This window comes from Aegilops tauschii, chromosome 1 (genome assembly GCF_002575655.3).
Source record: "Aegilops tauschii subsp. strangulata cultivar AL8/78 chromosome 1, Aet v6.0, whole genome shotgun sequence".
In the NCBI taxonomy this organism is placed as follows: Eukaryota; Viridiplantae; Streptophyta; class Magnoliopsida; order Poales; family Poaceae; genus Aegilops; species Aegilops tauschii.
The window spans coordinates 327,740,121-327,812,209 of NC_053035.3; positions in this window are offsets into that span (position 1 = coordinate 327,740,121).

Below are 72,089 nucleotides of genomic sequence, written 5' to 3' on the forward strand. Positions count from 1 at the left end.
AATAACCAATAGCGGAACATGGATGCTCATATTTGCTCCTACATATTCTACGAAGATCTTTATCGGTCAAACCGCATAACAACATACGTTGTTCCCTTTGTCATCAGTATGTTACTTGCCCGAGATTTGATCGTCGGTATCTCAATACCTAGCTCAATCTCGTTATCGGCAAGTCTCTTTACTCGTTCCGTAATGCATCATTTCACAACTAACTCATTAGTCACATTGCTTGCAAGGCTTATAGTGATGTGCATTACCGAGAGGGCCCAGAGATACCTCTCCGACAATCGGAGTGACAAATCCTAATCTTGATGTATGCCAACTCAACAAGTACCATCGGAGACACCTGTAGAGCACCTTTATAATCACCCAGTTACATTGTGACGTTTGGTAGCACACAAAGTGTTCCTCCGGTATTCGGGAGTTGCATAATCTCATAGTCATAGGAACATGTATAAGTCATGAAGAAAGCAATAGCAGTAAACTAAAACGATCAAGTGCTAAGCTAACGGAATGGGTCAAGTCAATCACATCATTCTCCTAATGATGTGATCCCGTTTATCAAATGACAACTCATGTCTATGGTTAGGAAACTTAACCATCTTTCATCAACGAGCTAGTCAAGTAGAGGCATACTAGTGACACTCTGTTTGTCTATGTATTCACACATGTATTATGTTTACGGTTAATACAATTCTAGCATGAATAATAAACATTTATCATGAGATAAGGAAATAAATAATAACTTTATTATTGCCTCTAGGGCATATTTCCTTCAGAAGATCTCAACCCCGCGCTACAGGCGGCACGGGCGCCACCTAATGCCGCTGGGCGCGGGCGGCGCGGCCAGGCGCCGTCCACCCTTACTCCACGACAAGCGCGAGCCGCTACAAGGGCCGCAAGCCATGCCGCGGCAACGGCGCCACACACCCGGCGGGAGCAAGCGAACATGCGGGCCGCACTCACAGTGGCAAGGGAGCTGCTGTTGTGCCGATTGATGGAGAGCGGCCGGGATGCGCTGCTGTAACGCGTTGCCGAGCTGTTGGACTCAGCGGCCACGGGAGTGCCGCCCTTCTGCTATTAGCTCACGCCTCAGGCGGCGGCTGGGTCCCACAGCGGGCCTCGCCGTGCCCGCGTGCTCCCGGCCACACCCGGGGGCCTCGTCGACATCAACACGATCCACGGTGGAGGGCGCCCTGCCGCGCCCGCACCACCCCAGGTGGGCGCGGGCACGAGCGTTGCCGCATACGGCCCCATCGGAGCACTGCCCTGCCATCCTCAGGACAGCCTGACAGGCCGGGCAACATGGAGCGTGGGGCACTTCGGCGAGGTCTTCGGGGCAGCGGCCTCGGAGGCCTATGTGCCCCGCATGATGGACCAAGAGTACACGCCGGAGGACGACCCTTGCTCGTTCCTCGGGCCAGGTTGGGAGGAGGAGGCGTTAGGAGCTCAAGCCTTCCACGAGCCGCCAGAGAGCCCCACCAACCACGCCGTCGACAACAGATACAGGGTACTACTAATCCCTCAGGAGCAAGCTTACGCTAACCATGAGTCATAGGGGGATCAGGTCACCACAGCGGCTGGCGGCCCCAACTCGGTGGCCTCCATTCTGCCAGGGGGATCGCGCTGGGGGCTGCAAGGCGAGGGGTCGGGAGCCAGATCCCTCCCCGCGTCGCACGGAGGAAGGCACCCCCCGGAGGTAGGCCCTCTGCTGGGGAGGTGCTGAAAAGCCTACCCCCGGCAGAGGACCCATGGTCGCCGAGGGCGCCGCTAGCGTCCCCTTTGCCCCTTTGGTGGCGTCCTGGTTTCCGGTCGCCCCCAACGGTGGCCGAGGGAGGCGCAAGGCGAGCCCCTCTTCTGGCGATATGAAGTAAGGCTCACGCCTGTGAAGATCGCCGCCCGTGACACTCTCATGTAATAATGAGTGGGGCTGTACATGCCCCGGAGTCTCAGGAGTGCCGCCCTCGGGCCTTGGGGGCTCCCTCCCACGTCCTAGTGGCAGCACTTAGCTCCGCGCTGGTGAGAAGACTTGAAGACTAGAAGACTAGACTAGGCGCCGGACATGGCCATTTGCTTTGGATCTCTTTTTCTGTAGCCTTGCCTTCTGGATTTGGATTTAAGTTGAAGTTGAATTTTCATTAATGCGCGCGGGGGGTGCCTTTTCTCGTTCGAGCGATTTTTTGCTATCCGGTTCTTGCCTTACCCTGGACCTTATGACCGCTGCCCCCATCGTGGGCTCCTCGTGAGCGGGACAGGGCGCAGCATACGCGCCGCGCGCGTCGGCACCACGATCGGCGCCGGATTCTCGCGAAGCCCTCTCGGGCGAGCCAGCAGACTCTTCAGGAGTTCCTCGGGGGCTCATGATCTCACGATCCAGCACGGGGGCTTACCTGGCTAAGGTAAGCAGCAACGGCAAACTTGCCGCCGGACCCACGGATTCTCGAAGGTGCATACTCGGCTTGACATAAAGGAATAAAGACAGCGGTTTGTTTACACGAGGGGCTCCCCCTCTCAAAATGCTCTTACAATCTTCAGGGGCCGTGCCTGAGTTTTTGCATACAGGATAAAACAGTAGGGGAACATGGGATCAGCCGGATATGTCGCTCGTCGTATCGCCTTCGGATGCGTCGCTCGCATCATCGTCACCTTCGCCGGCATCGTCGTCGCCTTCGACGGCGCCTCCATCATCGTCGTTGACCACGTCGCCTTCGTCTACCACGACCACCACTGCATCGTCTTCGGAAGCGAAGGCCCTGACCAGCGCATCCACTTTGTCCTCCACCCACCGCGCCAGGTCACCCCGGATGGCCTGCGGTACGGGGGCAATGGCGGCGTCGAAGTCGAAGTCAGGGAAGGTGTTCTGAAGATGGCTGAAGACACGGGAGAACGTGCGCCCGAGCAGGCCCCGGCTCCTCTCTTCCATGAGCTGGCGAGCTCTATCAGACCAGGCTTCCAGGCGCGTCACCACGTCGGCGAAGAAGCGCAGGTGACTAGGGTAGTCATCCGAGTGGGGATGCGGAGCATTCTCGTCACAGACGTGGCCCAGCGCCGCGTTTGCCCTGACCCTGAGGTCCTGGAGCATGGGGGCGTGCTCGCGCTCCAATGTCCGCCGCTGAAGCACTTCCTCCTTGTTTTGCCGCGCGACGGCCTCGGCGTCATCAACCCGTTTCTGAAGAGAGAGCAGCTCGGCGTGGGCGGAAGCCAACTCTGCCTGCGCCGTAACCAGGGCGTCCGCCATGGCCTCCTCGCGCCTCTCTACCACAGCCAGCCTGGGCCTAAGGGCAGCGGCCCTACCTGCAGCCTCCGTCTCCGTAGGCTGCAACTTTAGATCATGCCAACCCTCAAGACCCGCGCAAACCTCGGCCACCCGGCGATCGACCTCCTCTTGAGTTTTGGCCTCGCGTGCGCCCACGGCATCTTCCGCTTGGGCAACTTGACGCTCCCTCGTCTCCAGCCGCTCATGCTCGAGGCTACGCTCCACGGCTTCCAGAGCCAATGCCTCCTCGCGCCTCCGGACCTCTTCTTCCTCGGCGGGCGTCCCCCTCAACGACGCAAGGGCGGCCTTGCGCGCCTCCACCTGCTGCTCCAGGGACGCACTCCAGGCCTGGAGCTCCCACGCGCGCTTCTCTGCAGCCTCGCGACGGCGGTCAGCCTCGCGAGCCTCCTCCAGAGCTCGAGAGCAAGCCTCACGAGAGACCTCCAGGGACGCCTCGGCCTTCGCGTTGTCGAGATCGCGCTGATAGCGGCCAAGGTTGATGGCCACCTTCAGCTTACGCCGTTCCTCCGCCAGTCGAAGACCCTCAACCTTGAGGCGCGCGTCGACGTCCGCAAGTTCACCGCCGAGTCGGTTCATTGCGCTAATCGCCTCCTGGAAGAGCTCGTGGCGAACGATGCTTCATTCACGCTCAAACGCAAGTGCATGGCCCACCTCGTCCTCCACCTCGGGGGCTGCAGGCGGGGCGTAAAGCGGTGCACCCCCTCTCGGCAGGGGGCTGGGGGCTGGTGCTGCTCCAGGCGCCAGCCAGGCCTCACGAGGGGCCCTAGCTAGTCGGGGCCCGCTGCTTGAAGAGGAACCAAAGACCGAAGCCAACCAGCTATTGTCCATGACCAGAGGAGGGGTCCTGGGCACGCCCGCCAAGCTCCACGCCAGGCTGTTGGGAAGGGACAACGAGGCTGCAGGTTCAATGCGCCATGGAGGCAAGCGCGCCTCTCCAACCAACCCTGCTCCAGGGACAGCATGCATACTCGGAGCGCTCAAGGCCAGCGGGGGAGTCGAGGAAAGAGGGGGCTGCTTCTCGAGGAACACAGCGGCCTTGACGGAAGGGACCCTAGAGAACTAACGTCAGGAAGGGAAGCAGCACTCAAGAAGTCACAAAGATACAGTACTTACTTGTCAACGGCGATGTACTTCCTTCGCTTCAACGGCCCGAAGATACCGCTGCTGCTCGGGGTTCCTTTCCTCTTGCGGAGCTCCTCGAAGTCCATGCAAAGCCGACCGAAGCGCTGGACGTGGCGGCCGGCGCGGGGCGAGACCGGGGAAGCGCTCGGAGGGACGGCTTCAGGGGCGCCGAGCTGAGAAGAGCAGTTGGGCGCTGTCTGACCGCAACCCCCCGAGGTCTCCGGAGCTTTGGCCTCGGGAGCCGCGAGCTGCGTCACCTCCGCAACCGACGCCCCAGGGGAGGAATCATGAGCTCCCGTGGACGACGCCCCAAGATCCCCAGGCGGCATATGCACCTCAGCATTCAGGCCGCCAGCCTCCGTCGGAGCTCGCCCCCCTGCACCCACACTCGGTTCGAGCTCGGCACCGGCGGCGAAGAAGGGAACCACGTCGACGGGGTTCTCGCGGGGCCCCACCAGGCTGTTCGGGTGCAGCCCCCACTCATCAAAGGAAGGCATGCTCTCTACAAATTCATCCTAGTTCGTGCAGCGGTACAGCAGACAGCTCTTCCCAGGCATGTCGTCCGGCGAAGGGACACCCGTCAGGACCACGAGCACTGTTTGCCGCGTCTCAAGAGGGAGCCCGGACTCCTGAAGCCTCATATGGTCCTGACTGCTGAGCAAAGCCCACATCGGGCGAAAATGGCGCTGAAGCGGAGCGACTCGGTGCTTGACGAACTCCTTCACCACCATAGGTGCAGTCACGCCGCGGTCCTTCAACCTCCTCAGCCTGAGCCAGACGGGGACAAGACAGGGGCTCGCGAGCCTCTCGTGGCTCCAATCGGAGTTGGGAACGGCAGGTGCTGACGGAGAATGGAGCAGAGGGCTGAGCACCCCGGCGTCGACGAATACCCATCGTGTCCGAAACTCGCTCGTGGATGGAGGAAGCTCGAAGTCGATCCCCGCGCCTGCCGTCGCAGCCACAGCCTGGAAGCTCACGCACCCCGAGCTTTGTCGAGGATCCATCAGATGCAACGAGAAGAAATGACAGAGAAGGGCCACGGAAGGGGCAATGCCCACCATGGCCTCACACACGAAGGCGAAGACGGCGAGGAGAGTCACGGATTGGGGGTTGAGATGCGGCATGTGGATCTGGTAATGTTCAAGCACCGCGTTGAAGAAGGCGGAAAAAGGGGTAATCAGGCCGGCCCAAAGGGCATCGATGAAGATTGGGACCTCGGTGGCTGTCCGGTCAATGCGAGCGCGAGACGCAGGCCAAGCCACCGTCTTCCCCCACTCGTTGAAGCTAGTGGCGAGCATGGGACGCACCTTGCCCATGGCCTCATCGTTGAGCACCAGCGATCGGCCAACTGCGGGCTCGAAGGCTGGAGGCGCACTTGGCGAAGACAGAGGCTTCTTCCCCTTGTCTGCTTGTTTCGGCGCCATGGCGATGAAGCGGGCAAAGCACAGGCTAGATTGGAGAGGAGAAGCACAGTCTCCGGGAAGCAGAGGAATTGGGGAAGTAAGGCGTGGGCGATGGAAGAATAACTGTGTAGGAAGCGGGGGCCGCATAGTCAGGCGGACTCCAGGGCAGCGTGGGGAAGCGGAGACGCCCACGTCCAATCAACTGCCACGCGTCGACCGAGGCCGCAGGCTTTTGGGGCCCGTGGCGCTCCGCACTTGACCTTTGGCTTCGCCTCGAAGCCAAGCCCGAGCGCGCCTTGGGCCCGGGGGCTACTGTCGGTGTTCTGGGAACGGGGGTCCCCAGACTTGCCTGCCTGCGGCCCACGACATGGCTCTGCGCGTGGGCCCGTACGACCCATCTTCAACAACAAGGCGTTCAAGACCCTCGCGAGGGGCCAAGCCTCGCGAGGCGGACGACACAAGACCTCCTCAGGAGCGGCCTCACCAGGTTGGCTCGCGAGGAGCGGAGAGATTAAGGCGAGGCAAACCTTGCGAGGTTCTTGTGACGTAAGCCATGACGATCAAGATTAGGCTGGCGCCAGGCGGGCGCCAGCGCATGCAGTGTCCTTGTTTCCCCTTTGGTGCTAAGGAAGCAAGAGCAGGCGCGGAGTACCAAGGCGTCAAGCAAAGGTCTCCATATCGGTGCAACGAGACCAAGACCAGCAGGACGGCAAGACAGAGGTCACCATGGAGCCCAGGGCGGCGTCACCACCAGAGCCTTTTGCAGGCGAAGACTACTTTTGTCAGGATAAGCTGTACTAGCTGTCCCCTTTCAAATCGGCCGTTGTTGGCTCCCTTCCCGCTCAATATTTGGGGAGAGGACCAGGGCCAATATAAATAGGACTAGCCACCGCAGTAGAAGGCAACTGAGCTTGAGCCGATCGAATCCACACACACACACAAGTTCGCCAAGCACAAGAACACCTCAAGCTCAGGAGGTTGTTCTTCCCCTTGTATTGTTCATCATCAGCCCAAGAGGCAATCCACCACCACTACACTAGACTAGGGTATTACACCACAACGGTGGCCCGAACCAGTATAAACCTTGTGTCTCTTGCGTTGTGAGTTCGTTGAGTTCGTCTGCGAGATCTTAGCAAGCTAGGGCGTGGATCGGTAGGGAAAGAACTTCGCGCGCACCCCCAGAGTTCGAACCTTAAGGGTTTTGCCGGAACCCGTGATCCGACAGTGGTAGCACATGATATTCTTACATACAGGAGAATATGATGTCCTCCTTCATCTTAGATGCTACTGTGATACGAGCTTCGAGGTCTTTGGATATGGGACCCAAGGGCATCTGAGTAGTTTTTGTACAAATTGTGTGCAATTCTTAAACTCATTAAGGTTTCCTGTAAAAATATTAAGACATCACGTGAGCTGCTATATCTCAGATCTACAGGCTCCAAGCAACTCGTATCAGCATATAGCATCTAAGGTGTGGGGGCAGATGATATTATCTCGAGGAGGAGGGGGTGCACAACCAATCGGTGTTTGGGAGCTAGGATGGGGAAAAATATAATCTAAACAATCCTAAACAGAGCTTCACAAATTTATCTAAGGTCGAGGGGTTAACCCCCGACAATCTACATAACTCCGCCTAAACACAACATTTGCATGTACTGTAGTACTAGACTTAATATTCATGTTTCAGTTTCCTGTTCATTTTAAATATTGAATTGAGGACCATGCATGTCTTACATTTTACTCCCTTCGTTCCTAAATATTAGTCTTTTTAGAGATTTCAAATGGACCGGCACATACGGATGTATATAGACATATTTTAGAGTGTAGATTCACTCATTTTGCTCCGTATGTTGTCACTTGTTGAAATCTCTAAAAGACTAATATTTAGGAACAGAAGGAGTATTTTTGAATTCGTGTCATACATGCATGGTTTGGAAAAATAGATGCACTATACTTATTGGATTGTTGTTGTGTTCATGTGTGTGGGGGGGCATATGCTTGATACATACAAAGTTTTCTCACCACCATATTGTTCATCTTTTAAATTCTAATTTGCAATGAAAAACTTACTAGGGATACCATGGAATGTGAAATCCACGTTGAGATCACTATATCACAAACTCACTCTAATTCAAGAACTCGTCATAAATCAATTACCACGTCGAGATTACTATTTGCAAGGAAAGTACGGGCATTGTAATACACATAGATTCGTTTGGCAATTTAAAATATTCCTTTCATATTCTCAAATGGTACCCAAGGGTGTACCAGCCAGACCTTGGCTCGTGTTAATCCTAAAAAAAAACCGGGCTCGTGTCCTTCTGGTGGCGTGCGTGGTACACACATTAGCCAACCCCAACCAGTCGAGCCTTGATACGTATCCGTCGTATCTACTTCTCCAAACACTTTTTCCCTTGTTTTGGACTCTAACTTGCATGATTTGAATGGAACTAACCCGGAGTAACGCTGTTTTCAACAGAATTGCCATGGTGTTATTTATGTGCAGAAACAAAAGTTCTCGGAATGACCTGAAACTCCACGGAGCTTATTTTTGGAAAATATTAAAAATATTGGCGAAAGAATCAAGGTCAGGGGGCCCACACCCTTGCCACGAGGGTGGGGGGCCCGCCTGCCGCCCTGGGCGCGCCCCCTGCCTCGTGGGCCCCCTGGAGCTCCACCGACCTCAACTCCAACTCCATATATTCGTGTTCGGGGCGAAAAAATTAGAGAGAAAGATTCATCGCGTTTTATGATACGGAGCTGCCGCCAAGCCCTAAACTCTCTCGGGAGGGCTGATCTGGAGTCCGTTCGGGGCTCCGGAGAGGGGAATCCGTCGCCATCGTCATTATCAACCATCCTCCATCACCAATTTCATGATGCTCACCGCCGTGCATGAGTAATTCCATCGTAGGCTTGTTGGACGGTGATGGGTTGGATGATATTTATCATGTAATCGAGTTAGTTGTGTTAGGTTTTGATCCCTAGTATCCAATATGTTCTGAGATTGATGTTGCTATGACTTTGCTATGCTTAATGCTTGTCACTAGGGCCCAAGTGCCATGATTTCAGATCTGAACCTATTATGTTTTCATGATTATATGTGAGTTCTTGATCCTATCTTGCAAGTCTATAGTCACCTACTATGTGTTATGATCCGGCAACCCCGAAGTGACAATAATCGGGACCACTCCCGGTGATTACCGTAGTTTGAGGAGTTCATGTATTCACTATGTGTTAATGGTTTGGCCCGGTACTCTATTAAAAGGAGGCCTTAATATCCCTTAGTTTCCGCTAGGACCCCGCTGCCACGGGAGGGTAGGACAAAAGATGTCATGCAAGTTCTTTTCCATAAGCACTTATGACTATATTCGGAATACATGCCTACATTGCATTGATGAATTGGAGCTAGTTCTGTGTCACCCTATGTTATGATTGTTACATGATGAACCGCATCCGGCATAATTCTCCATCACCGATCCAATGCCTATGAGCTTTTCACATATCGTTCTTCGCTTATTTACTTTTCCGTTGCTACTGTTACAATCACTATAAAACCCAAAAATATTACTGTTGCCACCGTTATCGTTACTTCCATACTACTTTGCTACTAAATACTTTGCTGCAGATACTAAGTTATCCAGGTGTGGTTGAATTGAGAACTCAACTGCTAATACTTGAGAATATTCTTTGGCTCCCCTTGTGTCGAATCAATAAATTTGGGTTGAATACTCTACCCTCGAAAACGGTTGCGATCCCCTATACTTGTGGGTTATCAAGACTATTTTCTGGCGCCGTTGCCGGGGAGCATAGCTCTATTCTTTGAGTCACTTGGGATTTATATCTTCTGGTCACTATGAGGAACTTGAAAGACGAGAAAACAAAAATGTATCCCTCAACTACGAGGGGAGGTAAGGAACTGCCATCTAGCTTTGCACTTGATTCACCTTCTGTTTTGAGTAAGCTTGCGACACCTAAACCTGCTTCTGCTATTAATTCTGATATGTCGCATGTTATTGATGATGCCACTTCTGCTATGCATGATACTTATGATGAAACTACTTCTATGCTTGATACTACTGTGCCACTTGGTGAATTTCTTGATGAACAACTTGCTAGGGCTAGAGAGAATGAAATTATTGAATCTGATAATATTGATGAAAGTGATGATGAAGATTCTCCCAATAAATATGAATTGCCTGTTGTGCCTGAGGGCTATGTTATGGATGAAGAAACTAAAAGAGACTTTCTTGCTTGCAATGATAGAAGTGATCTTAAGAAATTATTAGCTAAGCTGAAACAAAAAACTCTGAATGCTAGAATGAAATATGATCATGCTTATGCTACTTCACCTATCTTTGTTACTGATAAGGATTATGAATTCTCTATTGATCCTGATATAATTACTTTGGTTGAATCTGATCCTTTCTATGGCTATGAATCTGAAACTGTTGTGGCACATCTTACTAAATTAAATGATATAGCCACCCTGTTCACTAATGATGAGAAATCTCGTTACTATTATATCCTTAAGATATTTCCGTTCTCATTAAAGGGTGATGCTAAGATATGGTTTAATTCTCTTGATCCTGGTTGTGTGCGTAGTCCCCAGGATATGATTTATTACTTCTCTGCTAAATATTTCCCTGCTCATAAGAAACAAGCTGCTTTAAGGGATACATATAATTTTGTGCAAATTGAAGAAGTGAGTCTCCCACAAGCTTGGGGGAGGCTTCTCCAATTACTTAATGCTTTGCCTGATCATCCTCTTAAGAAAAATGAAATACTTGATATCTTTTATAATGGACTAACCGATGCTTCCAGATACCACCTGGATAGTTGTGTTGGTTCTGTTTTCAGGGAAAGAACACCAGATGAAGCTGAAATTCTATTGAATAATATGTTGACTAATGAAAATAATTGGACACTTCCTGAGCCAACTCCTAAGCCAACTCCGAAGAAGAGGGGTGTTCTATTTCTCAGTCCCGAAGATATGCAAGAGGCAAAGAAATCTATGAAGGAAAAAGGTATAAAAGCTGAAGATATTAAGAATTTACCTCCTATTGAAGAAATACATGGTCTTAATTTACCGCCTGTTGAAGAAATACATAATTTTAATCTATCACCTATTGAAGAAACTCATGGTCTTGATAACCCGACACAGGTAGTAAAGGTAAATTCTCTCTATAGATATGATAAAGCTGAAATCCCTCCTACCAAGATTGCTAGCCAATGCTTAGATGAGTTTGACAATTTTATTGTTAAACAAGAAGATTTTAATGCTTATTTTGGTAGACAATTAAAACAAAATCCTTATATGATTGAACACTTGGGTGATTGTATGTCCAGAGTTAAAGGTGAACTTAAACTCATTAGTAAACATGCTTGTATGGTTACCACTCAAGTAGAACAAGTACTTAAAGCTCAGAATGATTTGCTCAATGAATTAAATAGTAAGAATAATGATTTTGCTGTTAGAGTGGCTACTAGAACTGGTAAAATGACTCAGGAACCTTTGTATCCTGAAGGCCACCCTAAGAGAATTGAGCAGGACTCTCAGAGAAATAATATTGTTACACCTAGTCCTCCTAAAAAGAAGAAAAAGAAAAATGATAGGACGTTGCATGCTTCTAGTGAACCTATTGCTGAACCACCTGGGAATCCAAATGATATTTCTATTTCTGATGCTGAAACACAATCTGGTAATGAACATCAACCTAGTGATAATGTTAATGATGATGTTCATGTTGATGCTCAACCTAGCAATGACAATGATGTAGAATTGAACCTGCTGTTGATCTTGATAACCCACAATCAAAGAATCAACGTTATGATAAGAGATACTTTGTTGCTAGGAAACACGGTAAAGAAAGGGAACCATGGGTTCAGAAACCCATTCCTTTTCCTCCCAAACCATCCAAGAAAAAAGATGATGAGGATTTTGAGCGCTTTGCTGAAATGATTAGACCTATCTTTTTGCGTATGCGATTAACTGATATGCTTAAAACGAATCCTTATGCTAAGTATATGAAAGATATTGTTACTAATAAAAGAAAGATACCGGAAGCTGAAATTTCCACCATGCTTGCTAATTATACTTTTCAAGGGTGGAATACCAAAGAAACTTGGAGATCCAGGAGTACCAACTATACCATGCTCCATTAAAAGCAACTATGTTAAAACTGCTTTATGTGATCTTGGAGCCGGTGTTAGTGTTATGCCTCTCTCTTTATATCGTAGACTTGATTTGAATAAGTCGACACCTACTGAAATATCTTTGCAAATGGCTGACAAATAAACTGCTATACTTGTCGGTATTTGTGAGGATGTGCCTGTTGTGGTTGCAAACGTTACTATTTTAACGGACTTTGTTATTCTTGATATTCCCGAGGACGATAGTATGCCTATTATTCTTGGAAGACCCTTTTTTAATACTGCAGGGGCTGTTATTGGTTGCAACAAAGGCAATGTCACTTTTCATGTTAATGGTAATGAGCATACGGTACACTTTTCGAGGAAACAACCTCAAGTCCACAGTATCAATTCTATTGGAAAAATTCCATCGATTATTTTTGGAGGTTTGGAATTTCCTCCTCCTACTGTCAAGAAGAAATATGATATTCTTATTATTAGGGATGTGCATATCCCCATTGAGGTAACATAGTGTTATTCGAAATTTCTCCGGTTTCATGTTACTCGAAATGAGTTTGTTAACAAGACTTGATCAACCTTGTTAGTGGATTCCTTTTGATGTGCATGAGATGGATGAAGTTAGAAAGCACAACCTTCTGTACCCTCCTTTTACTTTCTGTTATTTAGTTGAAATAAAGTAAAATAGTATTTCCTGCCTATTTTCTGAATTATCCGTGCAATATAAAAAATACCCCGAAAATAAAAGTTCTCCAAATGCCCCGAAATTGAAATATGATTTTTTCTGGAATATTTGAGAATATCTCGCAGTGAGAACACAGCAGGGGGAGCAAGCACCTGGGCACGAGGGTCCAGGGTGCGCCCCCTGCCTCGTGGGCCCACGGTGGCTCCCCTCCACTTATTCCTGCACCCACACACTTCTTCTTCCTCCCAAAAAAATCACCATCCAGCTCAAGCACGAGTTCTAGCTCATTTTGCTGCGATTTTCGATCTCCTTGCTCAAAGCACCTCTCACAAAACTGCTTTGGGGGATTATTCCTTGGTATGTGACTCCTCCATTGGCCCAATTAGTTTTTGTTCTAGTGCTTTATTCATAGCAAATTTGTGCTGCCTAGGAGACCATGTTCTTGAGCTTGCATGTCAAATTTATATGGTTCCAAGTAGTTCTAATGCATGATATAGGCTCTAGGCACTTGTAGGAGTAGTTGCTATCAATTTTGTTGAGCTTGGTTCACTTTCATTTGAAGTTACTAAAAATTTCAGAAATTTTCAGAAAATAATGAAAAGATTTTTGAGGGGCTCGAGCCAAAGCTCGAAGGAAAAGAAAAGTGAAGAAGCAGAGAGGCCCAAATATAATCTGCCTCGCACCGCAGAGGCCTCACCGACTTCCTCCGCGACCCACGCGAACAGTATCTCTTACTCACCAATACTTTTGTGCAAAACTTCTACTATTATCCTAAGGAATCACCTCCTTAAGTAGAGTTTCATTTGTATGATGTGGTTAAGAAGATGTCACTATATGAATTTTGCAGGGTTTGGAAAATACCTTTCGAGGGTAGCTTAGAGGAACCACATCATAAAGATGTGGACGGGTTTATTGACACTATTACTGTAGGGGAAACTAGGAAGGTTTCCGATGCAAGAATCACTAGCATACATTTTTCCTGTTTTACGCTACTTTACAATATTTGCTAGTCGTTGCTTAATTGGTCGCCGAAACTGTGGAAACCTTAGTGTTCCCGATATTATTATTTTTTTCCATGGTTTATTCCATGACGAGTCTGTTAGTATGGCGGTATTATTGCCAAACGGTTAAGTCTGAACCGTACAAAGGGCCCCATCTTTGGAGGTGTTTATGCTTCACGCCTTGCTGCATACTATAACATACCTATTAGGCACAATGAAAAAGAAGAAAAATTGATGCCTACTGTTTATTTAGATTATAAGAGTATGGTAGCACATGATTTTATTGTAAAGAATAGGGAGAGGGAGCTTAGATACAAATTGTTCTTTGATAAACATCATCCTGAGACTATTACCTTGCCTGCTCCTTCCTTGTTTGATTTACCTGCAGGCCAGTATCTCGTTCCGCTGGCGGCCATTCACGCCTACCGGAACCCTACATCAGCCACAGAGCCAGAGTCGGAACCACAATTTGATCCTCCACCACAGTCTAATTACCAGTGGGATCCGGAGATGATTGCCAACTAGTGGCAATCAGAGTCTTCTTCATCTCAGTACGACCCCAACTACAACTTTGGATATCCGCCAGGCCATCCGTGGCAATAGACCAACTTAGGCCAAAAGCCTAAGCTTGGGGGAGTACGTATCTCTCACCGACATTACATTTATGTTCACACACTCATTGCTAGTTGTCGGTGCTCATACTCTTTCACTGTAATATCCATGCTAGTTTATCTTCCTTTTTTATGCTTTCTTCTTGTGTGTTTGATAAACCTTAAGAAAAACCAAAAAAAATTAGTTGTAGCTTTTAGCTAGTTTACTTTCTTGCTGTAGTATAATAATTAAAAGAAAACCCAAAAATATTTCCTGTTCTTCTTTTGCTTGTTGGGAGCTTTCCCGTGTAAATAGTTTTATTTCTTTTCTTTTCTTTGGGGGTCGATAGGAGAAGACCATGATGAAATTGTTAAAGTGGCTCTTATATGCATTATCGTTGATTTAACCAAGAGCCCATATTGCCTTGTCTTCTCCTGTTTATTGAATGCCTGCAAATTCAAGCTTAGTCCAATGCACGTGCACTATTATTATTATTCACATCATTCGGTTGTGCAAGTGAAAGGCAATTATGACGATATATGATGGACTGATTGAGATGAGAGAAGCTGGTATGAACTCGAACTCTCTTGTTTTTGTAAATATGATTAGTTCATCGTTCCTGATTCAGCCTATTATGAATAAACATGTTTGCAATGACAATTAGAGATTATAGTTTCTTATGCCATGCTTAATTAGCTAGGAGTTTATAATGGTTTACCTTGCGTGCCAACATGCTATTAAAATGGTTGTGATGTGGTATGATAGGATGGTATCCTCCTTTGAATGATTCAAGTGACTTGACTTGGCACATGTTCACACATGTAGTTGAAACAAATCAACATAGCCTTCACGATATTTATGTTCATGGTGGATTATATCCTACTCATGCTTGTACTCAATGTTTATTAATTTTAATGCATGTTCATGACTGTTGACGCTCTCTAGTTGGTCGCTTCCCAGTCTTTTGCTAGCCTTCACTTGTACTAAGCGGGAATACTGCTTGTGCATCCAATTCCTTAAACCCCAAAGTTATTCCATATGAGTCCACCATACCTTCCTATATGCGGTATCTACCTGCCGTTCCAAGTAAATTTGTATGTGCCAAACTATAAACCTTCAAATGAAATTCTGTTTTGTATGCTTGAATAGCTCATGTATCAACTAGGGCTATCCATATCTTCCATGTTAGGCGGGTTATTCTCAAGAGGAGTGGACTCTGCTCCTCACTCACGAGAAAATGGCTGGTCACCGGGATGCCCAGTCCCATGCTTTATGCAAATCAAATCAAAATAATTGCAAACAAAAATCCCCTGGGACTGTTGTTAGTTGGAGGCACTCGTTGTTTCGAGCAAGCCCTGGATTGATGCTTGTTGGTGGAGGGGGAGTATAAACTTTACCATTCTGTTTGGGAACCGCCTATAATGTGTGTAGCATGGAAGATATCGCCATCTCTTGGTTGTTATGTTGACAATGAATGTATGCCGCTCAAAATACTATTTATCTCTATTTCAAAAATCGAGCTCTGGCACCTCTACAAATCCCTGCTTCCCTCTGCGAAGGGCCTATCTATTTACTTTTATGTTGAGTCATCACCCTCTTATTAAAAAGTACTAGCTGGAGATCACTGCTGTCATTTGCACCCATTACTATTAATTTATATTGGGTATGACTATGACTGGATCTCTTTTACCATGAATTACACTGTTTAGTCAGTCCTTGGTCTTTAAAGGTGCTCTGCATTTATGTTTTGCGGTCTCAGAAAGGGCTAGCGAGATACCATCTTGTTATATCATATTATGATTGTTTTGAGAAAGTGTTGTCATCCAAGATTTATTATTATTGCTCGCTAGTTGATTATGCCATTGATATGAGTAAACATGAGACCTAAGTGTTATTGTGAATATGGTTAGTCATAATCTTTGCTGAAAACTTGAATGCTGGCTTTACATATTTACAACTACAAGAGCAAACCGAGTTTGTAAAAGTTTTTCTTTATCACTTTCAGTTTATCAACTGAATTGCTTGAGGACAAGCAAAGGTTTAAGCTTGGGGGAGTTGATACGTCTCTGTCGTATCTACTTTTCCAAACACTTTTGCCCTTGTTTTGGACTCTAACTTGCATGATTTGAATTGAACTAACCCGGACTGACGCTGTTTTCAGCAGAATTGCCATGGTGTTATTTAGGTGCAGAAACAAAAGTTCTCGGAATGACCTGAAACCCCATGGAGCTTATTTTTGGAAAATATTAAAAATATTGGCGAAAGAATCAAGGTCAGGGGGCCCACACCCTTGCCACGAGGGTGGGGGCGCGCCCTGCCTCGTGGGCCCCCTGGAGCTCCATCAACCTTAAATCCAACTCCATATATTCATGTTCGGGGAGAAAAAATCAGAGAGAAAGATTCATCACGTTTTACGATACGGAGCCGCCGCCAAGCCCTAAACACTCCCGGGAGGGCTGATCTGGAGTCCGTTCGGGGCTCCGGAGAGGGGAATCCGTCGCCATCGTCATCATCAACCATCCTCCATCACCAATTTCATGATGCTCACCGCCGTGCATGAGTAATTCCATCGTAGGCTTGCTGGACGGTGATGGGTTGGATGAGATTTATCATGTAATCGAGTTAGTTTTGTTAGGGTTTGATCCCTAGTATCCACTATGTTCTGAGATTGATGTTGCTATGACTTCGCTATGCTTAATGCTTGTCACTAGGGCCCGAGTGCCATGATTTCAGATCTGGATCTATTATGTTTTCATGAATATATGTGAGTTCTTGATCATCTTGCAAGTCTATAGTCACCTACTATGTGTTATGATCCGGCAACCCCGAAGTGACAATAATCGGGACCACTCCCGGTGATGACCGTAGTTTGAGGAGTTCATGTATTCACTATGTGTTAATGCTTTGGTCTGGTACTCTATTAAAAGGAGGCCTTAATATCCCTTAGTTTCCGCTAGGACCCCGCTGCCACGGGAGGGTAGGACAAAAGATGGCATGCAAGTTCTTTTCCATAAGCACGTATGACTATATTCAGAATACATGCCTACATTACATTGATGAATTGGAGCTAGTTCTGTGTCACCCTATGTTATGATTGTTACATGATGAACCGCATCCGGCATAATTCTCCATCATCGATCCAATGCCTACGAGCTTTTCACATATTGTTCTTCGCTTATTTACTTTTCCGTTGCTACTGTTACAATCACTATAAAACCCAAAAATATTACTTTTGCTACCGTTATCGTTACTTCCATACTACTTTGCTACTAAATACTTTGCTGCAGATACTAAGTTATCCAGGTGTGGTTGAATTGAATACTCAACTGCTAATACTTGAGAATATTCTTTGGCTCCCCTTGTGTCGAATCAATAAAATTGGGTTGAATACTCTACCCTCGTAAACTGTTGTGGGTTATCAAGCCTCCGCGTTTCGAGTCGAAATATCTAGCGGCCAGATTTCTAGCCCTAGGAAATTCCCCTCATGTCCCCGGTCCATCATGACTATCGATGAACAATGGAGGAATGATTTAGTAATTAGACAACGTTACCAACCGTGCCGAGCACGGTTCAATTCCCTCGGTCACCGCTCCCCAAGGTCACCCGTCAACTGCATTGCCTAGTACTACTACTACTACTACACCAGGATGAGCACAGAATTGAGCCCGTTTGTTCATGCCTAGTACTTCTTGAGTTAATATATCAGGGGCCCCTAAAAAAGAGTTAATATATCAGGAAATGCACTGGTACGGATGGATTATCCTTTTACTCTGCATATATAACTTGTCTGAAGTCTAACTAAACAAAATGTTTGACCAAATCATTTCTTAAGAAATACAACAGGACATATGTATCGCTTGAAAATTTATTGCATGATGCATGTTATGATGTTGTTTCGAATCCTAGATTTTAAATTTCAGAAAATCCAAAAGTGACCAGAAATTCATGAAACTGAGCATGGTCACGTGATATGGCACAAATATTCTTTCGTAATTTTTATCTTCAATTTGAGACAAGCTGCTTATGACAAGTTGCACAAATGAAGAACCAAGGTATTTTGGAACAAAGACCTGTCACGTTAAGGCGAACGCTTTCACTATTGAAACCGTGGGCGTTTACGTGCCGCCACGAGTCCCGCTTCTCATCGGCGGGTGCCGTCCAAGCAAGCATGTGAGTCGACGGGAGGCGTGCGAGCAGACCGCTGCGCCAGCTGACAGGGAGGCATGCGAGCAGACCGCTGTGTAGGCTCACCGGGAGGTGAGTCCTTTGACCAGGCTTCGCCGGCCACCTTCGTCCCAACTGCTCCCACTTTTAATGTTGCCGGCGCCGCAGTTTAAAATCAACCCCGTACTACCCGGTATCGCTACAATCTTCTCTCTTCCTCTCTGATTCTCCTATCATCTACCTCCAACCAGCCTGACATAAACGTACGCCATGCCGCATCACGATGTTTTGCCCTTAGTCTTCCAGTTTCCTGAGGAAGACACCCAGCCGGAGTCTCAAGAACATAAGGTGCCTTGGGACGAGCTTGAACCGGCCTTGCGGGAAGACGCCGCACCTGTCCCCGCTCCCGTTCCGGCTCCCGTCGCCCCGACTACGCCAGCGCCCATCCCCATGGCATTGATGGGCTGGGAGCCGCACATTGTCGCCGAGCTTGATGCCACGGGATTCCACGAGGTCCCCACCGACTTTCACGCGCCCGTGCACCTGCCAGCACAAGCGCCTGCACATGCACTAACGCGCACGCCCGTGCAGGTGCCCGTGCACCTGCCAGCGCGTGCACTGATGTGCGCGCCCGTGCCGGTGCCCGTGCACACGAATATCTCCGCCGCGCCATTGCCAGTGCCTGTCCCCACGCGGGTGCTGTCGGAGTAATTGGCCACGGATACCCCGAAGACGGCGAGACAATAATTCATGATGTCGGGGCTAGCAAAGCCCCTCAGTCCGACTGCCCGGCTACTCCTGCCGGCTCCCCGTCCGACTGCTCTGCCCGGCCGGCTGCCGACTGCGCCGACCAGCCGGCTGCCGACTGCAGCCCGACCCGACACCGACAAGACCCTGACGTGGCGGCCATACCGCGGACGAGACGGCTGTACCTCGACGCCATCTTGTATAGTGTCACTTATCCCCTGGCACTATTTATGAAGTGACCCAGGGGACAAGCATGACACCCCACCATACCCCCTTGCTCCCATGCCACCACATAGCTTACATGCTAAGCTAGTCATGCCTATATAAGGCACACATCCATCCATCCACACACACGTATGAGTACACATACTCGTTCGGCCACACATGGCCAGGCACATGTGCCACACTAGCTAGCTAGCTCTCATTGCTACTGATCTCAGATATAGCTCCAGGAGCACCGTGTACTGTCTGATGTACACCCCAAATATACTCAAACATGGAGGAGTAGGGGTATTATCTCTCCGGAGAGCCCCGAACCTGGGTAAACTAGCGCGTGCTACTCGCATACCCGCTCCCGGGCCTATCAGCAGCAGTCTTACCCTCACACTAAGCCCTTGTGGCATCTGTCAACTAGCAAGCCCCCCGTGAGAATACCACGACAGTTGGCGCCCACCGTGGTGTGGTACTACTACTATGCTACCACGCTGCTGCTGGTTTCGCTGTCCGGGCGGGACCATCTTCATCATCTCCGACGCGACATCGCCGTCGTCTCTCCGGTAGCGCTCGGGGGCCCAACATCGACACGCCCCCGGAGCGGCCGCGAGGGGCGGCTCGTCCTCGCTGTCGGCCTCGCCATCGTCATCACCACCGTTGCGACGCCGGCCATCTGACCGCGCGCGCGGGGGGCCTCGCTTCGGTCGGCCGTGTCCATCCATGCGCTGCTTGCATCCGCTCCCCTCTGCGCTGTGCTTTGCTCCAGCCGGAACGGGCATTCGCTACTCCATATATCATCTGCGCTAGCTAGCTAGATGCAAGTCAACCCTAGTCATACACCTCCCAAAACACTTCCCTGATGCAAGCGAGACAATGGCCATATACTAGTCAGATTATGGCCATACGTGCCTTGTACACGCATCAGATAACATTGAGACCACGCCCAGACAATGGCGCTGGTTTGCTGCTACTATTGCCCGCTGCATGCTTGCTCCTGCAACCGCTGAAGCCTGCGAGCGCCGCGGCCGACCGTGCCGGCGCTTCCGCCGTCCGCGCGCCTGCACGCCTTCTCTGCGCTCGCGCGCGAGCCCCACATCCTGGTGCTGCTGCTCCCCGAGGCTCCCCGTCACCCCGTAGGCTTCGGCCGCCCCCGCAACGCTGCTCCGTTCGCAACGTCTCGGCGCTCCTCCAACGCCGCCGCCAAGCACCCCCACGCACAGGCGCGCGCTGCCTCGTCGCGTTGACGTCGCCCTCCTGACCCCGCGCGCGCCTCCCCGTCCTCCTTCGCGCCCGTCCGCGCCGGACTGCCACGGCTGTCCGTCCATGCACCGGCTGGCTCCGGGCCCCTGCCGGCTGCTGGGTGCTCCGCGCCAGCCGGCTCCGGGCCCTCGCCGGCTCGCCTCCGCCCCATTGATCCACTGCCGGCTCCGTGCGCCTCGCGCGCCCCCGCCGGCTCCGGCGCTCACCGTGTGCGCCGCTTGTCCGGGTTGCCGCTGCCGCCTCCTGCGCGCCTGCCGGGTGGCTGCCGCCGAGTCTGCCTCGCCTGGCCGGCCTCCCCCATGCCGGCTGCTCCTCCGCCCGTCTCCGGTTGCCCCGGGCCCGGCTCCGCCCAGTCGCTGGCTCCCCCGCGCCCGTGGCCGCCTGCTCCGGTCCCGCTGCGCCGGCTGCGGTGCCCCGACGCCTCCCCGCGCCGGCTCGGCCACGCGCGTCCGCCTCCATCCGACCTCACTGCCGTGTCGCCCGCTGCGCCGACTACGGCTCCCTGCCGCCTCACGCAGCACCGCTGGCCCCTGCGCCGGCCGGCCTCGCCGCGCCCGCCTGCTCCCGCAACCGGCTTGCCACCCGCCGGCTTCACGCACGCGCTGTGGCTCACCCGCCGGGTCACGCCCCAGCCGGCTGTTCGAGAAGAGAGAAGGGGCCGGCTGGAAAGAGTTTCCGGGTTAAGGCAAAGAAAGAAAAAGACAAAGAAAGAACAGAAAGTTGAAGAGAGAAGCCGGGTGCTAGAAGAAAGAAAAAAAGGTGGGTCGGCTGCCCAAAGAAAAGTCAAGCCGGCTGCCCAAGAAGCAAAAGAAAAAAAGAAGGGTCTAACTCCCGCATGGAGCCGGATAGAAAGAGAAGAAAAGAGAAAACGTCCGTCTGTCCGTCCGCCTGCTTCGCCACTCGGACAGCTAGACGCGACCCGGTCTGCCTGCCTGCTTCAACATGTGGCCAGCAAGAGCGCCGGCACGGCTGCCTGTTCGCCTTGACGCCTGGCCGATCGAGCCTCGGCCCGAATCTCGGGGGCTACACCCAGCGGGGGCGCGTCAGGAAGAAGACAAAGTAGTTACCGGGAGATCCGGCCCGATTGCTCAGCAGTCGACCCGAATCTCGGGGGCTACACCCAGCGGGTGCGCTGATGCGCCCCCGCAAGGAAGAAGACAAAGTAGTTGCCGGGAGATCCGGCCCGACTGCTCAGCAGTCGGCCCGAATCTCGGGGGCTACACCCAGTGGGTGCGCTGGCGCGCCCCCACGGAAGATTGCAAGAAACAAAAACAAGAGAAGAAAGAAGAAAAAGGGCGCTGCCAGACGCCTCGCCACCTGGCCGACAGTGCCAGGCCGGCTCGGCTGCGTTCTGCTTGCCGCCTGGCCGGGTAGGCCCGACCGGCTGGACCCTCCTCGAGCGCCGAGAGGCTCGAGGGCTACACCCAGCGGGTGCGCCGACGCGCTCCGCGAGCGCCGAGCCGCGCCGACTGTTTTCGACGACCTCCGCCTCGGCTACACGAAAATCAATGTGAGCTCCTCACACGCATATTTTTTCACCGCGAGAGCACAGATAACCCCGAGCGATGCTCGGGGGCTATCTCCGCATTTTATTACAGTTGCAGCACTGTTCGCCCCGGCGCCAGCCAGAGTTGGCCCGGGGGCTGGCCGCTTGGCCTGAGACGTTTGTTCCCGCAGACGGCTTAGTAGCGTGCGTGGTACCAAAGGCCCACTCTTAGTCACAGACCGCAGAGCGGCTGTCCGGCTAGCAAGAGTGAATGCTGGAGGCCACCCACGCGAAAAACGTCCGGGAAGAAAAACGGTTCGGGCGACCCGGCCGTTTTCTTTATGAGTATCTGCAAGGTTAAATTCGCTCCCAGAATCTGAGTATTGTACACTCCACTCCGCGGCCCACTCTCAGCCACAGACCGCAGAGCGGCTATCCAGCAAGCGAGAGCAAGCCAAAGAGTGGAGGGAACACTTAAAAGATTGAAGGGGGCTCGGACGAAACCGAGTCGGCACCCTCCGCATAAAACTTGCAGTGCTAAAAGCAATCATTTGATATATCTGCATGGACTAACTTTGTCTTTTTGCATGATCATTTCCATGAACACCCGCCAAAAAACCTCCGCCCAACTTTGCCAAGTTGCCCGGAGGCTTGGGGCTACTGTCGGAGTAATTGGCCACAGATACCCCAAAGACGGCGAGACAATAATTCAAGACATCGGGGCTAGCAAAGCCCCTCAGTCCGACTGCCCGGCTGCTCCTGCCGGCTCCCCGTCCGACTGCTCTGCCCGGCCGGCTGTCGGCTGCCAACTGCGCCGACCAGCCGGCTGCCGACTGCAGCCCGACCCGACACCGACAAGACCCCGACGTGGCGGCCATACCGCGGACGAGATGGCTGTACCTCGACGCCATCATGTATAGTGTCACTTGTCCCCTGGCACTATTAATGAAGTGACCCAGGGGACAAGCATGACAGCCCACCATACCCCCTTGCTCCCATGCCACCACATAGCTTACATGCTAAACTAGCCATTGTTGGAAATCGTAGCATAATTTTAAAATTTTCCTACGCTCACCAAGATGCATCTATGGAGTATACTAGCAACGAGGGGAAAGGAGTGCATCTACATACCCTTGTAGATCGCGAGCGGAAGTGTTCCAATGAACGTGGATGACGGAGTCGTACTCGCCGTGATCCAAATCACCGATGACCGAGTGCCGAACGGACGGCACCTCCGCGTTCAACACACGTACGGTGCAGCGACGTCTCCTCCTTCTTGATCCAGCAAGGGGGAAGGAGAGGTTTATGGAGATCCAGCAGCACGACGGCGTGGTGGTGGATGTAGCGGGTCTCGGCAGGGCTTCGCCGAGCTTCTGCGAGACGGAGAGGTGTAGCAGGGGAGGAGGGAGGCGCCCAAGGTTGTCTTGTTGCTGCCCTTCCTCCCCCCCTTTATATAGGCCCCCTGGGGGGGCGCCGGCCCTGGAGATGGGATCTCAAGGGGGGGCGGCGGCCAAAGGGGGGAAGGGGGTGCCTTGCCCCCCAAGGCAAGTGGGAAGCCCCCCCACCCTAGGGTTCCCAACCCTAGGCGCATGGGGGGAGGCCCATGGGGGGGGCGCCCAGCCCACTAGGGGCTGGTTCCCTTCCCACTTCAGCCCACGGGGCCCTCCGGGATAGGTGGCCCCACCCGGTGGACCCCCGGGACCCTTCCGGTGGTCCCGATACAATACCGGTAACCCCCGAAACTTTCCCGGTGGCCGAAATTTGACTTCCTATATATAATTCTTCACCTCCGGACCATTCCGGAACCTCTCGTGACGTCCGGGATCTCATCCGGGACTCCGAACAACTTTCGGGTTTCCGCATACATATATCTCTACAACCCTAGCGTCACCGAACCTTAAGTGTGTAGACCCTACGGGTTCGGGAGACATGCAGACATGACCGAGACGCCTCTCCGGTCAATAACCAACAGCGGGATCTGGATACCCATGTTGGCTCCCACATGTTCCACGATGATCTCATTGAATGAACCACGGTGTCGAGGATTCAATCAATCCCGTATACAATTCCCTTTGTCAATCGGTATGTTACTTGCCCGAGATTCGATCGTCGGTATCCCAATACCTTGTCCAATCTCGTTACCGGCAAGTCTCTTTACTCGTATCGCAATGCATGATCCCGTGACTAACGCCTTAGTCACATTGAGCTCATTATGATGATGCATTACCGAGTGGGCCCAAAGATACCTCTCCGTCACACGGAGTGACAAATTCCAGTCTCGATCCGTGCCAACCCAACAGACACTTTCGGAGATACCCGTAGTGCACCTTTATAGTCACCCAGTTACGTTGTGACATTTGGCACACCCAAAGCACTCCTACGGTATCCGGGATTTGCACCATCTCATGGTCTAAGGAAAAGATACTTGACATTGGAAAAGCTCTAGCAAACGAAACTACACGATCTTTTATGCTATGCTTAGGATTGGGTCCTGTCCATCACATCATTCTCCTAATGATGTGATCCCGTTATCAATGACATCCAATGTCCATAGTCAGGAAACCATGACTATCTGTTGATCAACGAGCTAGTCAACTAGAGGCTTACTAGGGACACGTTGTGGTCTATGTATTCACACATGTATTACGATTTCCGGACAATACAATTATAGCATGAACAATAGACAATTACCATGAACAAAGAAATATAATAATAACCATTTATTATTGCCTCTAGGGCATATTTCCAACAGTCTCCCACTTGCACTAGAGTCAATAATCTAGTTACATTGTGATGAATCGAACACCCATTGTGTCCTGGTGTTGATCATGTTTTGCTCTAGGGAGAGGTTTAGTCAACGGATCTGCTATATTCAGGTCCGTATGTACTTTACAAATATCTATGTCTCCATTTTGAACACTTTCACGAATGGAGTTGAAGCGACGCTTGATATGTCTGGTCTTCCTGTGAAACCTGGGCTCCTTCGCAAGGGCAATAGCTCCAGTGTTGTCACAGAAGAGAGTCATCGGGCCCGACGCATTGGGAATCACCCCTAGGTCGGTAATGAACTCCTTCATCCAGACTGCTTCCTGTGCTGCCTCCGAGGCTGCCATGTACTCCGCTTCACATGTAGATCCCGCCACGACGCTTTGCTTGCAACTGCACCAGCTTACTGCTCCTCCATTCAAAATATACACGTATCCGGTTTGTGACTTCGAGTCATCCAGATCTGTGTCGAAGCTAGCGTCGACGTAACCCTTTACGACGACTTCTTCGTCACCTCCATAAACGAGAAACATATCCTTAGTCCTTTTCAGGTACTTCAGGATATTCTTGACCGCTGTCCAGTGTTCCATGCCGGGATTACTTTGGTACCTTCCTACCAAACTTATGGCAAGGTTTACATCAGGTCTGGTACACAGCATGGCATACATAATAGACCCTATGGCCGAGGCATAGGGGATGACACTCATCTTTCCTATATCTTCTGCCGTGGTCGGGCATTGAGCCGTGCTCAATTGCACACCTTGCAATACAGGCAAGAACCCTTTCTTGGACTGATCCATATTGAACTTCTTCAATATCTTGTCAAGGTATGTACTCTGTGAAAGACCAATGAGGCGTCTTGATCTATCTCTATAGATCTTGATGCCTAATATATAAGCAGCTTCTCCAAGGTCCTTCATTGAAAAACACTTATTCAAATAGGCCTTTATACTTTCCAAGAATTCTATATCATTTCCCATCAATAGTATGTCATCCACATATAATATGAGAAATGCTACAGAGCTCCCACTCACTTTCTTGTAAACACAGGCTTCTCCATAAGTCTGTGTAAACCCAAACGCTTTGATCATCTCATCAAAGCGAATGTTCCAACTCCGAGATGCTTGCACCAGCCCATAGATTGAGCGCTGGAGCTTGCATACTTTGTTAGCATTCTTAGGATCGACAAAACCTTCCGGCTGCATCATATACAACTCTTCCTTAAGGAAGCCGTTAAGGAATGCCGTTTTGACGTCCATCTGCCATATCTCATAATCATAGTATGCGGCAATTGCTAACATGATTCGGACGGACTTTAGCTTCGCTACGGGTGAGAAAGTCTCATCGTAGTCAACCCCTTGAACTTGTCGATAACCCTTAGCGACAAGTCGAGCCTTATAGATGGTCACATTACCATCCGCGTCCATCTTCTTCTTAAAGATCCATTTGTTTTCTATGGCTCGCCGATCATCGGGCAAGTCAGTCAGAGTCCATACTTCGTTTTCATACATGGATCCTATCTCGGATTTCATGGCTTCTAGCCATTTGTCGGAATCCGGGCCCGCCATCGCTTCTTCATAGTTCGAAGGTTCACCGTTGTCTAACAACATGATTTCCAGGACAGGGTTGCCGTACCACTCTGGTGCGGAACGTGTCCTTGTGGACCTACGAAGTTCAGTAACTTGATCTGAAGCTTCATGATCATCATCATTAACTTCCTCCCCAGTCGGTGTAGGCACCACAGGAACATTTTCCCGCGCTGCGCTACTTTCCGGTTCGGAAGGGGTGACTATCACCTCATCAAGTTCCACTTTCCTCCCACTCAATTCTTTCGAGAGAAACTCCTTCTCTAGAAAGGACCCATTCTTGGCAACGAAGATCTTGCCTTCGGATCTGAGGTAGAAGGTATACCCAATAGTTTCCTTAGGGTATCCTATGAAGACGCATTTTTCCGACTTGGGTTCGAGCTTTTCAAGTTGAAGTTCTTGACATAAGCATCGCATCCCCAAACTTTTAGAAACGACAGCTTAGGTTTCTTCCCAAACCATAATTCATACGGTGTCGTCTCAACGGATTTCGACGGAGCCCTATTTAAAGTGAATGCGGCAGTCTATAAAGCATATCCCCAAAATGAGAGCGGTAAATCGGTAAGAGACATCATAGATCGCACCATATCCAATAGAGTGCGATTACGACGTTCGGACACACCATTTCTCTGAGGTGTTCCAGGCGGCGTGAGTTGTGAAACTATTCCACATTTCCTTAAGTGTGCACCAAACTCGTGACTTAAATATTCTCCACCATGATCTGATCGTAAGAATTTTATTCTCCCGTCACATTGATTCTCAACCTCACTCTGAAATTCCTTGAACTTTTCAAAGGTTTCAGACTTGTGTTTCATTAGGTAGACATACCCATATCTACTTAAATCATCAGTGAGAGTGAGAACATAACGATATCCTCCGCGAGCCTCAACACTCATTGGACCGCACACATCGGTATGTATGATTTCCAATAAGTTGGTTGCTCGCTCCATTGTTCCGGAGAACGGAGTCTTGGTCATCTTACCCATGAGGCATGGTTCGCACGTGTCAAATGATTCGTAATCAAGAGAGTCCAAAAGTCCATCTGCATGGAGCTTCTTCATGCGCTTGACACCAATGTGACCAAGGCGGCAGTGCCACAAGTATGTGGGACTATCGTTATCAACTTTACATCTTTTGGTATTCACACTATGAACATGTGTAACATCACGTTCGAGATTCATCAAGAATAAACCATTGACCAGCGGGGCATGACCATAAAACATATCTCTCAAATAAATAGAACAACCATTATTCTTGGATTTAAATGAGTAGCCATCTCGAATTAAACGAGATCCAGATACAATGTTCATGCTCAAAGCTGGCACTAAATAACAATTATTGAGGTTTAAAACTAATCCCGTAGGGAGATGCAGAGGTAGCGTGCCGACGGCGATCACATCGACCTTGGAACCATTCCCGACGCGCATCGTCACCTCGTCCTTCGCCAGTCTCCGTTTATTCCGTAGTTCCTGTTTTGAGTTACAAATATGAGCAACCGCACCGGTATCAAATACCCAGGAGCTACTACGAGTACTGGTAAGGTACACATCAATTACATGTATATCACATATACCTCTGGTGTTGCCGGCCTTCTTCTTGTCCGCTAAGTATTTGGGGCAGTTCCGCTTCCAGTGACCACTTCCCTTGCAATAAAAGCACTCAGTGTCGGGCTTGGGTCCATTCTTTGACTTCTTCCCAGTAACTGGTTTACCGGGCGCGGCAACTCCCTTGCCGTCCTTCTTGAAGTTCTTCTTACCCTTGCCCTTCTTGAACTTAGTGGTTTTATTCACCATCAACACTTGATGTTCTTTTCTGATCTCTACCTCAGCTGATTTCAGCATTGAATATACCTCAGGAATGGTCTTTTCCATCCCCTGCATATTGAAGTTCATCACAAAGCTCTTGTAGCTTGGTGGAAGCGACTGGATGATTCTGTCAATGACCGTGTCATCCGGGAGATTAACTCCCAGCTGAGACAAGCGGTTGTGCAACCCAGACATTCTGAGTATGTGCTCACTAACAGAACTATTCTCCTCCATTTTACAGCTGAAGAACTTGTCAGAGACATCATATCTCTCGACCCGGGCATGAGCTTGGAAAACCAATTTCAGCTCCTCGAACATCTCATATGCTCCATGTTTCTCAAAATGCTTTTGAAGACCCGGTTCTAGGCTGTAAAGCATGCCGCACTAAACGAGGGAGTATTCATCAGCACGTTGCTGCCAAGCGTTCATAACGTCTTGGTTCTCTGGGATTGGTGCATCACCTAGCGGTGCTTCTAAGACATAATCTTTCTTGGCTACTATGAGGATGATCCTCAGGTTCCGGACCCAGTCCGTATAGTTGCTGCCTTCATCTTTCAGCTTGGTTTTCTCTAGGAACGCGTTGAAATTGAGGACAACGTTGGCCATTTGATCTACAAGACATAGTGTAAAGATTTTAGACTAAGTTCATGATAATTAAGTTCATCTAATCAAATTATTTAATGAACTCCCACTCAGATAGACATCCCTCTAGTCATCTAAGTGCAACATGATCCGAGTTTAACTAGGCCGTGTCCGATCATCACGTGAGACGGACTAGTCAAGATCGGTGAACATCTCCATGTTGATCGTATCTTCTATACGACTCATGCTCGACCTTTCGGTCCTCCGTGTTCCGAGGCCATGTCTGTACATGCTAGGCTCGTCAAGTCAACCTAAGTGTATTGCGTGTGTTCCGAGGCCATGTCTGTACATGCTAGGCTCGTCAACACCCGTTGTATTCGAACGTTAGAATCTATCACACCCGATCATCACGTGGTGCTTCGAAACAACGAACCTTCGCAACGGTGCACAGTTAGGGTGAACACTTTCTTCAAATTATCATAAGGGATCATCTTACTTACTACCGTCGTTCTAAGCAAATAAGATGCAAAAACATGATAAACATCACATGCAATCAAATAGTGACATGATATGGCCAATATCATTATGCTCCTTTGATCTCCATCTTCGGGGCACCATGATCATCTTCGTCACCGGCATGACACCATGATCTCCATCATCATGATCTCCATCATTGTGTCTTCATGAAGTCGTCACGCCAACGATTACTTCTACTTCTATGGCTAACGCGTTTAGCAACAAAGTAAAGTAAATTACATGGCGTTATTCAATGACACGCAGGTCATACAAAATAATAAAGACAACTCCTATGGCTCCTGCCGGTTGTCATACTCATCGACATGCAAGTCGTGATTCCTATTACAAGAATATGATCAATCTCATACATCACATATATCATTCATCACATCTTCTGGCCATATCACATCACATATCACTTGCTGCAAAAACAAGTTAGACGTCCTCTAATTGTTGTTGCAAGTTTTTACGTGGTTTGTAGGTTTCTGCAAGAACGTTTTCTTACCTACGTATGACCACAACGTGATTTGCCAATTTCTATTTACCCTTCATAAGGACCCTTTTCATCGAATCCGTTTCGACTAAAGTAGGAGAGACAGACACCCGCTAGTCACCTTATGCATCTAGTGCATGTCAGTCGGTGGAACCTGTCTCACGTAAGCGTACGTGTAAGGTCGGTCCGGGCCGCTTCATCCTACAATGCCGCCGAAACAAGAAACGACTAGTAGCGGCAAGAAGAATTGGCAAACTCAATGCCCACAACTGCTTTGTGTTCTACTCGTGCATAGTAACTACGCATAGGCCTGGCTCATGATGCCATTGTTGGAAATCGTAGCATAATTTTAAAATTTTCCTACGCTCACCAAGATGCATCTATGGAGTATACTAGCAACGAGGGGAAAGGAGTGCATCTACATACCCTTGTAGATCGCGAGCGGAAGTGTTCCAATGAACGTGGATGACGGAGTCGTACTCGCCGTGATCCAAATCACCGATGACCGAGTGCCGAACGGACGGCACCTCCGCGTTCAACACACGTACGGTGCAGCAACGTCTCCTCCTTCTTGATCCAGCAAGGGGGAAGGAGAGGTTGATGGAGATCCAGCAGCACGACGGCGTGGTGGTGAATGTAGCGGGTCTCGGCAGGGCTTCGCCGAGCTTCTGCGAGACGGAGAGGTGTAGCAGGGGAGGAGGGAGGCGCCCAAGGCTGTCTTGTTGCTGCCCTCCCTCCCCCCCCCTTTATATAGGCCCCCTGGGGGGGCGCCGGCCTTGGAGATGGGATCTCAAGGGGGGGCGCCGGCCAAAGGGGGGAAGGGGGTGCCTTGCCCCCCAAGGCAAGTGGGAAGCCCCCCCACCCTAGGGTTCCCAACCCTAGGCGCATGGGGGGAGGCCCATGGGGGGGCGCCCAGCCCACTAGGGGCTGGTTCCCTGCCCACTTCAGCCCACGGGGCCCTCCGGGATAGGTGGCCCCACCCGGTGGACCCCCGGGACCCTTCCGGTGGTCCCGGTACAATACCGGTAACCCCCGAAACTTTCCCGGGGGCCGAAACTTGACTTCCTATATATAATTCTTCACCTCCGGACCATTCCGGAACCTCTCGTGACGTCCGGGATCTCATCCGGGACTCCGAACAACTTTCGGGTTTCCGCATACATATATCTCTACAACCCTAGCGTCACCGAACCTTAAGTGTGTAGACCCTACGGGTTCGGGAGACATGCAGACATGACCGAGACGCCTCTCCGGTCAATAACCAACAGCGGGATCTGGATACCCATGTTGGCTCCCACATGTTCCACGATGATCTCATCGAATGAACCACGGTGTCGAGGATTCAATCAATCCCGTATACAATTCCCTTTGTCAATCGGTATGTTACTTGCCCGAGATTCGATCATCGGTATCCCAATACCTTGTTCAATCTCGTTACCGGCAAGTCTCTTTACTCGTACCGCAATGCATGATCCCGTGACTAACGCCTTAGTCACATTGAGCTCATTATGATGATGCATTACCGAGTGGGCCCAGAGATACCTCTCCGTCACACGGAGTGACAAATCACAGTCTCGATCCGTGCCAACCCAACAGACACTTTCGGAGATACCCGTAGTGCACCTTTATAGTCACCCAGTTACGTTGTGACATTTGGCACACCCAAAGCACTCCTACGGTATCCGGGAGTTGCACGATCTCATGGTCTAAGGAAAAGATACTTGACATTGGAAAATCTCTAGCAAACGAAACTACACTATCTTTTATGCTATGCTTAGGATTGGGTCCTGTCCATCACATCATTCTCCTAATGATGTGATCCCATTATCAATGACATCCAATGTACATATTTAGGAAACCATGACTATCTGTTGATCAACGAGCTAGTCAACTAGAGGCTTACTAGGGACACGTTGTGGTCTATGTATTCACACATGTATTACGATTTCCGGACAATACAATTATAGCATGAACAATAGACAATTACCATGAACAAAGAAATATAATAATAACCATTTATTATTGCCTCTAGGGCATATTTCCAACAGCCATGCCTATATAAGGCACACATCCATCCATCCATCCACACACACGTATGAGTACACATACTCGTTCGGCCACACATGGCCAGGCACATGTGCCACACTAGCTAGCTAGCTCTCATTGCTACTGATCTCAGATACAGCTCCAGGAGCACCGTGTACTGTCCGATGTACACCCCAGATATACTTAGACATGCAGGAGTAGGGGTATTATCTCTCCGGAGAGCCCCGAACCTGGGTAAACTAGCGCGTGCTACTCGCATACCCGCTCCCGGGCCTATCAGCAACAGTCTTACCCTCACACTAAGCCCTTGTGGCATCTGTCGACTCGCAAGCCCCCCGCGAGAATACCTCGACAGGTGCCAGTGCCCCCCTCAGTGGCATGGATGGCTGTCGTCGACCACTTCCTTGCACCAACGCCAGTCGCCTCCTCCCGCCAGTTGACTCGCTCCTGGAGACCGAAGTCCAGAACATTGTGGCCTTCCTTGAAGCTAGGGCCAACATCCAGGAGTACGCCAACAAAGGCGCAAGACGCCGCCGTCGCCGTCAGTCAGTGGCCCGACGACACATAGAGCACGGCAGAGGAGCCCCTTCCCACCGCAAGATGCCCCCGCCACCGCCGCGTAATCTAATTTTGCCATGAAAAACATTCGGATTGCCATGCTTAAAATCTGAACGTTTATCATTTCCGTTTATTTTAGATCGATCGTCGTATGAATGTAAAGTCGGAGTCAAACTGTATGAAATCTATGGTTTGAACGATTGAATGTTCTGCTAGAGCCGTATGAAATTAAATATAAAACGTCATCAAGCCACATGTATTCCTTCTCATCCAACGACCTAGACTGCTTCAATGTCGAGCGCTCAACACGTTTAGCATGCAGTTAATTTCATGCCAAAAATATTGCTAATCACATAATAAACGCAAATAGTATCCTACTTAATATCTGCATGCACTTAATATACTTCCAAATTAACGTCCATTGCACATACACATTGACTAGTACTACTAGTACGTGAAACTGGTGCCGTAAGTTGTGAACGCGTTCAGATATGGTCAACGGCAACATCGCCTGCGAGTTCTTCGTGTTTGCCCGTGCGTCTAAACACAGAAGGGGAGGGGAGAGAGAGCACACATGGAACCCACCAATAAGGCTACTCATAGTGGGGAGTAACATATACTAGTATCATGCATATGATACTAGTATATGATACTACCTTCATAGTGCATAGTATCATAAAGAAGTATCATAGATTACCATATTTATTGCCATGCATGACACAAAGTAGCATAGCATTTAACATGATACGGTATCTACCTATGTTACTATAACCCTCTCTCTTTTATTTAATTGTGTGCCACATAAGGATGTTTGCTAGTCTCAAGTGCATGTTACCGGTTATGTTACCCCCACTATGGCTAGCCTAAGTGAAGGCGAATAGTACGTGCTAACGAGCCGGTCCCACTAATGTACTAAAAACAATATTACATGTTATCCATTAAATAGGTTGTGGTAATATAAAACATTATATGAACAAAGGGGGTGCAACAAACATTGTTGTTCTACGTATGTTGCCTGTTGACGTGCGGCTTGAAGTCCCTGGTCGCATGTTCGATCCTCGTCCTTTATTTTTTAATTTGTATATGGGTCCAAATTTGTTTCATGACAGGTGGGCCCCTCGGTGTGTAGTTTGTGGCACTTTAATTTGTGGGTCGAAATTTGTTCCATTCCAAGTGGACTATCGGTGTGTAGTTTTGTAGCTTATTTGTAATAATCAGAGTTTTTTGCAATAATACCATGGTGCAACGTTGAAGGCGAGAAAGGACGTGCGAGAGAGCGATGACCGAGCCAAAGGGAAATCAATTGGGGGAGGTGCGGGGGTTGCAACGGTGTTTGGAGTAGTTGTGGGCCGAATGCTACGAAAATATAATCTACCACCGGAATAAATGCCTACCCAAATTAATCCAAGGTTGGAGTCCCCCTCGCAATGTAAATAGCTCCGGCTTTGCGAGGGATGGAGAGGTAGCTTCAATGTGTGGAAGATACGGCCTGAGAAAGCGAGGTCAATCGAGAGACATATAGATAGAGAGACAAAGTGAATGTGGTCCGGCATTCACTGAAAAGATATATATGCTCTGGAGAGATATTGTACGATTGAGCTTTTGGGAAGGGTGAGGGCTGTAAGATAGAGCTTGAGAGATGATCCAGTCACAGACATGTAAATATATTTTGTGCGTGGGAGGAAGCAAGGTCAATCGATTACATATGTAAAGGGAGAGAGATTGGGCGAGTGTGGGTCGTCGTGCGATCGAAAGAGTGATATGGGTTGGAGAGAGTGACCTAGATAGACACTGTGCGTGAGAGAGTATACAATATGAATATGTCGAATTGGGCTCCAACATGGAGATATATCGTTTGTGTCCGAGAAAGAGCGAGGTCAATCGAGACATACAAAGAGAGACAGAGAGAGGGAGTGAGGGAGGGAGACAGAGAGAGATTGAGTGAGCATGGCCCACCATGAGGTCGAAAGAGTGGGGGCGGCTTGGATGGACTGACCTAGATAGACAATCTGCATGAGAGAGTATAAAGTGTGTTGATCAAGGCCCGAACAGGGAGATATATCATTTGTGTGTGAAAGAAAACGAGGTTAATCGAGACTCAGATAAAGAGAGCGAGATTGAGCGAGTGTGGCCCGCGTGCGGAAGGAAGAGTGAGACAGTCTCGAGGGAGTGACCTAGATAGACAACGTGCGCGTGTGCTCACGAGAGGTTGGGGGCTAGATAGGCAATGCATGTATCTAGCGAGAGAGGGTGGGAGGGAGAGAGAGAGCTCGGCATGGGGTGCAATGGCGGGTGTGTGAGGTAAATACATTTGGTAACAGAGTGGAAAAGGGGGGTTGTATAGTTGAGAGAGTTAGAGATCGAAACATGGAGAGAAAGAATGAATGTGTGTCGGAAACCGATAGCTTCCTAAGGTGGTTAGGAGAGGAAGATTGACCGATACAGGAAGTATGTAGCGTGTGTGCCAGGGGGGGCTAAAAACAACATTTGAATGTAGATAGTACTAGACTTAATATCGATGTTTCAATTCGGTGTACATTGTAAGATTTGAACTGAGGACCATGCATATGGGTAATTATTTCGAATTCGTGCCATGCTAGGTTTGGAAAAGTTGACATTGACTCGATTCTTGTGCTATTTTTGTAGGTCATATGTTTGAATCCATCCAAAAGTTTTCTCACTATCATGGTGTTCATCATATACATATGAATTTGTATTAAAAAAGTAGTGTGGATACAGTGAAATGCGAAATCCACGTTAGAAGTGGAGATCGCTATGTGACACACACTCTAATTCAAATAACTAATTATGTGACACACACTCTAATCCACGTTACCGTGGATACCGTTTCGTTTTTTTTCAAATAACTCCTCATTAATTAATTTATAGTATCTTGTTTCGAATGACAAATTATTTGCAAGGAAAACACGGACATGGTAATACATACAGATTCGTTTGCAAATGAAATAAGATTCGTTTGCATTCTCAAATCTCCTCTCAAATGTAGGCGCACCAGGCAGGCCGGGGTCGTGTCGTGGTGGTCGCGTGTGTCGTACAGTGGCTTAGCACCCAGCCACCCACCCGGACGATGCTTCGGTGCCTTAAGGCACCTACCTTTGTGTCTATGACATGTGGGCCCAACAGGTGGCTGGCCCACATGTTAGTGACCCAAAGGCAGGTGCCTTTAAGGCACCGAAGCTGCGTCCCACGCACCACCCTCCGTCCCTCCCCTCCCCCCCCCAAAAAAAGGACGACGACAAAATAAGTTCGTGCTTCCACGTTTTGGATTGAAATATCTGGCGGCCCCAATTACATCCCTGCAAAATCTCCCTTCTCCACCGTCCCCTTCCGCGCTTAGATTGCTCAAATCCCCAATTCGCCGCCAACCCAAGCAAAGATCGAATCACCCCTCGTCTCATCTCTTTCCCCACCTCTGTGCCGGACGACGACGACGAAGACGACGGTCGCGCTTCACCACCGCACCGGAGCTACCTCATTTACGCCCTCATCCACCGCACCGGGTGGTCCACCGACAACGTCCGCCGCCGCATCCGACGTGCCTCACAGACACCGACTTCCACCGCATCAGGTGTGCTTCACCGACGCCGTCTCCCACCTCACCGAGGCTACTTCACCGAGCACATCATCGCACCTCCGCCCCCCGAGGCCGTTGGGGCTTCAGCAATGGTCTCATCCACCGCATTGTAGCGCTCCGCTGCAACACAAGATCTGCATTCGTGCATGGCCAGCCAATGCCAGCGCATCACCCTCAACGGCTCTGAAGTGACCCGCACTCTAGCTAGGCGAGCATGCCCAAACGCCGGCCCAAACTAGGTATCCACACATCACTCCCTTGTGCACTGTTCCGACGATGTTTGGATATCCTTTCACTACTCTCTTAGCTTACACACCTATGCAACTCTGACTTTAACTCTTATTTCTTCTGGAGATATCATCTGAAACAAGCAAAACCATTTTTTAGCGAAGCATGACGGCGCTACAGGATCTGGTACACATCCTGCACACCTGTATAACCTTGTAAGTATCTGTCGTCCGGTACAATAGCAAGGTCGATTCCTCTTATTTGATCAACCATTCACCGTGTCAAAAATGCAGAGGGGGATGCAAGGAGCACAAGGCCTGCACATCCAAGCAAGTGGTAACATGGACTTGTACATGGAACATCCCAAGCACAAGCAGAGCTGCAGTGAGCCCGTACAACGAGCTAGCGTAAGTCCCTGCATTTCATTTAATTCATACTGGCATGCGTGTATGATTTGTGTGCAGTGGCGGATCCACGAATTCAAGTTACCAGGGGCGAACATTTTACTTAAAAAATACGAAGGCACTTGCACTCCGGAAATCAACATAACTTGAGAAATGAGAAGCTACATGCACTTTGAAAACCAGCTAATGATCCAAAGTAGTTCAGATTATAAAACACTAAATGATGCAAGCACCAAAAAAACACAAAATGCAATATGGTGTACAAGGACTACTAACATGGTCTGTACCTGCTTGAATTATTTGTTCTCTGGCTGAAAATATCGAAGTGTAATTGCACCTATAACCAGTGCGCAAACTGCATATCAATATATCTATCCTGCACAAGTATGCCAATAGTTTCGAACAACAGATTAGAAAAGTATTTATGCTACGTTGTCATGATACGGGGACTTTCTGGTAGATGGCCTCGACGTTTCCTCAAGCCATGAAAATGTACTATAATTTGCTTGTCATCAATGCCTGCAAATCTCTATGTCTCTCTTAATATAGCAGATCATCATTAGACACTAAATCCTTCAATGGGAGCTTGCAAAATGCTTGCATTAGATCCCTCATTAGACACTATATGTTCATCACGAGGAGCATGTAAAATGTTTGCATCAAATCCTTCATTAGCAGCCAGTTCATTAGACACTTCAGGCTCAAGAACAACATGAGCTTGTATGTTTGCACTGGAAACTTGATTAGATACATCAGATTCAGTCAGTTCAATATTGATTGGGGGAGTTATAAAATAAGCAGAAATTGGTTTCATTTTCTCATAGATTCCCTACATACAAGCAGTTTTACAACACCGTCAGCTTTAACTATTGGCCAGAAATTGAATAGTTGAATTAGATAGAATTAGGGATGTGATGTACCTGCTCGTTGCGCATGCTACTCTTGAAAGCTACGACTGTCCGTTTGTGCAAGCTCGATGCCATGCCCGTGCTGCCGCTGCTGCCTCCCACGCAGGCTACACCTAGGGTTGGATCTTCATCTTCTTGTCCTTCTGTTCGATTGAAGCCCGGAGACCGCCCTCCAACGAGGGCGCGAGGAAGTGCTGTGTCGGTCTGTCCAGCAGCGGCTAGGTTAGGAGCGAACCAGACTGGAGGCTGGAGCGAACGAATTGGTATTTTTCCTACTGTCGATCGATATGGGAGGCGCTCATTTGGGCCGCGAGCCTGCTATAGGCCCGCCTTGCACTTACGTTATTGGCCCACCCAAATTGAAACATTTTTCTTCATTTTTTACATTGCCTGCTTGTGCGTTGGGCCGAACAAAACTAGCCTCGGCCAACCTGGACAACTCAAACTAGGTGCACACTTTCCATCCACCCGAGGCGGCCGCCCATACCAGCCCCTATGGTGGCGTCGCCCCTTTTTGTGTGTATGATTGGGGTAGTGAAAAATATTCCAGTGGCGCTTTTGAATTACCCACAGAATGGTTGAATTGCTTGTTTCTATGAACTGAGTTCGCCAATAATGTGAAGGATGCCAGTCTTTTCATCCTATTGTAGATTGCTTAGATCTCGATATGCCAAATGTAATCGCATGAAATAGACACTAAAAGCCAGTGTGATGTGTGTGGCTACAACTAGTCTGACGACACGTCCTCATATAACGTATCAAGGATGCACCATCTTACCAGATTAAACATTCGACTTACCAATGCAGTGTGGGAAGAAAGAAGTATTGGGACTCCGTATCCAAGCAATTGATGCCATGGACTCCTTCGTAGAACCTTGTAAGTGAAAAAGAAGTTGCAGTGTGACTTTACAAAGACCTAGCGTAAGTTCAGTTATCTGCTTCTCGGAATTTTAGTTAGCCACTTATTGCAAAATTGTTTAATTACGTTGCTTGGCTTAATTCAGTTTGCTACTGATTACATAATGCCATAGCCTGTTAATCCTATTATAGACTGCGCCTATGTATCTGTTTGATACTTACTGTTAAGAATTACATGTTTGCCTGAACTTAAATAGCTACTTAAGCACGTAGATAGCTGGTCATATGTACTTCTAGGGTGCAGCAGAATTCACGTGTAATTTACGTTCTGATACCCTGTTTGTTTAAAAGGTTTGCTGTTATCACTTGTAGCACTAGTCATGTTTGCATGTTCATAGATAGACAACTGTCAGGTTTATATGAGGGACACCGTCTTTTTAACTTATATATGTGTTGGAATCATTTTTCTTACATCAAAGAAATTTACAGATGTCTGTGTTGCTGGTAAATGGTACCGACTTGTTACTTTAATACGTTGCCAAGAACTTGTTAGTTTTACTAGTTCATGTGTAATTAAATACATTGCCAAAACCGGTTAGTTTTACTAGTTTGATGTTAGTTTCTTATGGCTCTTGCAAAACTTTATTTATGGATTGCTAACGTTCAAGTTTGCAGGATCAAAGTGAAACTCCGTTGGCACAACATGTATGTTTTCAGAAACTTCCTTGTTTACCTGGTTTGCTGCTATAACTTGTTGCTGTAATCATCTTTCCAACTTCAATTTTTCAGGATCGAATTGGAAGTCCAATTGCATAGTAGGTACATTTTCAAAAATATATTTGTGTAACAGGTTTGCTGCTGTAACTTGTTGCTCTAATCAAGTTATTGACTACTCAACTTCTCAGGATCCAAGAGAAACTCCGATGCCACAACAGGTTCCTTTTGCAAAACTTGTTTGTTTAACTGCTTTGCTGCTGCAACCGGTTGCTCTAATCACGTTACTGGCTACTCAACTTTTTAGGATCCAAGAGAAACTCCAATGCCACAATAGGTAGCTTTTGCAAAACTTGTTTGTTTAACTGCTTTGCTGCTGCAAAAACCAGTTACAATGATGTTAATAACTACTTTTCAGCATCCAATTGAAACTCTTTAATTCCTTGTCTGTTTAACTGGTTTGCTGTTATAACTCCCAGTTGAGATGTTTTGCTAACTTCAGCTTTTCGGAATCCAATCAAAACTTTAATGGCAAAACAGGTTAGCCCAAGATCAAATAGCGATGTCCCCATGGACATTGTATCATCCCACATCAGTGGCACCGGCCCAATCGTGCATCATGAATTGCCAACTGCTGATGCTCTAGAGGCTAAACTAGTGGTAGAAAGAGATTCTGCTTCTGTACTTAGAGATGAAGTTGACATGTTGAGGAAGTAAACAACACAATCACAAGCAGTACTCAAGACAACCATTAAATATTTGGTGGATTTCAAAACGAAGCAAGCTGAGACTGACCGCATTGTTAAGGTCCTGAAGGAAAAAAGGAAATTAAATTCCCACTTGGTAAATCATAGGTGAAATGTTCTTTCCATCATTGAATAACCTTTGTGTTGTTTGTTCATGTAATCAATCAAACCATTTGTTTTAGAGATCATGTAATAATTGTTTTTTGGTTTTTGGTTTGTAATTTTATTTGAGCACAAGTCTGTATTAATTGATAAGACTCGGAGACATTTCATTTTGATTGCTGTGCCAGACCTACAAATATGCCAATCGGGCTGAATGTGCATTCAGCAATAATAGTAGTATAGATGGACCATAAGTGGCACGCATCGGAAAGGGCAAAGATGTTGTAGTAGCTTTGCTAAAAAAGGATGTTGTTCTAGCAAAAAAAAGTACAGCGGCCTGGCTTATGTATGTTAGTTGATATTATTGATCCATATACTCTATAAGTGTTTATACGTCTGCTAGTTATGTACATTCTTGGTTGATTGACTCGGTATTTGAATCTTGATACATCACTTGTGTACATATCTAAATGGGAGTACACATTATGCTGCGTGTGACATTTGAGTTGGACATAAAGTGTTCCAAATATTCGAATTCACCTTAAACTGGATTCTAGCTTCTGAATTTGAGTATCGGCATTTGTAAATCATATTCATATATGACAGTGGAATACATCTTTGTCGTGATTTTAAAAATATATAAAAACACATAGAATGATTTATAAAGATTCGTATAGGAATACAAAATGGATTCGAATTTAGTTGCCAGGGTAAACATGGATGCTTATTGTCCCAAAATTCAAAAGAAGCGGCAAAATGTCCACTCCCGCGTCGGCTGCCCGCAGCCAAGTGTTTGGGAGATGGAAATTACTGTCTACCCATTACACGGACAATCCATCGGCCCGATTTCCACTGCTTTCAATAGGGGTAGGTTATTAACTTTAATTAGATGTGACACGACCGCCACTGAGCCCATTCCGACACGGTGGACGCCAAACATGGGCGGCAAAACACATTTGATTCAAGCTCGTCCGAAAGACCTCTGTTTCTCCCTCCATTTCCGCATTCATACACGGTGGGCGGCAAAACAAACTCGACTCGGCCGAAATCGATGTAGACAAATATTTTCAATAGGGGCAGGTTTGTAACTTCACTTAGACGTGACACAACTGCCCTACCTGTCAGCCCCGTTCATACACCGTGGGCGCCAACCATGGGCGCCAAAACACCCTCTCCTCGCCCGAAATCGCTCTGGGCAAATATTGGCGAGATGCGAGATTACCGTCCTATCCCCAACTGACGAGACGTCCAAATTTTAAACGGGGGCTAAGTTCGTAACTTTCCCATATTTCAGACAGGCGCGTCCCAAAAACATGGTTCCCCGTACCTCTCCCTCCATTTTCCCACTCATACACCGTCCGCGCTAGAACACCATCCCCACACCAGCCTCCTCCGTCCGCCACCCCATCCATCGCCGTCGTCCTCCACCCCATCCATCGCTAGCGTCCTCCACCATGCCGGAGCGCCTACCAAGACCGCGTCGTCCACTGCTAGAGATGGACGTTTTTCATCCACGGCGATGGACCAAGATCCTTGCCTCGCGTCCTCTCGCTTCATCGGCGTCGTCGTCCTCTTTGCCAGGGCCGCTCACACGACCTTCTCTTCCACCGCAACGGGACTTATCCCCCGATGCACCCATCTACCGTCGCAGATCTGCTTCAATGCCACCGACAGCCATCGCACCCTCGATGCCTACACGATGCCGCAAGAGAGGTGGTAGTTCATATGTCCTCAACTTTTTGATCTCAACCAGAAAATAGATCGTAACTTGGTTACTCTACTTTCTTTTCAGCTCTTAGAATTTAGTTCTTAGTTCGAAGCAAACAATGGATGCTAAATATCATTTCTCCGGTTTGCAGCTTTAAAACTGCCATGGCACAGTCATAATACGGTTTAATTGATCATGCTTAGGGTTTAATTAATCACGTTGGAGGGGAAACCCTCTTTTTCTAAAAAATGCTTAGGGTTTCCCCCTTTTATGATCACTATACGATCAGAATACGTGCTTCATGTCATAATAGCACTGCTCCACCCATCAAGCTAAACAAGCTTAGTTGTTCAAATACGAATCTGATATTATTAAAACAGAGTTGTTTAATTGGTCAGCTAAATGTTCCAAATTTAGTTCCGAAAATGCATGTTCGCCGCTCGGGTGTGTATCTCTACAGGGTGCCCACGGTGGGCCGGCCCACCCTGGGATTTTGGGTCGTCCCAGGCCCCGATTCCCCTCTGTTCTGCTGCGCGCTTCCGATCTCTACTCGCCCCCAGCCTCCTGCCTCGCCGGTGACTTGCCGTCCCCGGACGGCATGACTCTAGGAGGAGACGCCGGGCTAGCAGGAGGTCAGGAGCCGCTCGCCCTACAGCGTCACCGCTGCTCGGGCGCGCCACCATGCCTACTTTCCCAGTCCGTTCAGGGCTCAGGCATGCAGCACCCACTACGCCAACCCGAGTTATCCTGAGATACGTCCTCAACACTCAGCACTTCAGCAGCCACTCCTCATCACCCATTTTCTAATTGATTCATTACTCACTAGGCAGGATGCTACCTCTTGAGAATGCGTTGGTTTTCCCTTGAAGAGGAAAGGGTGATGCAGCAAAGTAGCATAAGTATTTCCCTCAGTTTTTGAGAACCAAGGTATCAATCCAGTAGGAGGTTACACGCAAGTCGCCTTGTACCTGCACAAACAAATAAGAACCTTGCAACCAACGGGATAAAGGGGTTGTGAATCCCTTCACGACCACTTGCAAAAGTGAGATCTGATAGAGATACTAAGATAAATATTTTTGGTATTTTTATGATATAGATTAGAAAGTAAAGATTGCAAAATAAAATAGATTGGAAACTTATATGATGGAAGATAGACCCGGGGGCCATAGGTTTCACTAGTGGCTTCTCTCAAGATAGCATAATCTACGGTGGGTGAACAAATTACTGTCGAGCAATTGATAGAAAAGCGCATAGTTATGAGAATATCTAGGTATGATCATGTATATAGGCATCACGACCGCGACAAGTAGACCGAAATGATTCTACATCTACTACTATTACTCCACACATCGACCGCTATCCAGCATGCATCTAGAGTATTAAGTTCATAAGAACAGAGTAACGCATTAGGCAAGATGACATGATGTAGAGGGATAAACTCAAGCAATATGATATAAACCCCATCTTTTTATCCTCGATGGCAACAATACAATACGTGCCTTGCTGCCCCTACTATCACTGGGAAAGGACACTTCAAGATTGAACCCAAAGCTAAGCACTTCTCCCATTGCAAGAAAGATCAATCTAGTAGGCCAAACCAAACTGATAATTCGAAGAGACTTGCAAGGATATCAAATCATACATATAAGAATTCAGAGAAGAACCAAATATTGTTCATAGATAATCTTGATCATACACCCACAATTCATCGGATCTCGACAAACACACCGCAAAAAGAATTACATCGAATAGATCTCCAAGAGAATCGAGGAGAACTTTGTATTGAGATCCAAAGAGAGAGAAGAAGACATCTAGCTAATAACTATGGCCCGAAGGTGTGTGGTAAACTACTCAAACATCATCGGAGAGGCTATGGTGTTGATGTAGAAGCCCTCCGTGATCGATTCCCCCTCCGGCGGAGCGCCGGAAAAGGCCCCAAGATGGGATCTCACGGGTACAGAAGGTTGCGGCGGTGGAAATAGGATTTCGTGGTGCTCTCTGATGTTTTCAGGGTATATGAGTATATATAGGCGAAAGAAGTAGATCGGTGGAGCCACGAGGGGCCCATGAGGGTGGGGGGCGCGCCTACCCTCCTGGGCGCACCTCCCTATCCCGTGGCCGCCCCGTTGCTTCCTTGACGTCCACTCCAAGTCTCCTGGATTGCGTTTGTTCCAAAAATAACTCTCCCGAAGGTTTCATTCCGTTTGGATTCCGTTTGATATTCCTTTTCTGCGAAACACTGAAATAGGCAAAAAAAACAGCAATTTGCACTGGGCCTTTGGTTAGTAGGTTAGTCCCAAAAATAATATAGAAGTGCATAATAAAGCCCATTAAACATCCAAAACAGATAATATAATAGCATGGAACAATCAAAAATTATAGATACGTTGGAGACGTATCACAGGACTGTCATTAGGGTTTGTCGTGTGCTGAGTGCTACCTTCACTTAATAGTTGAGATGTATTTCAGTAATCTTTAGTACCTGTAAAGTTCACAGGGTTTCAAAATTTCGGCCCTAGGAACAGACACTAGTCATTTTGGATTGTTGGTCGTTGTGACATTGACCCAGATTACTACTGCAGGCCAGGTTTGTTGACAATTTTACTTGTCTTTCTTACTCATTCGATATGATATCCAATTATTCACATCGATTAGTTGCAAACAGTAAGTGCTAGACAAACTTCTTGATTCAGATTTTGGACGATCTCTTACTGCTACAATTTTGCATACTTGTCCTAGTGAGCTCACAAGTAAATGATTGATTCACTACATCTATGCTTGCCTTCTCATATTTGTTGTCAATATTTTTTTAGGGTGGACCACCCTGTTTCAAAATACTGGAACCGTAGACATGAGTGAATAGTATTTCTCTGTGTGATCTCTTCCATCATGTGTGGGCAACGAACACTGCATTGTATAGAAAGGAAGTGTCATTTTCAGCTTTTACATAGGCTATGATCTTTTACATGGAATACAATGTGCCTACTTGCTTTGTGTCGCACTACCAACACTCTACCCTTGAAGCTAAATATTATGCCACTCATAATTCCTTGGTTTATTTGTTCAAATACGAATTTGATATGATTCTAATGTTCCTACTTCAGTTTTGAAATGTGTGTCTGCCTGTTATAGAGACATAAGGGGTTTGTATTTCTGTGTGTGGTCTGGTCAGCACGGTTGGGGGGTGAACTTTGCATATGCAGGGGTTTATAGGGAGACACTCTTTCAATCTGCAATGCATTCCATAGATAATCTGACTACTTTTTATGTTTTCATGAATCTCAGATTCTAAACAGCATCATACTGATTATGAGCTTGCGCGCATGAAAATAATAAAGAAGAACAATGCCATGGCTATCAAACTTGGCATTAAGGGACTGAAATCAAGTCTGGATGCAATGCAATGCAAACGCTCTCCACCTACAGATTCATGCTCAGAATATGATCCTAACAGTGATTCTGAGCTAGAGAGGAGACCTAAGTCAATGTAGCTCCCTAGTGGAGGAGTCAGAGGCAGATGCCCTATCTTATTCACCCATCAAGTGCTTGCTCTAACTTTCCACGGTTATATTGGTCGCACATATCTTGCAACTGATGCTTTGCATTGCTTCTACCTTGTTGCACTGCCATTAGCTTAGTTTACACATCGTGTATGTGAATACGCCCTGCCTATCCATTTTCAGTACATATTCCATCTGTCATCATACCATATTTATCCATTCAAATGTTGTTCTTGTGTATCAGACATTCAAAAGGAAGAGGGCGATTGCTGATCGCGGAGGAGCACAAGCAAAGTATTTGGAAAAGGTAGTGACACCTGATAAATCAAATAGCCCATTAGGTGTAGGTGCAATATCACCTGACCTGCAAAACACCCCAACTCTAGCAGACTCTAGCCCTACTACACTGGTCATTTCTGATGCCCCAACTCAGCAGACCCCAACTGCAGCAAACAGTATGATGATGACAGTTGACATAGCACCAGCTCTATGACGCAAAACCCCCATTCTAGCAAAGAGTACACCAAATCCAGTTGCCAAATCCCTTTTCGAACCAGAGAGAGCCCCAGTTGCAGCAAATAGGACCCATGTTCCATTTCTTCCCAGTTTAGAAGATGAAGCTTATATTGTTGTCAGGAACTTTGTGCGCATCTTTCCTTCATGGAAAGATTATACCGCAAACACAGAACAATTTTCAGTCTTCCTCCGCAACTTACGCGTAAGTAATGTACTAATGTTATTCATGGTAATTACTGCATATGTTTCTGCTGACAGAAGACACAAGATTTCATTCTTTTAAATAGGCGAGGACCAAACTGGATTGTCAAGACGAGCAAGGGTTGGTTGCGCTTTTCAAGCACTCGTTGATGAAGTATCATTCCTACCTGAGGCAAGCGCACTTCGATGGCAAGCCTCTAAACGAAATTTCTGTAAAGTCTCCAGTGCTACATTTATCCGACAGTGACTGGAATAATCTTGTTACACATTGGTCTCGTCTGCAGCGTAAGGTACTGTCTATGATATCACATCACAATTTGAACTACATTTCTGCATTTGCCTTAACGTCTCACTTGTACGAAAACTGTTAGCAGAAGAACATTCATTCTCAAGGGACCACAAAATCTCGCAACTATACTGCACACTGCATTGCTCTTGTGAGTACCTCTTGCCCTGTATGACCATACTTACTTTCATAGCTGTTTGAGTATGTAGCATCATTGCACATGTTAGCCTCGTTATTGTCCATTTGGTGGACATTATAAGATCCGTATGGAATCTTACATAAATTTAGAATCAACCCAATGCTTTTGAAGAGGTTTAGCTCTACAATCCTCTTGTAAGGACTAAACGTCGTCTATCACTGTACTTACATTAACAGCTACTCCCTCCGTCCCATAATATAAGAACGTTTTGTAAAGTACACCAGTGTTCAAAACACTCTTGTATTATGGGAAGAGAGATTGGTTCATTGTGTAGCATTCTGCATCTTATCTCCCTCGCCCACCATTTACTAAAAGATATCATATCTATATTTAATCTTACCAAAAAGTTGAATACACAGACAATGCCAGTGCAGAAGTTGAATACACAGACAATGCCAGTGCAGAAGTGTAGCCCATTGGTCTTGTCAGTACATTTTGTCATGTAACGCTTGTACTTCCAGGGATTGGTAGTTGATTATGTAGCATGAATCTACATCTTATCTTCATTATCCTCTATCCCTTCCAGTATTATCATATTTATAATTACTCTCCACAAAATGTAGAGTACAGGCAACGCTTATGAAGAAGATTCTGTGCTGAAATTCTTGAGTTATCCTTCCCTTGACATGGAGAAGGGCATTATAAAGCCGGTGTTAACTGTTAATGTAAGTCAGTCCTTCTAAAGCCTTTATCCTCAACTGTTGTTTAATTTGCTCATACTCCCTATCGTTTACTGCTGTTTAGTTTGCTGTTTCTATCAAAATGCATGTTCGCAAGAACCGTAAGTTCCAAGTTTTACTTGTAAAACCAAATTCCTTATTCATACCATGCACGTTACTCAATACTCCCTATATGTATGCTTGTTTTTTTGGATCTATAATCCCGTGTATGGTGCAGCAGCCCACGTATGCACCTTGTCATCTCCTGTTTTATCTTACTGATGTGGCTGATGATATGAACAACATGCCATGCACATTAACCAAAATAGATACAATGATTATCTTTGCCCTTCATCTATGCTTGTTATGTTGACATGGTAATCCAGTAGTGTGGTGAAGCTCCCCGCATTATGAACAATGCCAGATTATGCTATTGATATTTTGAACTTACTCTTTATTTTCTAATTTGAAATTGGATGGAATTGACAGCACAGTTATCATCTTTGTTTATACACGTGGAAAACCTGTCATCTCTCTGCTTGTTTCAGGGTGATATGCCTGATGGCATGCACAAGTCTGCTGAAGGCTGTGAGACAAACCCAACCTATATTGCAGCAAAGAAGGCAAAACATCTTGATATAGCGAGACAACCCCAAAGTCTTGTCTTGATGCCGTGTTCAAGTTGCTTGAGACTAGCAGTCAGACAAGCTCACAGAATTCACTGTCTGAATCAGTTTGACTTCTTCAGTCCCAAGTTCTAGCAGAAAGGCATTCTGCAACTCAACTTCGACTTGAAGTCCTATCTCTAAGAAAGATTGCGGAGAACACCAATGAGAACCTCATTGCTAAATAGCTACACCTGGAAGCTACGACCGACATGCTAGGCCGGTCTCACAGCCTTGCTCAGCAGCTTGCGCAGCAGTTCCCGCGCAAGGCTAATCTTTCTTGAACTATCTTGGAAGTGGTCTCGGTTCAGTATTATTTTGTTACGCTGCAGTGGTGCCCAGTTTTTATAATCTGCTTCTTCGTTGCGCTTTATGATCACTGGTGGCGAACTTCGATGCCCAGTGGATGTAATATACCATAAATCCTTTATTGTATAGTGTAGGTTTATTCTAAGTTACTATGTCATAATTTATTTATTGTATAGAGTAGGTTTGTTCCTAATTCCTACTAGTTACTGCCATCATTCGCTATCTGAAAAAAAAACTGATGTAGTCGACTGGGCCGAAACATTCGCCTCTAACGGGCCTGATTTTTAGCAGGCCACAATTGGGCCGGCCTGCATCTTTCTTGGGCCCGAATGGCCATTGGGGCCTTCACACTTTGCGCCAGGCCCACGACTTACTCCGGCCTATATTCGGCCCAAATTTTTTTTGACCTGGAAGACTGCAGGGCTTACACCCCACAGCATTTTATTAATAAAGAACAAAGAATAAGTACAAAGTTCCTCAAGAGGGGGAACAAAAAGAAAGAAAAGTTATACAAGAAAAGCTAAAGTACTCTAAGAAAATAAAGAAAGCACCAAAATTTACAACTAGGAAAGAAAGAAGTTACAAAATAGATGGCCTTCAAGGAGGCAGAAAATCAATCCATTTGAGCAGAGCCTCCTTGTATCTGGTCTTGATCCGATGTGAAAGAAGAGTAATATCATGAATAAACCCATTTCTCCACTGCCTAAAAGTTGGGTTGACATGCCTAAAAGCCCTGTCATTCCTAACTTTCCAAATATTCCACCATGCAAGAAAAATCACCTCTGAGAAAAAAGGCTTATTAAACTCCTTCCTGGCATGTAAGGCAATTTGCACCATATCATTGCTATCCAACCAGGAAACTTGCAGGTAGTTCCAGATTCTCACACTGAAGTTACATTGGAAGAATAGATGATTCCTATCCTCAATTACTCCAGTCGGGCATAGGACACAACTAGGTCCATCATTAATTCTCCAATGGCATCGATGAATCATATCCTTGGTGTTAACTCTGTCCATAATTACCAGCCAAACAAACATTTTAATTGTCATGGTACAGCAGCTTTTCCAGACCCAGCTTAGTATAGGATTGGCAATAACAGGCTGGTGGACAAAATCATAGTACTTCTTTGCCGAGTACTCCGCCTTTTTCCCATGTCTCCAAGCCCAGATATCATTACAACCATTGTCTAAGGAAGTCCCAGATAACAAGCTTGAAAGCTGATTGAACTCCCTAAAAGCCAGTTCAGACAGTGGCAATGAAAACATTTGCTGCAAATTTCCTGCCTGTATCACTTCCATGACAGAAAGGTTCTTCTGCAGGCAAAAAGAGAAAAGCCTTGGAAACCTTTCTTGTAGAGGAATGCAAGACTGGTCAATCTCCCAATGATCAGACCAAAATAGAACAGAATCTCCTTTGCCAATAGTGACAAAGGTAACAGCCCGATACTTGTCCATTAATTTACAAATGTCCCTCCACCAGAATGAGCCACAAAGAATAGTGTCATGAGGAATTCTCTGAAAGTAATATGAGTCCCACACCAAACGGACCCATGGCACATCTGCTTTATTATAGAATTTATTCAGGTACTTAAGGAGCAGAGCATCATTCTGTAGTCCCAAATTCAGAATTCCAAGCCCACCCTTCATCTTGGGCCTGCAGACAAGGGGCCAAGCAGCCAAAGAGTGTCCCTTCTCCTGACCATATTTCCTCCAGAGGCACTGTCTTTGAATCCTTTCTAACTGCTTTAGAATACCTTGTGGCAAAGATAGACTGCAAAGGAAGAATATGGGCAGTGAAGATATCACTGAATTTACCAACTGCAACCTACTGCCTTGTGGTAAAAACCAGGAACTAGCAGTTAGCCTTCTTTCCATGCAGTCCACCAAAGGTAGCAAATCAACAATTTTGGGCCGAGTGGTTCCAACAGGAAGTCCCAAATAAGTGAAAGGCATAGAACCAAGCTGACAGCCAAATAGGGCAGCAAGTGCAGAAGCAACAGAGGCTTCCACATTGATGGGGTACATTCGGCCCAAATTTTAGTTGGGCCTTTTGTGGACCCAGCGCTTAGATTGGCCCAGGTAGCGTTGGGCCATTAACAGGCTGAATATTCTACTGGCCTGTTACGCCCAGAAGAAACCATGGGCCTTTAGCAGGCCTAAATGCATGTTGGGCCTCAATTTTCACTAGTCGTTGACGGGCCTTCAGCAGGCTGAAATGTAGACCGGGCCTTTTTTGGCCCAGTTATATGACGGGCCATTACCAGGCCGAAACATATCTTGGGCCTTAGTTGGCCCAGTGATATCATGGGCCTTTAAGAGGCTGAAAGCTTAGTACATACATCAACGGGCTAAATTATATGACAGGCCTTTAACAGGACCGAAGTCACGTTGGGTTGAACTGTTGCCACCTTTATCACGGGCCATTAGTGGGCCGGATGTCGCGTCGGACCATATATGGCCCATGGGCAGCACGGGCCATTCCCAGGCCGAAAGACACACCGGGCTGAAATGGGCCCATGTCTACATCGGGCCTCTAACAGGCCGAAATTCACTGGGCTGTAATTGGGCCCAAATATTCGGCGAACAATTAATGGGCCAGATCTGGCTTCGGGCCGTAAATGGGCCTTTATTAAACAGGTCGTTATTGGGCTGGCCCACTAGTACCTGAGTAAGTACTACAGGCCTTTTACTGGGCCGGCCTTTTTAACCTATATGGGCCTCTGTTGGGCCCTGCCACGTGTCGACATATCATAGGCATGTCTCCTCCAATGGACGGGCGACATCTGGCCCACCGAGGAGCAGACACGTGCTTCCTCCGGCCAATGAGAATTTTACACGTGGAAAATCACCATTGGTCGGGGCTGTTAACGGGTTATCGAATCCAAAACCAGACCCGATAGCTTAACAGTGAGCCGTTACGGTGGATGCCACGTGTCGGTCACCCTTGACGAAAGCACTTTTATGACAAGCGATTTATCGTCATGGAAGTGGACACTTCCGTGATGATAATTTTGGTAATGTCATGGAACACTTCTACGACAGCACAGATATGACTATCTTGATTCTGTCATAAAATTGTCATGGATGTACATGCATGACAGAAAACGTGACCTACTATGACAAACACGTATCATCACGGAAGTGTCTTTTTTGTAGTGAAAGGGACTGGTCACTAGAAGTGGAACTGCCCCAAGTATTTGGCGGATAAGAAGGATGGCAAAGTGAAAGGTATATTTGATATCCATGTTATTGATGTGTACCTTACTAATGCTCGTTGTAGCGCCTGGGTATTTGATACTGGTTATGTTGCTCATATTTGCAACTCGAAACAGGGGCTACGGATTAAACGAAGATTGGCTAAGGACGAGGTGACGATGCGCATGGGAAATGGTTCCAAAGTCAATGTGATCGCCGTCGGCATGCTACCTCTACATCTACCTTCAGGATTAGTTTTAGACCAAAATAATTGTTATTTGGTGCCAGCGTTGAGCATGAACATTATAACTGGATCTTGTTTGATGCGAGACGGTTATTCATTTAAATCGGAGAATAATTGTTGTTCTATTTATATGAGTAATATCTTTTATGGTCATGCACCCTTGATGAGTGGTCTATTTTTGTTGAATCTCGATTGTGGTGATACACATATTCATAATAATGAAGCCAAAAGATGCAAAGTTAATAATGATAGTGCAACTTATTTGTGGCACTGCCGTTTAGGTCATATTGGTGTAAAGTGCATGAAGAAACTCCATGCTGATGGGCTTTTGGAATCACTTGATGCTTGCGAACCATGCCTCATGGGCAAGATGACTAAAACTCCGTTCTCCGGAACAATGGAGCGAGCAACTGTCTTATTGGAAATAATACATAATGATGTATGCGGTCCGATGAGTGTTGAGGCTCGCGGCGGGTATCGTTATTTTCTGACCTTCACAGATGATTTGAGCAGATATGGGTATATCTACTTGATGAAACATAAGCCTGAAACATTTGAAAAGTTTAAAGAATTTCAGAGTGAAGTGGAAAATCATCGTAACAAGAAAATAAAGTTTCTACGATCTGATCGTTGATGTCTACTACACAACCTTCTTCTTGTAGACGTTGTGGGGCCTCCAAGTGCAGAGGTTTGTAGGACAGTAGCAAATTTCCCTCAAGTGCATGACCTAAGGTTTATCAATCCGTGGGAGGCGTAGGATGAAGATGGTCTCTCTCAAACAACCCTGCAACCAAATAATAAAGAGTCTCTTGTGTCCCCAACACACCCAATACAATGGTAAATTGTATAGGTGCACTAGTTCGGCGAAAACATGGTGATACAAGTGCAGTATGGATGGTAGATATATGTTTTTGTAATTTGAAAATATAAAAACAGCAAAGTAACTAATGATAAAAGTGAGCACAGACGGTATTGCAATGCTTCGAAACAAGGCCTAGGGTTCATACTTTCACTAGTGCAAGTTCTCTCAGCAATAATAACATAATTGGATTATATAACAATCCCTCCACGTGCAACAAAGAGTCACTCCAAAGTCACTAATAGCGGAGAACAAATGAAGAGATTATTGTAGGGTACGAAACCACCTCAAAGTTATCCTTTCTTATCAGAGTAAATGACCACGGGTAGCCTAACCGACTCCCCCTGGCTCTTCAAAAATTATCGGGCCGATCGAGCCTTCATGCACCCAAAGCACAGGGCCGTCTTCCCCTGGCCGGCTATCTCACAGGCCGACTACTGGAAGGCGGCCCGGCCCTAAAACCCTCCCGAAAGAAAGCCACAAGAAGGCCGACTCCAAGAAGCCGGCCACAAGAAGACCGACTCCACGATGCCGGCCACAAGAGGGCCGACTCCCGGCAAGCGGCCAAGATTGCACCCTCAAGGACTGCACCCACATAACGTTGACGAGACGGGGCGTGGCTACAGTAAAGCCTGCCACCCCCGAATCCCGGAGCACGCATGGCCACAGTGCGCCGTACGGGTCGGCCATCCCCCGTACGGCGCGGCACTGTTGCCATGTTGACCATGACGCCAGCCATGACAGGCTGTCAGTACGGCCCGCGGGCGGCGAGCCCCTTCAGCCAGGGAGACGCTCGAAGGCGGCCAAGCCCCCCCCCCCAGTCGGCCTGGGGTGTAGCTGGCTACCTCACTCCCTCGAAGTATGTGCATCATTAAGGAGACAAGACGAGGTAAGACTACAGTGAGAGCCCGCCAGACGGCGGCGCTGTAGCCATGCTTACCTCGGCAAAGCCCTCGTCATCAGGGGCGAGGCTACAGTAACCGGCCACCGGCAAGACCCCCAGGCGGTGGGGCCGGCCTGTCGGCCAAGAGGTCGGCAGCCGGCAGGACCCACCAGTCGGCGGGCCCCAGCGGCCGGCGGAGAAGTCGGCGGATACAGACACTGACGGCCTGGACCCCATCCAGCCGGATTACCATTGTACCCCTGGGGGGTAGGCCTATATAAACCCCCCAGGGCACCCATGCAAAGGGTGGATCTCTTAGAGTTTTAGACACCACATAGAGAGAAGAGGAGAGCTAGCCTTGCCCTTCTTCTTCCTCTAGCCGAACAGCTCAAGGAGCCACTTGTAGCCACTTGTGTTGATCTAGTGATCATGCGGAGACCCCGCAGAGCAAGACTAGGGGTGTTATCTCCACGGAGAGCCCCGAACCTGGGTAAGATTCGCCAGCGTGCATGTCTTCGCCTTATCCCGTTTCCAGGCACGGTGATGTCTTACTGGCTCCCACAATGATAAGCCACCCGTTGGCATATGTTGCACCTACCACCCGACATTTGGCGCCCACCGTGGGGCCAGGTGCACCGTCGTCCGGAGACCTGTTCTGGACGGGAACCCATTTCCTTCCCAGCGAGCGTAGCCAGCCCGGCACGCCCGATGGCGCTTGCCCCGACGCGCTGCAAGGCGTCGACGACGCCTGCGCGGCGAGCTGCCTCGCCGATCTTCTTGGCGAGGCTCGCATCTCCGACGAGTCTGCATCCGACGCGGGCACAGACTACCCCGAGAGCCGCCTCGTTAGCCTCCTCAATCAGCTTCACGTCTCCAGCGAGCCTGATGTGGATTTAGAGTCGGTCGGCTCCACCGACCCGATGCTTGTCGACTCCGACATGGCATCGCTTGACGCCTTCCCCACCAATGTGGTGATCATCGACGACCCTCTTCCTCGAGCCGACAGTGGCGGCAGCACTGTCGCTGAGGTGCTGGTCATCAGCCATGGCGCCGCCTCAGGCGAGAACGCCCACGACGCTCTACAAGCGGCGCTACACGACCTGTCCGCCCCCATCCCGGCCGACACCGAGACACTGGAGGCATGCCGCCTCGCCCTCATCGCGGAGGGCCAGAAGATAGCATCCATGAGATGCCTCACTGAGGCTCACCAGCGCGAAGTCGACCGCGCCGCCTTTGGTACGCCGCCTCCAAGCGGGCGAGCCGAGCCAGCGCGGTGCGGCCATCGCCAGCATGCTGGGAGCAGACCGCCCAATCTACGCCACGCCACTCGAGAACCTGCGTGCCGCTCAGGCGGCCGTAGATGAGCTGAACGGGCTGGGGGCCGACGAGCTCCCCTACATGACTAGACGCATCCAGCAGCTGATCGACGCGGCCGCAGAACGGCATGAAGCCAGCGCCCGCGCTGAAAGTCCTCCCCCACACCGAGAGCACGGCGCGACATCCCGGACGCCGACTGCAAGCGGCGCCCGCGCGAGAAAAGACAAGGAGCCGGTTGCTAGCCACAGTCGGACTCGACTCACCATCGAGCGCAACGTAGAAAGCCGCCCCCGAGCTGTGGAACGACGCTGCAATCCGCCTCCTCCCCCGCCTCGTGGGGAGAGATATCCCACCCCGCCGCCTGTTACGCATCCGACTCTCGGCGACCGACTAGGCCACCGCGAAGGAGTCGGCGAGAATGATGCCCGCCACCGGATCGACCGCCTTGCGCGATCCCTGGCGCTAGAAGAAGAAGATGATGTCGGCCCGCCTTGCTTTGGCCCCCGCATCCGCGACGAGCCCTTCCCCAAAGGGTTCTCACTCCCAAGAGACACGCCAAAATACAACGGCTCCATGAAGCCGGAAGACTGGTTGATCGATTACTCCACCGCAGTCCGCATAGCAAACGGCAACAGGCGCGTTGCCGTGAAGTACGTCCCGCTCATGCTTCAAGGCACGGCACGCACCTGGTTGAATAGCCTCAAGCCCTACAGCGTCAACAGCTGGCTAGACTTCACGGAAGTCTTCATCCGCAATTTCACCAGCACATACAAGCGGCCTCCCAAGCCCCGCCAGCTTTCCTTGTGCGTCCAAGGGCCCAGCGAATCAACTCGCGACTACCTCACGCGTTGGGCCGAGCTCCGCAACTCCTGCGAAGGGGTGCACGAGGTTCAAGCCATAGAGTACTTCATCGCCGGGTGCCGAGAGGGCACCCTCCTCAAGCACAGGCTCCTCTGCGACGAGCCGACTACCCTCGACGAGCTGCTGATCATAGCAGACAAGTATACCACGGCCGACTCTTCAATGAAGACTGAGCTTCGAGTGGACGCCTCTGGAAAGGTGCTCGCTCCGGCTCCCAAGACGCCGGCCGGTGACTCCAATCGACGCCCGTACCCAAACGACAACAAGCGCAAGGCCCCTATGCCGCCTTCCACCAGTCGGCAAGTAGCCACAGCCGAAGACGAACAACCTAAAGGGCCGCCCATGCCCAAGAAGCAGAAGGGCGGCAGGGCGGCTTGGCAGCCGACTTTCTCCTACGAGGAAACCCTTGATGCCCCCTGCAAGTTCCACAGCGGCGTGAAGCCGTCCAACCACACGACTCGAAAGTGTCATTGGCTCACGCGAATCTCCAAAGGCGAAGGGCTGGTGCCGCCTCCACCTGCTGGCCAGCCACCTCCATCCCCTCAGCAGTCGGAGCCATTAAAGACGAGTTCCCGGACGAGCATGCCGCCTACATTGTCTTTACAAGCCAAACTGAAGACAAACGCAGTCGGCGCCGACAACACCAAGAAGTCAACGTGATCGCCTCTAACAACCCAGAGTTTATGCATTGGTCTGAGAAGCCTATCAGCTGGAGCCGGGCCGATCACCTAGAGGTGATGCCGTCTCCCGGCTCTTATGCAATTGTGTTGGACGCCACCCTCATGACAGAAAGGCAAGCTGCCCGTTTCTCCCGAGTACTGATTGACGGTGGGAGCAGCATCAACATACTGTACCGTGACACCATGGAGAAGCTGAACATCAAGACGAAGCAACTCATGCCAAGCCGGACTGTGTTCCATGGCATCGTACCCGGCTTGTCCTGCTCACCAATCGGCAAGATCAAGATAGATGTTCTCTTCGGAGACAAGGGTCACTTCCGCTGAGAAGCAGTCTGGTTTGAACTGGTGGATCTAGAGAGCCCTTACCATGCGTTGCTTGGCCGACCTGCCCTGGCCAAGTTCATGGCTGTGCCCCACTACGCCTACCTCAAGATGAAGATGCCTAGTTCAAAGGGGATCATCACCATAGCCGGAGACTACAAGAAATCCCCTGAGTGTGCTGCAACCAGCAGTCGGCTGGCCGAGTCCCTCGTGATTGCCGAAGAAAAAAAGATGCTGGACCGAGTCGTGGCCATGGCCGGCAAGCAGTCGGCCCTGTCCCCTGACCCCAAGGAATATGATGCTCAAGGCTCCTTCCAGCCGGCCAAGGAAACAAAGAAGATACCACTGGACCCAGAGAACCCGGAGAGGTTTGCCGTCATTGGAGCAAACCTGGACAGCAAATAGGAAGGCGAGCTCGTCGATTTCCTCCGTGAGAATCGGGACATCTTTGCATGGTCCCCAAAGGACATGCCGGGTGTTCCGAAGGATTTCGCCAAGCACAAGCTACACGTCCGAGCAGACGCAAAACCAGTCAAACAACCTCTCCGCCGACTGTCAAAGGAAAAGAGAAGGATTGTAGGAGAAGAGATAGCCCGACTTCTGGCAGCCGGCTTCATTATGGAGGTGTTTTTTCCAGAATGGCTTGCCAACCCGGTCCTTGTATTGAAGAAAAACAATAAATGGTGCATGTGTATAGATTATACCAGCCTCAACAAAGCCTGCCCCAAAGATCCGTTTGCCTTACCTCGAATCGATCAAGTGATAGACTCCACAGCCGGATGCGAGCTGTTGAGTTTCTTGGATGCTTACTCAGGTACCATCAGATCAAGTTGGATCCAGCCAACCGCCTGAAGACCGCCTTCATCACACCATTCGGAGCTTTCTGCTACCTGACTATGACATTCGGCTTGAGAAATGCCGGTGCCACTTTTCAGCGTTGCATGCAGAAATGCCTCCTCAAGCAACTCGGCAGAAATGCCCATGTCTATGTAGACGATATTGTGGTGAAGACGGAGAAGCGCGGCACCCTGCTGGAAGACCTCAGAGAAACATTCGACAACTTGCGCCGGTTTCAGATCAAGCTCAACCCTGAGAAATGCGTGTTCGGAGTACCAGTCGGCCAGCTTCTAGGCTTCTTGGTCTCCGAACGCGGCATCGAGTGCAACCCAATGAAGATCAAGGCCATAGAGAGAATGGAGATTCCTACCAAGCTGCGAGACGTCCAAAAGTTTACCGGGTGCCTGGCCTCCCTGAACCACTTCATCAGTCGGCTAGGAGAGAAGGCTCTCCCCCTGTACCGACTCATGAAAAAGTCCACCCACTTCGAGTGGAACGACCAAGCAGACCAAGCTTTTCACGAGTTGAAGAAGATGCTGACCACGCCACCTGTCTTGGCGGCGCCAACTGAGAAAGAGCCCATGCTCCTTTAGATTGCCGCAACTAGCCGAGTAGTCAGCACAGTTATTGTGGTCCAACGCCCAGAAGAATGCCGAGCTCAGTTAGTCCAGAGGCCGGTGTATTATTTGAGCGAAGTACTGTCCACCTCGAAGCAAAACTACGCGCACTACCAGAAGATGTGCTATGGAGTATACTTCGCCGCCAAGAAGCTGAAGCCCTACTTTCAAGAGCACCCCATCACGGTCGTATGTACTGCCCCGCTTGCCGAGATCATAGGCAGCCGGGATGCATCCGGCCGGGTGGCCAAGTGGGCCATTGCGCTGGCTCCTTACACGATCTTCTACCAGCTTCGCACCGCCATCAAGTCCCAAGCACTGGCCGACTTCCTTGTCGACTGGGCCGAGACCCAGTACCTACCGCCGGCTCCCGACTCCACTCATTGGCGGATGCACTTCGATGGATCCAAGATGCGCACCGGCTTGGGAGCCGGCATCGTCCTCACCTCTCCCAAGGGCGACAAACTAAGATACACGTTGCAAATTCATTTTGCCGCCTCCAACAACGTGGCCGAGTACGAGGCGCTCATACATGGGCTCCGGCTAGCCAAAGAGCTCAGCATCCGCCGGATCCTGTGCTATGGCGACTCGGATTTGGTAGTCCAACAATCATCTGGCGACTGGGACGCCAAGGACGCAAACATGGCGAGCTACCGATTCCTCGTTCAGCAAATCAGCGGATACTTCGAAGGATGCGAGTTCCTCCACGTGCCACGGGCCCACAACTAGCAAGCAGATGCCCTGGCATGAATCGGTTCCACCCGACAAGCTATCCCAACCGGCGTCTCTCTCCAACGCCTCCTCAAACCGTCTGTCAAGCCGTCTCCAGAATCAGACTCCATCTTCGTACCGCCTGACCCTGATGCAGTCGGATCCGACTTGGGGAACCCAGCAGGCGGCTCGGGGACTTCGACAGGCGGCTCGGGGACTGCCGTAGTCGCACCCGGCTCGGGGACTTCAGAACCCGGCCCGGGGACTGCAACGACACAACAGGCGGTGGCCGACTCCAACTCTTCACCACCCAACCCACCCACCCTGGTCGCAGTAGCCGCATTGGCAATAGAAGAAGTCACAGCTCCATCATGGGCCCAACCCATCCTCAACTTCCTGGTAAACAGAGAGCTGCCGACTGACGAGATCTCGGCAAGACAAGTTCAACGCCGAGCCAGAGCATACACAATAGTAAATAGAGAACTCATTAGGCGCAGCGTCACTTGAGTCTTCCAGCGCTACGTCGAGCCAGAGAAGGGCATAGCAATCCTCAAGGACATCCACCAAGGCGAATGCGGCCACCACGCGGCCTCAAGATCACTTGTCGCCAAAGCTTTCCGCCATGGGTTCTGACTGCTTTGGAAGACGCCAAGGAATTAGTCAAATACTGCAAAGGGTGCCAAGTCTTCAGCCCCAAGCAACACCTGCCGGCTTCTGCACTCAAGACCATCCCCCTCACCTGGCCCTTTGCCGTCTGGGCACTGGACATGGTGGGGCCATTCAAGATGGCGCGCGGCGGCATGACACATCTGCTTGTCGCCATGGACAAATTCACCAAGTGGATTGAAGCGAAGCCAATCAAGAAGCTGAACGGGCCGACTGCCGTGACATTCATCGCAGATATCACCACCCGGTATGGCGCACCTCACAGCATCATCACCGACAATGGCACAAATTTTGCCAAAGGAGCACTGGCACGTTTCTATGCGACACAGAGCATCCGACTGGACTTAGCGTCTGTAGCCCACCCGCAGTCAAACGGCCAAGTCGAGCGAGCAAATGGCCTCATCCTCTCCAGCATCAAGCCCCGACTGGTCGTACCACTGGAGCATTCGGCCGGCTGTTGGCTCGACGAGCTGCCGGCCGTCCTCTGGAGTCTGCGTACTACCCCGAACAAGTCAACCGGCTTCACCCCTTTCTTCCTTGTATATGGTGCCGAGGCTGTCATCCCAACTGACATTGAGTTCGACTCACCTTGGGTCACCATGTACACGGAGGCAGAGGCCAAGGAAGCGCGAGAAGACGGTGTTGACCTGCTGGAAGAGGTCCGGCTGTTAGCACTCAGCCGGTCCGCCATCTACCAGCAGGGTTTGCGCCGTTACCACAACCGGAAGATCAAGCCAAGATCCTTCCAAGAAGGCGATCTTGTGCTCCGGCTGATCCAGCGAACAGGCGGCCAACACAAGCTCTCGGCCCCCTGGGAAGGCCCCTTCGTCATCAGCAAGGCCCTAGGCAACGACTCCTACTACCTGATCGACGCACAGAAGCCGAAGGCACGCAAGAGAGATGATTCCGGCAAGGAGTCGGAACGACCATGGAACACCAATCTCCTCCGAAGATTTTACAGCTAAATGCAAGTAATAAACAGGAAAACAAAGGTGGCAGATCAGGCCAAAGGTGCAACAGGCGAGCCAGGAAGGTCAGTGGAGACGGCAATGCTGGCTGGAGGAGTGGCCGGCTGGCGAGTCTCGGCTTGATCATCACCGGCTGCAGGCGGCGCGCTCGCACGCGCCTCGTTGCTGGAGGCACGATCAAGGTGAGGCTGGCCGGTTACTCCACCGTCTGGCACGGCGTCTTCACCATCCTCTCCCTCCTCCTCTTCGCCCTCGTCACTAGAGCCGATCTCCTCCGCCGAGTCTTCACCATCCGCTGGGTTCAGCCCAAACCACTCCTCCGGCTGAGCAACGCCGTCATCATTCACCTTAGGGGCAAAGGCACTGGTGTCGGTGTAGTCGGCGATCGCCGAGGCGCGCTGGATGATAGCCGGCCGCACCGCCTCCAGCTCCTCGTTGGCCTCCTACCGCCAGGTGGTCAGCTGGGCCAAATCCAGCCCAGGATACCAAGCTCGGATGAACTCCAGCGCCCGCCTGGCGCCTGACCGAGTTGCAGAAGCCTTCCAGGCCTCGAAGCGGCCAACCGCTACCTCCAGCCAGTCGGCAGTCCGACTGAGGGTACGGGGAACCACCTCGCTGGGCCAGATGGCGGCCAGCACTTGCGCCCCAACGCGCTGAAGACGGCGGAGCATGCAGTGAGCCAGCTGGAGGCGGGCTTGGATCGTCAGAAGCTGCTCCTCAAGCGACCGGCGAGCATCCGGCGCGATCTCAGCCCCAGCCTGCCTTTGCGCGTCGTGGCGGGCCTTGATGACATGGTTGGCGGCAACGGAGTAACCAGGGAAGTACTCTGCGCAAGTAAGAAAGGAAGAAAATACAAAGTCAAAAAATGGAACAAATGGCAAGCGGCCAGCAAAGGGACGAAGAAGAAGGCGGCCTACCGTCAACCAAATCTTCGATCTGGCCGTAGCCGTCGCTCAAAGCTTGCCTTGCCTCAGCCCAGCTCGCCGCCTCGGTCTCGTATTCGGCTTGGAGGGCGGCCTCGCTATCCTGCGCCGCCTTCAGGGCCGCCTTATGGCTCTCCTCCTGGTCAGCCAGCTTCTTGATCAAGCGGACGCGCTCCTGAGCCAAGGCATTGCACTCGTCTTCCTTGGCGCGAAGGGCGGTCTGGGCCCCACCCAACTGCTCCCTCATGTCCGCATTGGCCTTTGCGGATATGGTAAAGAAAAAAAGCAATAAGAAAGAAGTCGCCAGGAAAGATCCGGCCCGACTGCTCAGCAGTCGGCCCGAATCTCGGGGACTACACCCAGTGGGTGCGCTGACGCGCCCCCACGTGAGATAAAAGATGAAGCACTTACTCCGGCTCTCTGTCAGATCAATGGTCTTCTGGTTCAGCTCCTGGGCCTGGGAGTTGAAGGTAGCCGCGTGGAGGTTGTGATAGTCCTGCAAATAGGACAGAGGAGCGAATAAGAACAAGATAGCAATCGAAGTCTGCCAAGAAGTTCCAAGTCGCCTGCTCAGCAGCCGACTCGGAACTCGGGGACTAAACCCAGTGGGTGCGCTGACGCGCCCCCACGGAAGAAATGAAGAACAAGAAACAAAAAAGCGGGAAGACTCACCCGAATGGCCGTCCGCGTCGCGAGGAACTCTTGAGTACACTGCTTCAGCACGGTGGCTTGGGATTGAAGCCGGTTCCGGACTTCTTGTGCCGCCACGTTCAGCATGGCCGTCCCACCACCCGGCGTCCACCCCGGCGAGCTGGCGCTGGCCGTCTCCAGATCCTGGGCCGACGGGCTAGAGCCCGCGGCCTTCTGCGGGTCCGACGCCGAAGTCGCCTTCCCTGCGCGCTGGCGCGATGGCGACCGGACCACAAGGTCTGCCCTCGCAGCCGGCTCGCCTCCAGCCGGTTGCACGGCGGCGCGCTAGGCCGGCTGCCTTGGTCTGCCCCAGTCGGCGATGGCGGTGCCGCCTCCCTCTCCGGGACGACGACGTCGCCCTCCTCCCTCTCCGCCACCAGCTGGTCGGCATCGGCTTCCTCCGGCGGGGGCACCGAGATCTCAGGTGCCACAGCGCGAAGGGGGACGACAAGTTGCGGATGCCGGTTACGCAGGGCCTCCGCCGCCCTCTCTGCGGCTGCAGCCTCCGCCTGAGCCTTGGCCGATGCGTCGGCTTGTGCCTCCGCCGACCTCTCCGTCGTCTCCTGCGCTGCCGTGGCAGCGGCCGCCCTTAGATCCTCCGCCCCCCGCTCCTCCCGCGCCTCCCACGCATTCCGCTCCGTTGCCGCTTGAAGCTCGGCACGGGGGTCCACGCGGCGGGCGCTTGCAGATCCTCCCGCCGCTCCAACCATAGAGGCGGCAGCGGTCCGCTCAAGAGAAAGCGGAGCCTTTTTTAAGTCAAGACAAGGACTCAGAAGAATATCAACAAAAAAGAAGAAGGAATACATGAGAGAATTGACACTTATGCTGAAACCATTTGTGGCTGCTTCACCACCTTGCAGAAGCGGGCAGCCTTCGCGGCTGCCTCGTCCTGCTTGGTCGCCGCCGCCGCGCTCTTGGGCTTCTTTGGCCGACAGCCGAATAGGCTCGGCGCGGCCCGGCGCTTCTGCGCGCCGCCTCGGACAGCCGGCGCGGCAGATGAACCCGCGCCATGATGATCGGACGCCGGCTGGCGGCGCGGGACGACTTCCGCCTCGTCATCATCCGGCCAGTCGTCGAAGATCGCTCCAAGCTCGGAGCCGCCTGCCTCGCCGCCTTCCCCCACGGTGTCGTCGTCTAGAGCGGCCGCCCCCAAGTCGGGGTCGTCCAAGTCGTGCGTCGTCCGGTCGAGGGATATTGGCGCTCCAGCCCCGCTGCACCAGCTGCCGGTCGAAGGAGGGGGCTCTGTCAAGACAAACCAACTGGTCAGAGTCGGCCAAGAGAAACTTGGTGACAAAAGTAAAGAAGAAAAAGAAAGGTTACCATAGGTGGGGGATTAGCACGGGAGTACGGCTCCTTGCCAAACTGCCACTCGTCGGCGAGCTTGCAGTTCGCAAGGTAGTTCACCATGTGAGCTACCTCTGCATGAGGCATCTCCTTGGTACACAGCCGACTCGGATCGAGTTGGCCGCTCATTTGACAAATCATATGAGGGCGGCCTTGGAGCGGGAGCACCCGGCGCGCCACGAAGGCGGCCAGCAGGTCGGGCCCAGTTAGGCCCTCCGACTGGACCAATACCCGGAGTCGCGCGACGGCGGCGGCTCCAGCAGGCGACAGTGTTTTGGCCCGATAGGACCATTGGGGCCGCCTCCCAGCCGGCGGGCCGGCTACATAAACCGGCAAGTTGACGAAGTCGCCTTGCGGAGCGACGTTCTTCACATAGAAGTAGGATTGCTGCCAGAGCTTCACCGACTGGATCAGCGTGATGGGAAGAAAGGGGTTGTCGGCTACCGGCCTCCGCATCATGATGAAGGCGCCGCTCTGAGCCGGCACGCCCCTCATGGCGGTACCGAGCTTGGACTGGAAGAATTCCCCCCAGAGCTCGAGGGTGGGAAGGACGCCGAGGAAGCCCTAGCACAATGTGACGAAGGCAGACAGCAGCACCACGGTGTTTGGAGTGAGGTGGTGCGGCCGGAGCTGGTAGAACTCGAGGAAGGAACGGAAGAAGCCGCTCGTAGGCAGGCCGAGGCCGCGCAGGCAGTGCGAGCGGAAGATTACCCGCTCGCCCTCCTCCGGCGCCGGCGAGATCTCTCTCTCTGGCGCGAGACGGACCCGCACATGATCCTTGCCGGGCAACCGCCGCGTCTTGCGGAGGAAGTCGATGTGGTCCTCGTGGACGTTGGAGCCGTCCCAGTCTCCGCCACGCGACATGAGGGCAAGAAGCCGATGAAAAAGGCGCGGCGACGGCGAAATCATGGCCCCGCGGCGGTGAAGCTGCGGGGTAGTGCGATGACTGGAGGGACGGCGCGGCAGCGAGGGGCTACAGCGATGGAGAGGAAGAAGAAGAAGAAGATGCCGGAGCGAGGGCGAGCGTGCGAGCGTCTGCCGCTCCTCCTCCTCCCCCTATTTATAGCCTCGTGCGGCGAAGCCGAGGAGGCGAGGCGTAGTGGGGCGTGGGATTGACTGCGCCCACTCCCCCACGTCCCGCGATTATTGCGCCCTAACGGCATGCGGAAACTGCCGTTGGAAGGCGAATGGCCCGTTTTGGGCCACAGAAGATCCACACCTAGGCCGAGGTGTGGAAGTGGTGGGCCCCGGCCTGCAGCGGCGTCCCGTCGCGCACATAGGCTGGCAGGCTCTCCCAGCCGGAGGGCGCCACATGGCGTGCAGTCGGCAAGCAGCCGGCCCGCAACCTGGCGTGCGCGCCAGCTGGTTCCCGCCTTCAGACTTCAAAGCCTCACCAAGACGGCGCACCTGATCAAAGCCGGCTCCTAGCTGCTGGCTCCTCAAGATAGGAAGTTGATTAAGCTTCTCGTCCTCCTTTCAGCCGCGAAGCCCAACCAGCTTCGGGGACTACTGTCGAAGTAAATGACCACGGGTAGCCTAACCGACTCCCCCTGGCTCTTCAAAAATTATCGGGCCGATCGAGCCTTCAAGCACCCAAAGCACAGGGCTGCCTTCCCCTGGCCGGCTATCTCACAGGCCGACTACTGGAAGGCGGCCCGGCCCTAAAACCCTCCCGAAAGAAAGCCACAAGAAGGCCGACTCCAAGAAGCCGGCCAGAAGAAGACCGACTCCACGATGCCGGCCACAAGAGGGCCAGCTCCCGGCAAGCGGCCAAGATTGCACCCTCAAGGACTGCACCCACATAACGGTGACGAGACGGGGTGTGGCTACAGTAAAGCCTGCCACCCCCGAATCCCGGAGCACGCATGGCCACAGTGCGCCGTATGGGTCGGCCATCCCCCGTCCGGCGCGGCACTGTTGCCATGTTGACCAGGACGCCACCCATGACAGGCTGTCAGTACGGCCCGCGGGTGGCGGGCCCCTTTAGCCAGAGAGACGCTCGAAGGCGGCCAAGCCCCCCCCCCCCCAGTCGGCCTGGGGTGTAGCCGGCTCCCAATAGCCGGCTACCTCACTCCCTCGAAGTATGTGCATCATTAAGGAGACAAGACGAGGTAAGACTACAGTGAGAGCCCGCCAGATGGCGGCGCTGTAGCCATGCTTACCTCGGCAAAGCCCTCGTCATTTCAGGGGTGAGGCTACAGTAACCAGCCGCCGGCAAGACCCCCAGGCGGTGGGGCCGGCCTGTCGGCCAAGAGGCCGGCAGCCGGCGGGACCCACCAGTCGGCGGGCCCTAGCGGCCGGCAGAGAAGCCGGCGGATACAGACACTGACGGCCTGGACCCGCATCCAGCCGGATTACCATTAAACCCCTGGGGGGTAGGCCTATATAAACCCCCCAGGGCACTCATGCAAAGGGTGGATCTCTTAGAGGTTTAGACACCACATAGAGAGAAGAGGAGAGCTAGCCTTGCCCTTCTTCTTCCTCTAGCCGAACAGCTCAAGGAGCCACTTGTAGCCACTTGTGTTGATCTAGTGATCATGCGGAGACCCCGTAGAGCAGGACTTGGGGTGTTATCTCCACGGAGAGCCCCGAACCTGGGTAAGATTCGCCGGCGTGCATGTCTTCGCCTTATCCCGTTTCCAGGCACCGGCGATGTCTTACTGGCTCCCACAATGAAAGCCACCCGTTGGCATATGTCGCACCTACCACCTGACATCTCTGATCGATCTATTCAAGAGTCCGTAGTAAAATAACACGAAGCTATTCTTTCCGTTCGATCTATCCTAGAGTTCGTACTAGAATAACACCTTAAGACACAAATCAACCAAAACTCGAATGTCACCTACATACTCCAATGTCACCTCAAGTATCCATGGGTATGATTATACGATATGCATCACACAATCTCAGATTCATCTATTCAAACCAACACAAGGTACTTCAAAGAGTGCCCCAAAGTTTCTACCAGAGAGTCAAGACCAAAACGTGTGCCAACCCCTATGCATAAGCTCACAAGGTCACTGAACCTGCAAGTTGATCACCAAAACATACATCAAGTAGATCACGTGAATATCCCATTGTCACCACAGATAAGCACATGCAAGACATACATCAAGTGTTCTCAAATCCTTAAAGACTCAATCCGATAAGATAACTTCAAAGGGAAAAATCAATCCATTACAAGAGAGTAAAGGGGGAGAAACATCATAAGATCCAACTATAATAGCAAAGCTCGCGGTACATCAAGATCGTGCCATATCAAGAACACGAGAGAGAGAGGGAGAGAGAGAGAGAGAGAGATCAAACACATAGCTACTGGTACATACCCTCAGCCCCGAGGGTGAACTACTCCCTCCTCGTCATGGAGAGCGCCGGGATGATGAAGATGGCCATCGGTGATGGATCCCCCTCCGGCAGGGTGCCGGAATAGGGTCCCAATTGGTTTTTGGTGGCTACAGAGGCTTGCGGCGGCGGAACTCCCGATCTAGGTTTATTTTTGAGGGTTTCTGTATTTATAGGAATTTTTGGCGTCGGTCTCACGTCAGGGGGGTCTCCGAGTCATCCACGAGGCAGGGGGCGCGCCCAGGGGGGTAGGGCGCGCCCTCCACCCTCATGGACGGCTCGGGACTCTTCTGGCCCAACTATTTTACTCCGGGGGCTTCTTTTGGTCCATAAAAAATCATCAAAAATTGGCACGTCAATTGGACTCCGTTTGGTATTCCTTTTGTGTAAAACTCAAAAACAAGGAAAAAACATAAACTGGCACTGGGCTCTAGGTTAATAGGTTAGTCCCAAAAATCATATAAAATAGCATATAAATGCATATAAAACAGCCTAGATGGATAATATAATAGCATGGAACAATAAAAAATTATAGATACGTTGGAGACGTATCAAGCATCCCCAAGCTTAATTCCTGCTCGTCCTCGAGTAGGTAAATGATAAAAACAAAAAATTTGATGTGGAATGCTACCTAACATATTTATCCATGTAATTCTCTTTATTGTGGCAAGAATATTCAGATCCATAAGATTCAAAACAAAAGTTTAATATTGACATAAAAGTAATAATACTTCAAGCATACTAACAAGGCAATTATGTCTTCTCAAAATAACATGGCCAAAGAAAGCTTATCCCTACAATATCATATAGTCTGGCTATGCTCCATCTTCATCACACAAAATATTCAAATCATGCACAACCCCGATGACAAGCCAAGCAATTGTTTAATACTTTAGTATTCTTAAACTTTTTCAACTTTCACGCAATACATGAGCGTGAGCCATGGACATAGCACTATAGGTGGAATAGAGTGGTGGTTGTGGAGAAGACAAAAAGGAGGAAGATGGTCTCACATCAACTAGGCGTATTAATGGGCTATGGAGATGCCCATCAATAGATATCAATGTGAGTGAGTAGGGATTTCCATGCAACGGATGCACTAGAGCAATAAATGTATGAAAGCTCAACAAAAGAAACTAAGTGGGTGTGCATCCAACTTGCTTGCTCACGAAGACCTAGGGCATTTTGAGGAAGCCCATTATAGGAATATACAAGCCAAGTTCTATAACGAAAATTCCCACTAGTATATGAAAGTGACAAAATAAGAGACTCTCTATCATGAAGATCATGGTGCTACTTTGAAGCACAAGTGTGGAAAAAGGATAGTAGCATTGCACCTTCTCTCTTTTTTTTGGCCTTCTCTTTTTTTGGCCTTTCTCTTCTTTTTTTCCTCACATGGGACAATGCTCTAATAATGAAGATCATCACACTTCTATTTACTTACAACTCAAAAATTACAACTCGATACTAGAACAAAAATATGACTCTATATGAATGCCTCCGGAAGTGTACCGGGATGTGCAATGACTCATGAGTGACATGTATGAAAGAATTATGAACGGTGGCTTTGCCACAAATACAATGTCAACTACATGATCATGCAAAGCAATATGACAATGATGAAGCGTGTCATAATAAACGGTACGGTGGAAAGTTGCATGGCAATATATCTCGGAATGGCTATGGAAATGCCATAATAGGTAGGTATGGTGGCTATTTTGAGGAAGGTAAATGGTGGGTTTATGGTACGGGCGAAAGTTGCGCGGTACTAGAGAGGCTAGCAATGGCGGAAAGGTGAGAGTGCGTATAATCCATGGACTCAACATTAGTCATAAAGAACTCACATACTTATTGCAAAAATCTACAAGTCATCAAAACCAAGCACTATGCGCATGCTCCTAGGGGGATAGATTGGTAGGAAAAGACCATTGCTCGTCCCTGATCGCCACTCATAAGGAAGACAATTAATAAGTAAATCATGCTCCAACTTTGTCAAATAACGGTTCACCATACGTGCATGCTACAGGAATCACAAACTTCAACACAAGTACTTCTCAAATTCACAACTACATTACTAGCATGACTCTAATATCACCATCCTCATATCTCAAAACCATCATAAAGAATCAAACTTCTCATATTATTCAATGCACTTTGTCTGAAAGTTTTTATTATACCCCACTTGGATGCCTATCATATTAGGACTAAATTCATAACCTAAGAAAATTACCATGCTGTTTAAGACTCTCAAAATAATATAAGTGAAGCATGAGAGTTCATCTATTTCTTCAAAATAAAACCACCGTCGTTCTCTAAAAAAATATAAGTGAAGCACTAGAGCAAATGACAAACTACTCCGAAAGATATAAGTGAAGATTAATGAGTAGTCGAATAATTATGCAACTATGTGGAGACTCTCTAAAATTTAAGAATTTCAGATCTTGGGATATTATTCAAACAGCAAGCAAAACAAAATTAAACAAAATGACGCTCCAAGCAAAACACATATCATGTGGTGAATAAAAATATAGCTCCAAGTAAAGTTACCGATGAACGAAGACGAAAGAGGGGATGCCATCCGGGGAATCCCCAAGCTTAGGCTCTTGGTTGTCCTTGAATATTACCTTGGGGTGCCTTGGGCATCCCCAAGCTTAGGCTCTTACCACTCCTTATTCCATAGTCCATTGAATCTTTACCCAAAACTTGAAAACTTCACAACACAAAACTTAACAGAAAACTCGTAAGCTCCCTTAGTATAAGAAAATAAATCACCACTTAGGTACTGTTGTGAACTCATTCTAAATTCATATTGGTGTAATATCTACTGTATTCCAACTTCTCTATGGTTCATACCCTCTGATACTACTCATAGATTCATCAAAATAAGCAAACAACACATAGAAAACAGAATCTGTCAAAAACAGAATAGTCTGTAGTAATCTGGTAACTTTCCATACTTCTGTAACTCCAAAAATTCTACCAAATTAGGAAAACCTGAGAAATTATTTAACCAATCCAGATCAAAAAGAATCATATCAAAATCACGTTCCCGTGAATTATGAATACTAATTTACTGGTCGCAAAAGTTTCTGATTTTCAGCAGGATCAACACAACTATCACCGTAAGCTATCCTAAAGGTCTTACTTGGCACTTTATTGAAACAAAAGCTATAAAACATGATTACTACAGTAGCATAATCATGTGAACACACAAAAACAGTAAAGGTAAATATTGGGTTGTCTCTCAACAAGAGCTTTTCTTATTGCCTTTTTAGCTTGGCATGATGATTTCAATGATGCTCGTATAAAAGATAAGAATTGAAACATAGCGGAAGCATCATGAAGCATATGACAAGAACATTTAAGCCTAACCCACTTACTATGCATAGGGATTTGGTGAGCAAACAACTTATGGGAACAAGAATCAACTTGCATAGGAAGGTAAAACAAGCATAACTTCAAGATTTTCAACACATAGAGAGGAAACTTGATATTATTGCAACTCCTACAAGCATATATTCCTCCCTCATATAATTTTCAGTAGAATAATGAATGAATTCAACAATATAACCATCACATAAATCATTCCTTTCATGACCCACAAGCATAGAAAATTTATTACTCTCCACATAAGCAAAATTCTTCTCATTCGAAATAGTGGGAGTATCATAAGAAACTCGAATACTATAAATTGTTTCCACATTAAAAGAGTAATGTTCAGAAAAAGGGTAATCATAATCATGACAAGTTTTGTAAACATAATCATCACTACTTTTTATAACATAATTATCATCACAATAATCATCATAAGTAGCAACTTTGTTCTCATCATAATCAATTGAAACCTCTTCCAAGATAGTGGAATCATTACTAAATAAAGTCATGACCTCTCCAAATCCACTTTTATAATTATCACAATAAGATTCAACATCCTCCAAAATAGTGGGATCATTACTTCCTAAAGTTGACACTCTTCCAAACCCACTTTCATCAATATAATCATCATAAATAGGAGGCATGCTATCATCATAACAAATTTGCTCATCAAAACTTGGGAGACTAAAAATATCATCTTCATTAAACATAGCATCCCCAAGCTTGGGACAAACATTAATTGCAGCAAATAAATTCTCAAACATATCATTCTCATCAAACATAGCATCCCCAAGCTTGGGCCTTTTCATATCATAAGCATAATCACTCTCACCATTGATAGTATGGATAGCACCAATAGTATAGCAATTATCATCATCACAATGAGTAATAGGAGCAACATCATTTGGGAGGGATACCTTTTTACCTTTGCTTCTCCGTCTTTTCTTTTTCTTCTTCACATTAAGTATGGGTTTAATCCTATTTTTGGAGCTCCTTATTAATGAGATTGGTTGAATAGAAAGCTCCTCCTCATTACCTGATTCATCATAAGAAAGAATAGGAGGATACGGGGAAACCTCTTCCCTTTCATTAGTATTCTCTTCATCTTCTATTTGTTTTCTTGTCTTTATGTAATTGGCAATATAAGGGTTTTCAATGCAATTCACCGCACAATACATATAAATTTCCTCTAGATCAAAATCAAGAACTTTATCAAGGGCAAATTCTGGAAGATCCTTAATCATACGTTTCATTTCTTCATAACTCAGAAGCAAACTAAGTTCATTATGAGGCGCAAGGCAAATCAAGTCATCACAATTTTTGGACACGATTCGATCATGAAACAATTTGCATTGGATATTTAAATGACCATGTTCATTGCAAAGTTCACAAGGATGGTTAAGAAATTTAAATTTTCAGCACAAACATCTAGCCTTTCTTGCAACCATTTAGTTTCTAAATACTTATGCCTCTTGCAAAATCTATCTTCCCTATTTGGTGTGTACTTGCAAACTCTATGTACTCCACAAAAGTTGACATGCTTATAAGAGACATTTTCATCATGACTAGTGCAATCATCATTAGTACTATGGATATTCAAAGAGTTAATACTAACAACATTGCAATCATGATCATCATTCAAAGATTTAGTGCCAAACATTTTTAATGCATTATTCTTCTAGCACTTGGGCACAATTTTCCTTTCCATCATTTTCACGAAAGACATTAAAAAGATGAAGCATATGAGGCACCCTCAATTCCATTTTTTTGTAGTTTTCTTTTATAGACTAAACTAGTGATAAAACAAGAAACTAAAAGATTCAATTGCAAGATCTAAAGATATACCTTCAATCACTAACCTCCCCGGCAACGGCGCCAGAAAAGAGCTTGATGTCTACTACACAACCTTCTTCTTGTAGATGTTGTTGGGCCTCCAGGTGCAGAGGTTTGTAGGACAGTAGCAAATTTCCCTCAAGTGGATGACCTAAGGTTTATCAATCCGTGGGAGGCGTAGGATGAAGATGGTCTCTCTCAAACAACCCTGCAACCAAATAACAAAGAGTCTCTTGTGTCCCCAACACACCCAATACAATGGTAAATTGTATAGGTGCACTAGTTCGGCGAAGAGATGGTGATACAAGTGCAATATGGATGGTAGATATAGGTTTTTATAATCTGAAAATATAAAAACAGCAAAGTAACTAATGATA